Source organism: Chenopodium album, chromosome 1 (assembly GCF_948465745.1).
Source record: "Chenopodium album chromosome 1, dcCheAlbu1.1, whole genome shotgun sequence".
Taxonomy (NCBI): domain Eukaryota; kingdom Viridiplantae; phylum Streptophyta; class Magnoliopsida; order Caryophyllales; family Amaranthaceae; genus Chenopodium; species Chenopodium album.
This window is the reverse complement of record NC_137834.1, coordinates 12,552,555-12,603,114: the sequence shown is the minus strand read 5'-3', so window position 1 is coordinate 12,603,114 and position 50,560 is coordinate 12,552,555. Positions and strand designations below refer to the sequence as shown.

At 35.6% G+C, this 50,560-nt stretch overlaps 2 protein-coding genes and 1 non-coding gene across 3 annotated transcripts; 2 read left to right on the top strand and 1 right to left on the bottom strand.

The window, feature by feature from the left end:
• The first annotated feature begins 6,631 nt into the window (after positions 1 to 6,631).
• On the top strand, positions 6,632 to 25,741 carry LOC145642193 (phospholipid-transporting ATPase 3-like). Its single transcript, XM_081693295.1, has 27 exons — positions 6,632 to 7,163; positions 11,568 to 11,633; positions 11,741 to 11,802; positions 12,230 to 12,311; positions 12,502 to 12,612; positions 13,922 to 13,999; positions 14,185 to 14,281; positions 14,910 to 15,016; positions 15,164 to 15,229; positions 15,431 to 15,552; positions 15,704 to 15,803; positions 15,997 to 16,074; positions 16,158 to 16,274; positions 16,398 to 16,547; positions 16,688 to 16,792; positions 20,400 to 20,542; positions 21,055 to 21,156; positions 21,245 to 21,308; positions 21,392 to 21,604; positions 22,381 to 22,546; positions 22,637 to 22,716; positions 22,917 to 23,156; positions 23,350 to 23,571; positions 23,656 to 23,823; positions 23,909 to 24,271; positions 24,941 to 25,047; positions 25,166 to 25,741. Exons 1-27 carry the CDS (start codon positions 6,984 to 6,986, stop codon positions 25,470 to 25,472), a joined length of 3,696 nt encoding a protein of 1,231 aa, XP_081549421.1. The 5' UTR covers positions 6,632 to 6,983; the 3' UTR covers positions 25,473 to 25,741.
• A 5,338-nt stretch (positions 25,742 to 31,079) lies between these two features.
• LOC145565518 (small nucleolar RNA R71) lies at positions 31,080 to 31,186 on the bottom strand. Its single transcript, XR_014095046.1, has one exon. It is a non-coding gene; the product is annotated as a small nucleolar RNA R71 (small nucleolar RNA).
• A 10,143-nt stretch (positions 31,187 to 41,329) lies between these two features.
• On the top strand, positions 41,330 to 42,319 carry LOC145563949 (enoyl-CoA delta isomerase 2, peroxisomal-like). Its single transcript, XM_081624357.1, has one exon. The coding sequence runs from the start codon at positions 41,420 to 41,422 to the stop codon at positions 42,155 to 42,157; it is 738 nt and encodes a 245-aa protein (XP_081480483.1). The 5' UTR covers positions 41,330 to 41,419; the 3' UTR covers positions 42,158 to 42,319.
• The last annotated feature ends 8,241 nt before the right edge of the window (positions 42,320 to 50,560 follow it).

The window sequence follows — 50,560 nt, the reverse complement described above, 5'->3', positions numbered from 1 at the left end:
TTATGGATTGGAAATGTTCCAAAGTTATCTTTTCTAAACAGGATTGAGGGAGTATGAAATCTATGTAAAATGTTTACAAAGATGACATAATAAACCCTAAATCAAAGGTGTTATTCCTACAATCGCGTAGAAACAAAATGTTTGTTGCTCGCGATAGTGTCTTTATAGAAAGAAATGTCTTCCTACAAAGCCAAGTGGGAGTAAAGTTAGATCTCGATGAGATTCGAGACGAGCAACAAAAGGATGTGGATAACACTACATCAGAGACGAAGGCGCATGAAATTAGCTAATTTGATAAAACATGTGTCGAAGCAAGCTAATTCAAGTAGCGAGACTTCTATCGTCCTACTAGAATGAAAGGCTTCAAAGAGTTGAAGAGAATAATTCTATTGTCGCTCATACCTATCGTAGGTTACTTAGGATCGAAACAAACAGTTTGTTGGAATTCTATTAAAAGGTGGATTCTAAAATTTTCCTATTGTAATGGTTGGAATCCATACCTACAAGCAAGCTTTGGACAAGTGCCAACTCAGGAAGTGGCTTAAAGCCAAGAAATCCAGAATGGACTCCATGTCTGTAAAGATGTGCTAGTCCATGATAGTCTTACAAATAGGGTCAAACCTATTAGTCATGTAAGCCTATTCGGATTATTTCTAGTTATGGAAATCAAAATCACCTTCATGAAATGTTCTTGATGGATGGCAATGTATATGATACAACCTTAGAGTTTTGAAATCCAGAAATTCTAGAGAGTTTTGCAAACTTCAGAAATTCGTTTATGGGTTGAAGTAAGCATCAGGGAGTTGGAACATTCATTAGGAAATCAAACAGTTTGATTACCTTGGAAGAATGAAAAGGAATCTTGTAGAAACAAGAAGTTTAGTGGGAGCAATTGGTCTTCTTAGTCTAGTGTGTAGTTGACATACAGTTCATATGAAATGATATATCAATGCTTGAATGAGTCAAGCAATGGTTAGAAAGATTGTTTCTATATGGGAGACTTAGGAGATGTTGAGTACATATTGGGAATCAAAATCCATAAAGTGAATCTTGAAGGATGACTGGACCTAATCAAGAGACTTATGTTGATAAGGTTCTTGACAAATTCAAGATGCAAGACTCTAAGAGAGAATCTCTTCCCATGCCTCATGGTTTTACACTCAGTAAAACTCATTGCCTTAAAAGCTAATAGAGTTGAGTTGAAAAGGTAGTGTACCTTATGCTTCTACAAAAGGGTCCATTACATGTGCCATGAAATGTACAAAGTAAGTTGTTACATATGACTTGTGCATGTGTAGCAAGTTTCAAGCAAATACAGAATAAGCATACGAAAAGTTACCAAGAACAAATCCTTGAGTACTTGAGAAGCACTAAAGGAATTTTTCTAGTTTATGGTGTTAGAGGTAAACAAGTTGTCAAAAGGTTTTATGGATGCAAGTTTTTCCAAACATGCAAGATGATTCTAGAGGTTGATCTAGATGCATATTTTGTCAGTATGGAGAAGTACAGTGAGCTTGAAGAGTTCAAAGCAGAGCACTATTGCATGCTCAATGTCAGAATATGTGTATTAAGCTATAGTCGGATAGTTTTAGAGGAAGTTCGGATTAAAATGTCATATGACTAAAGAGTCACCTTTGCCCAAGAACAAAGGAGCCAGGGTCACATCACAAATCCAAACAAATGGATATGAGATATCGCCTCAGTTATGAGATCATTGACCAGCGGGAGGTCACGTTTTGCAAAGTTTTATTATGAGTGAGAAATCACTAAACCCCTTCCATAGACTAAGGTATGAAAGTCATATTAAAGTCTTGGATTGAAGCAAATTATGTAATTTAAGTTGTGTATGTTTGAGAAAACATATTACATAAGAAATACATCAATTTGCAGAATTATGTTTAAAACAGAAATTATTATTTCTCTTATTTAATTATGGTTTTGGAAATTAAATAAAATGTCCAAAATAATTATGAATTGATGGGCTCACTAGGTTGATGACCTTTTGAATGAAACCCCACAGGGAAACAAAATTCATATATTATTTAAGTTCCTAGTTCGAAATCATTAAAGTGGGCATAAATGGTTTCAATAAATGGACTAGCATGTAAGATTGATTGGATAGCGCAGTTTCATGGGCTATAGGGGCATGGTGATGCTCGGTCAATCACTTGGATATGCATGAATGATGCATGATCAAACTATTGACCTACTTTGAAGTTCAAGTATAGAGCTTCCGTATATATTAGTGGATTCCTTTGACATGAGTGGAACATGATTTCATTCAATGGATGTTATGGCTGTGGTACACTCAAACGTTTGCCCGTAACTAGAGATTATAAAGGGTGTTTCCCGGTCATTTCAGAAGTTGAGTGGGAGGATTGTTACCACAAGATTGGATAGAGTCTACCTATTAAATTAGGAAATGTGTCATGGCCGCTTGAAGAGGGAGAATTCAGAAAATACGTGGCCGCGTTCAAATGCATTACTCAGTAATCATTTGGTTTTGTAATTCTAACTCAGATTTCAAGAAACGATTTGTAGATTAATATGATCTCGACATATTAATCAACATATTATCAAATCGACATATACATTGACTTAAGGAATTTGAATATTGCACCCTTGTCTCAAACAAGTGGGAGATTGAAGGAGTTATGTCTTCGTCGTGTGCAATTACTAGATATATAATTGGATCAAATTATGGAGATAATTAAGTCCGGACATTTGGGTCGTCGTTTTGCCATAGCTAGAGGTACTTACGATCTTTGGACTAGTAAAATAGGCCAAAGCCCAATTGGACGGATCTTATAAGGTCACACAAAGGGGCTAGATCGAGCATTAGAGGACGAGGCCCATCTTGGGTCTCATCACTCTAGGTGGCCGGCCATGTAGGGGAATTAAGAGGCTTTTGGGCTTCGTGAACTAGTCTAATTATAATGAGATTATAAATAGACTAGGTGCCTAGGTTTGCAAGTAAGTAGTTGACTGATCTTTTGATCAAACCCGAATTAGCAAACACGAAACCCAACCCCTCTCATATTCCTCTCTCTCACGGCTCTCTCCTCCTCCCCGACGCACGGTGGTGTCTCGTGGTGGTGGTGGTTCGTGCGGTGGTCGGTTGTCCGAAAAGGTGGTGATCGCGGTTTTCCTCAATTACTCGACCAATCTAGTATTGGTGGACGACTCGTTCGAATCTCGTGGACTAAGTAGAGGAGCAACACTTGGGGCTCTATTCTCTCCCTGATTTGCCTATCGAATAGTTTCGTGGAATTCACGCTTCAAAGGCATGATTATGTGTCTTGTGTGTTATGCATGTGATTCTTGGGATTAGGTACCTTTTTGAATATGATTCATGTTATTTCCGCTGCGTAGTACCTATAAACTCTTACAAGCGGCCCATCACGCCTCGAATATTTTCCTAGGGAGTATTTTTGTGTATCTCTACCTTAAAAAAAGTACAAGATTACTCTTATGAATAGTTGTATGCCAATTATATCCTTTAAAATGTGTATTAACATATATATCCTCACTAATATGTACAATTTTTTTAATAAATAGTGTTTGGACAATTATACCATCTAAAATGTTTATTTACTTATTTGCCTATATTATTGATAATTACCTTTTTTTTTAATTAACTCTTAATAATTGTAGGGAATAGATTTCAAGCGTTAATCCCCTTGCTTGAACCCCACTGTGATCATACACTAAAGTACGGTGGCGTCCAAAAGGGAAGAAGATAGAGCAAAAGAGTCGCCAACAAGTTTTAGGAACTTGTAAACCGTTCACAGGGTGAAGGTTACACTCCTTAACGATCCAAGAGATCGTCAACTCCATAAGGTCTTGAACCAAATAAGAGTTCGGGGATGAAGGTACAAATCCAACCTAAAAGAGATTGAACCTGCCCTAATAATAGGCCTCTACTTTATTCTGATCGTATTCATGTGCGCTTTCTGACTAACATGCAAGCAATAGGTTAAGCCCTAAACCTGTTTATCTATGTTGGTTGAATTTTAATGCACAAACAAACTATTATTGGTGATCACTTGAATTATAATCATAATTAACCCTAAACAAGATTATTAAATATCTTATTAAGCATGATTACATGTACAAATTCCCTTTAAACATGCATAAAAGGTGTGATCAAGCAATAACAATAAATAACAAGCAACATAATAATAATCATAATACCATGACAATAAAATTATAATCATCAAAATAATAATCATAATAATAATTGTCATATTAAAATAATAATCATCAAAATAATAATAATAATAATAATAATAATAATAATAATAATAATAATAATAATAATAATAATAATATTCATAATCATCATAAATTATAACAATTAATCATAATCATGTTCATGTTAATATTAAAGCATAATAAAAATAGCAAGATCCTAGGCATGATACTAACAAGATTAATAACAAATCCTAGCATGTCACTAAGCAATAAAAATCAAATCTTTAACCCTAACATGATACTAACAATCATAAATATTAGGAAGAACATAGGAAGCATCGCAGGAATCATATTTAATATTAAAATTACCCTAGACATGATACTAGGAATATCATAATAACAATCTAAACATGATTTCTACATCATAATATCAATTAAAACCATTAAAGTACTTACTTTGATGCTTCGTACCTCTTTCTAATTACAAAATACACGCGTTAGTAACTTCAAGGAAAATAATAATCAAACAATTAAACTAAATAATTGAAATAGAGATTTGGGACCAAACCCTCAGAAATTAAAACTTTCACGTCTAGGGCGAAGGCAACTTCGAATATTGTTAGGTGTTTCTAGATCTTGTGAATGCGGAATTTTGTATTTGAAAAGCAAGGTTTAGAAAAGAGAAAGAGAGAGAGAGATGAAATAATCAAGAAAACTTGATGAGAATTGGTGAATGATTAAGAGAGAATTAGAGAATTAATGATTGCGAATGAAAACTGATTGTAGGTGAATGAAAACGGAGTTTTTAATACGTTATTTATATATAAATCAGCCAAAAAGATAAAATTAACACAACAGAGTCTTGGCGCACGCGAAACAGAGTTGGCGCCAGCATCAGCTTATTGGCGCCAGGCGCCAATGGCTAGCACCAGGCGCCAGGCCTGATTCCAGGCGCCAATGCCTGGAGTCAGGCGCCAGGCCTGTTTTTGACGCATTTTCGAAAATCAGATAAGTTTGCCGTACTGGAGGATAAAATCGTATCTTTTCCTCGAAAATGCTATTTGATTTTAATTAAAACTCTGAAAAGTCAACAAAAGTCAATTTATCAATGCTAATTGAATTAGGAACGAAAAGAACCTTATAGAAGAATCTAGAAGACTAAAACCATTCCTAATTGTATTAGGAATGATAAATCTATATTAGGCCCTCCCCTAGATCATTGGGCCGCACATAAAGCTCAAATCGGGCCCAGTTTGGTAAATTGGTCATAACTTCCTCAATATTCATCGGAATTGGGCTTATAATATATCGTTGGAAAGCTCTTGTCAAGCCCTATCCAACTACACTATTATTGGACCCATATCATGGACCAACCAAACTGGATTTGCTGTTTTCTTAAAATAAGTTTTCAAAAACAGAGAGAAGAGAAAAGAAATTAAAACTATCCGCAACACTAGACTTTCCACACTTTCGCTTCATTCGATTATGATTCGACGTGAAAGGTACTCATCACTGGGTTTGGTTTTGGGGAGACACAAATGGGTGTCTACAATAATAATGTATGAACATTTGTACTCCCAAATATATTTGTTTATATATTTTCTCTTATTATGCTTTCAATAACTAAATCAATCAATCAATAATCATCATAACTATATACTAAAGACGAATTAAAAATGACACGTGGAAAAATCTGGTTAAATAATTTCCCCCCACTGTTTTTTTCCCTTTTTTTGTCAGATTTTATTAAGCAATCATCATAATCATAACTATATAGTAAAGGCGAATAAAAAATGACACGTGGCAAAATCTGGTTAAATAATTTCCCCCACTTTTTCCCCCCTTTTTTTGTCAGATTTTATTAGGCAATTTTAATACACTATAATATTTTCTTTCCTACTTAAACGCAATCTTTCCGTCTTAAATTCAATAAAACATGTTTGTAATAACTTATAGAAAATTTAAACAAAATAACATTATTTAAAAAGATATGCATAATTTTCAATATAATTAGCAGAATATCGAATTTTTTCATACTTGTTATAAAAAAAATCATAAAAAAGTTGTTGAAATAAAAATATTTATGAATTTTGGTAAATCCGTGTATTGCACGGGACCATAAGCTAGTTTGTGATATAAGACAAAGCCAAAAGAGATTATGGATATGACTAGCTATGGCGCGCGCATCGCTCGTGTTAGCTACCCATAAGAGAAAGGAGAGTAATACAAGTATTGTCTCCGTCTCTGAAAGGATGACCCTTATGACCTAAATCTAGTCCCAAAATGATCATTCTCGCGCGCGTTAGCTTTTTCACTTTTTTAATACCTGCAAATCAGCCCAAAAGAGTTGTTTTTTCAATAAGGGAGGGAATAATAGATATATTCTCACGCGTAGAGAGTCGCGTCGGCGGTGAGATTAAACGCAGAAGAGAGAATCCTCAACGCCGTTAAACAATTAGCGAAGACCGCAAATTCAAAGTACCTGAATCATAAAACAAAAAAAGAATAACAAAAAAGTCTGGGGAAGTTCTTCGAACTTGAAAACCAAAAACTTCAACCCGACCCATTCAACCCTGACGATCGAACTACCAACATACTCCCTAAATTAAATTAAAAATGGAGGGTGAATCTTTTGGTGTTCCCACTCATTTCTGAACAACATCCTTTCATCTTCCTCATTTTTAAAAAAATTTAAAAATTATTGAAAATTGAAAAATTCCCATAAAATTCCGCCATTGTTGAATTTGATTGGAAGCTGTTGAATTCGAAGAAGAAAGAGAGAGTGGGTGATGGCGGGATGGGATAGGATTGAATCGTCATCGAGATCGGGTTTCGGCAGGAATTCTTCTGGGTTGGATCGTTCTTCTTCCACTCGGACGGTTCGACTCGGTCGTGTTCAACCTCAGGCTCCTACTCATCGCACCATCTATTGCAATGACCGTGATACCAATTCCCTCGCCAAATTCAAGGTTTCATTTTGCTAGATTTTTTAAAATTTTATTTCATTTTTTGTGGTTTTAATTTGCAATTTTGCGATACATTTTATGATTTGCAATTGTGTTTTAAGTTCTTATTATGCTGGTTGAGATTGGATGATGAATTTAGGTTTGCATTTGTTTTAATTTGCGTTTATTAAAGTATTTTTTATATGGATGTCAAATTGGCAATGCACCCTTTATAAAGCCTCTGGAATTGCTGATTTGAAGTCTGTTGGACATGTTTTTAACATTATTGGAACAAAGAAATGGTGGTTGACCACTCGTGGCGAATTCGAGTGTGTTTTAGTTTTAGTTCGGCTCTCTTTTTTTGCTAAATGAGAAATGAGAGTGGATTGGAGGTTGAGTTTGGATTGTTATAAGACTATAATGTATGCACAGAAGTTTAAGAGAGTTCTATAAACTGATACTCACGTATTAAATGGGGAAAAACACGTTAGTTACATCCACCGAGCAGAAGAGAGGAGGTTTTATTAATCTTGAGGATTTAGATTGTAGAATGAGGCTACGTATAGAGTAAGGAGGTTTATGTATTACTTTTTGAAGCAGAAATTAATTAGGCACAAAAATTTGATGACTTAGCCCAACACAACAAGCTGAATTACAAGGCGTTGCCTGCAATACCTGAATTGATTATTGTGCTAGGTCATGCGGAGGTGAGTGCTAGATTCTATCCAAACTTCTCTGTTCTTTTACGCTTTGTTTGGATAGCAAAGAAGGAAGGAAAAGAAGGGGAGGGAAAATGGAGGAAGGGAAGGGAAAAGAAAGGGAGGGGAAGGTGAGCTTCATTTTCCCTCCAAATCTCTCCAATTTTGGAGAGATTATGGTTATTATAGAGAGAGGGAAAATGGATCCCTCTCTCTCCTTCCCCTTCCTTCCCCCAATCTTTTACCCAAACAAGAGATTTTGTCCCCCTCCATTTCTCTTCTCTTCTTTTCCTTTCATTTCTTCCTATCCAAACAAAGTGTTAAAGGTAATGATTCTATTGTAAGATTTGCTGTTGACTCACGGACTCTTTGTTCTTCCTTAGCAAATGTGTTTTAGAACTTGGCTTTGGTCTCAATCACTAGTTTGTGAATCTCTTAATGGAAGCAGTTGGAGTTCGAGAAGAAACTTTTAATCATTCTTTTTATGGATTGATGATGCTACTTTATAAACCCCATACATCTTAATACAGCTGTTTGTGGGTCATAAGGTTTGCTAAATAAAAATCCAAAAAAAAAAATAAAATAAAAAATAAAATAAAAACCTTGAAAGATGGAAATTGAATGGTGGTGAGTGTTAATTGTCTGTCACTTAGTACAAAGGAAAATGAATATGATTTAGTAACTCTTGTTGTGCTCTTTAAGAGATGCAAAGGAACGAGGATGAAGTTTTAGGTGTTAAAACTTTCAGGCTCTTGCTGACGAGAGTGCCTTTATATAATCTGTTAATCTTACACTTCGTTATTGTTATGATAAAGTGGCTGGTATCAATTAATTCTTAGAAGTTAGATTTATGGGTGTTGATTAATTCTTAGAAGTTAGATTTATGGGTGTTGAGTATAAGTTGATGACCTTGGGTGAGAAGTAATGTTCGCCCTAACATGTTAAGTGAGCAAACATGATGACTTTCAAGTTTTTTCAACTGATGTTACCTGCATTTTTTGTTGTCATGTGAAATGTGAAGTACTATGTCTAATATTTGGACATGAAGATATGTAATGAGACTTGGATGTACCAGTCAGCTATAAGAATTTACTGCATAAAAGTCTGTAAAGGTCACCTGCCCTACTTTTGGGATGTAGGGACTAGTGGTATACGTGAACCATACCTCTTAAATGGCTTGTGTCAGGCATGTTGAATATCTTCAAATTCAACTATCTGGACTTTTGTTAGTTGCTTCTGGAATTCTTTTTATCATATTTTTTATACAAGAAAAGAAAAAATAAATCAGTTGATGGAAAGAGTAGAAAACCAAAAGGGAAATTAGAACTCTTTAACCTAATATCTGGGAACTTCTCCAATCGAGTTACTCTCCTCAATTGCCTTAATGTTGACATGTAACCTATTTTCAATATTTAAATGATTTTTTGGACTTTTCATTATGTTTTATAGGCTTTGCAAATTGCCCTTCAATTGGGAAACTATGTAATTACGAAATATATCTCATTACGGAGTGATGATTAATGAATGAGAGTTATCTATTGTTATCTTGCTTTAATACTTGTGCTGTGTTTTAGGCTTTTATAGATTTTGTGGTGCCACTTGTTTTAAAGCACCTCAAATTCCGATAAACCCTCATAATAGATATATTCTCGTTGCTCATACAAGCACCCTGATTGACCTTCATCCCTTGCTCTTGTCGCCAATGGACAATTGTGTCCCTTCTAAATCAAACATTCAGCTGTGCTTCTACGAGCTCCAAGAGTTTTCTCATTATAAGGCTTGCGCCCTTTTCACCGGGCAGGCCAAAGCACGTTGCACGATTTAGTGACAAGACACGTAGACCGTGACTGTGGCGCTTAGCGATGAAGCTAAACAAGTGACTTCGTCCAAAACAGTTGAGAAGACAAAAAGACTTGTGAAAGGACCCTTGAGATCTGCTTTGCCATAGAGACCAAGCATGCTCTTTGAGAGTCCTGACAAAAACTTCTTCTTACCTTTACTAAACCCCTTAAAATCTGAATTGCAGCCATTTTACAATCTCTAAAGGAAACCAAGATTGTTTATGCAATAGTTTAGCGGTTTCTTGCAATGCAATGTATAAATACCACAAGACTGATAGCAGTTTGATGGTGTTTGTAAGAACTGGTACCAAGTGCTACAAAACGACATGAACTAGACACGAAAAATTGGGTTAGTGTTAAGGGTTTTCAACCCGTCTGGGTAAATGAGTCAAACCGACACAACATTGCTTAATGAAGTAGATCGGATTAATGTTCGAGATTCCTGACGCGAAACTAACTCTTTTTAGGGTGGTTAATGTCTTCGAAACTAACTCCTTGTAAAAAAAAATGTTTTCGAAAAATGGAAAAATTGTTACTCCCTCCTTTTTTTTTTTGTAATAGATCAACCTAAGAGGGGTAGTATAGGTATTCTACTATTATTAGCTCACTAGGTTAATAGTCCTTAGTATAAATAGAGAGGGAAAGGAAGGAAATAGGTAGGAAGAATTTTGGAATAGTTCATTAGGAGAGTTGTGACCTCAAGTTACTCATTAGAGAGTTGTGAGCTAAACTCAGTAAAGAGCTTGATAGGCTAAACCTATCGATTGTGTTAACCGTTATTTATGTTAATTAAAGCCGTTATTTATGTTAATCAAAGCCTCAATCTTTCTTCTATAGCTTTCTTCTCTGTTATTGGTTGGTTGTGTCTGGTGAGTCCATAGCACGAAACTTTTGACTTTTTACACTATTCATTTAATCCGCTTTGACTAATGCCAGTGATTTATAGATAAGAAAAAAATATTGCTTTGTGGGTACTTGTTGGTATTGTTTCAATAAATAGTTTATTAATATTTTATTGTTATAAATTTTACTTGTTGATAATTAAAGATGATATTGGTCAAAGTTTTGCATTAGCATGCCTGCCTACAAGAAACGTTTCACTTAAAAAAGCAGGGGAATACTTCGTTAGGGCTATATGTTCCGTGTATACACTGATTAACTTTAGTTATGGGGCTGTTTGGTTTGCTTATGAGGAAAGGAAACAAACCAACTAAGTTTATTCCTTTACTGGAATGATTTGGATCCACTCCATTGAGGTCATTGTAATTCAGAATTATTGTATGCATTTCCTATTTAAATGTAGATCTTTTTTAATTAAGAAAAAGGGAATATATGGTCGTTTGTGTCAACTTCACATAAACCAGTACTTCCTCATTCCCCTACTGTTTTCAACACAGTACGGATATCTTAAACTGCTTTTTAAATAGTTAAACCTACTTATACAAAAAAACAATAATGGGAACAAAACTCAATTTATGTTTTGTTTTATTTTTATTTTCATCCCTAAGATTGCCACGTGCCCCACTATCTAATTTTTAAACATTTCAACTATCACATGGTGTGGCCTTAAAATTTGTGCCCAATTCTACTGTGGAAAACAATAGAGAAGAAGGGAGTATATCTTCTATATTGGTATGTATGTATCACTCATATTTTTAGATAAATGAAATAGTTGTCCCAATGTCTTTTGGCAAAAGAGATAATTTATGAATTTGTGTAAAGGAGAACATCGGTGTACGATATGCAATTATGAATGTTAGTTTTTGCAACTTGGAAAGTAACTCTCTATTGTTATGAGTACCTTGACTTCTTAGTTTGTCTCAGGAGTATATTTTGTTTTCTGTGAGGAGAAGGATAATTTTTTGACACTATTGCCGTGATTTTTTCAGGGGAATTCCGTGTCAACTACAAAGTACAATGTTCTTACCTTTTTGCCTAAAGGGTTGTTTGAACAGGTATATTATTACATCCTTACATGGAAGATTACTAATTGTTACTCTTATATGTCTTGTACAATTCATTTTCTCTGACCTGATGAAGTGTTCTTTTATCACTATGACAGTTTAGACGGGTGGCCAATTTGTACTTCCTGACAATATCCATTTTATCTTGGACACCAATGAGGTACAGTCTTCATTGCAAACTGTGGAAACTCCCGCACATATGTACTATAAACCGTTGCAAGTGTCGTCATGAAATTGCCTGGCGATTACATTAGTTCTAATTGATGAGTATTGTTGATGTACTTTTTAACTATGTAATAATAATCAAAATATCTATGTGGAAAATAATATTAGACCTTCTATGATCAATTCAGCCTGCCTGAAGGATAAGAGACAGGCCTGACACATTTGCATTTTTATGACTGCCGTTTTCCTTCAAGTATTTCTCATTTGCCTTTTATGTCAACTGTTGTTTCCTTTATTTTCTTTGATTGATTTATTCTTTTATGCTTCTTTGTAATTTGCTTACCCAATTTTATATTTGGTACTTTCTAAATGACATTTATGAATTTCATATGGATGTGATGATTTCGTTTCTATTGTTGCAGTCCCGTGAGTCCAATTACAAATGTGGCCCCTTTAAGTATGGTGCTTTTCATTTCCCTTGTGAAAGAGGCATTTGAAGATTGGGTGAGTTTTCACTCAGTTTTTACTAAAACTACTTTGTCTTTCATAGTTCTGGGTTTCTGAAAAGATACCCATTAGATTAACCTGTGGTCAATCTTTTCTATTCCTGTTCTGTGTACTTGCATTTTACCTACTTGCTGTCACTGATTTTCATAATAAAATTTTCTTTGTTTTTTTGGATTATGTTTGACAGAAGCGATTTCAGAATGATTTGTCCGTAAACAATACCCTTGTAGATGTACTACAAGGACAGAGGTGGGAACGTATTCCTTGGAAAAGGTTGCAGGTTGGCGATATTGTCCGTGTAAGTGTTAATCGATTTTTTAAATTTTATAGGATTCAAATTTATGTGGTTGTCAATATATATATATATATATATATATATATATATATATATATATATATATATATATATATATATATAGGGGAGGGATCCGGTGAGAATAGGTTCATATGTGAGAATTCATACTTATATGAGAACTAATTTTAAATTTAGAACATGTGAGTAAAAGTTTAGAACATACGACGAGTAAAAATTTAGAACATGCGTCTGAAATTAAAATTTTAAACATCTGAGTAATAATTTAGAACATCTAAGTGAGTAACATGTTTAGAACATCTAAGTGAGTAATATGTTTAGAACATCTAAGTGAGTAATATGTTTAGAACATTTGATTTAAGAATTAGAACAAGTGATTAAAAATTTATAAAATCTGCTTTATGAAATTTTAAACATATGAGTAAAATTTAGAACATTTGATTTAAGATTATGAACATGTGAATAAAAATTTAGAACAAACAAATATAGAATATAGAAAGTGTGAGTAAAAAATTTAGAACATACGAGTAAAAATATAGAACATACGCTTTAAAATCTGGAACATATAATTAAAAATCTTAGAACACACATTTTAAAATTTAGAACATATAAGTTAAAATTTTGGAACAAGTTATTTAAAATTTATGATATTAAACTTAACTAATTTATGGTTTAGAACATGCGAATACTAAATTAGAACATTTGATTTAATTTAGAACACCTAAGGAAAAGTTTAGAACATCAAATTTAAAATTTAGAACATAAAGAGTGTTCTCACATAAGAAAAATTCTCACGAGAGCCTCCCACTATATATATATATATATATATATATATATATATATATATATATATATATATATAGTGTCAAAGACGACTGACCAATTAGAATGTGATAAGTACCCCCCCCCCCCCCCCTTGACGAAGCACTTGATGGGTTCCCTTGAGGTTGTAGCAAACTTCTGAGTTACAAGATTTAAATAGCCATGGAGTCTTGTAAATTTACACATATATCTGTAATATCCTTGTGTCTTTTTTTATTTTTATTTTAGAAACTATATAATTGTGTCAGCATATGATCAAAGTATTGTCTTTCTGTGTCACTCTTAGATCCATACCTGTGTTTTACATCTGCTTACAAGTCCACACATCATAGATTTGACAACCACAAGCTGTCATTATCTTTGTCAAACCATACACTTCAAAATTATAAAATCAAAATAGATCCTGATGTTTAAATTAAGTGAGTTACTAAGACTGTTATAGACTAAGTAGTTTTAAATTTGCTGTTTGCAGGTTAAGCAAGATGGGTATTTCCCGGCAGATATTCTTTTTCTTGCAAGCACAAATGCAGACGGCGTGTGTTATGTTGAGGTAAAATAATGTTCATGAATCTAATAGTCAAGCAGTTATGTTGTTCTATATGAAATATGTGGGACTATATATTTTGTATAAACTCATTAGTGGTCTGTCTTATCGCTTTCTTGGGTGTATATATTTTGTAAAGTACCATTTCTTTCTATTTCAGAACATTTAGATTAGTATTTTTTTTATTGCAGACGTCAAATTTGGATGGTGAAACAAATTTGAAGATTCGGAAAGCTTTGGAGAAGACATGGGATTTCTTGACGCCTGAGAAGGCCTCTGAATTTAAAGGTTCAAAATGACATTTTTTCTTTGAAAGTTGAAAGTGTTAATATTTCTTATGCATGTTTTCTTTCAAACACTGAAGTAATGGTTGTGTTACTGATGCATGACTAAAAAAAAAAATATGAATTGTGCTATTAGCATGTTGCATGTTATTGCTGCGGACAAATTGAATCATACCCCCTTTGCATTACGCTTTTTTTATACTGTAAGATTTAGAATCTGTCAACTTTGAGTTGCTTGATGTGTTTCTTTAGCTTGTGTTTCAGAGCTGTCCCTGTTGCATGTTTGAACACTTTTTTTTTTTTTTTTTTTTTTTTTTTCAGTACCATAGATTTAAGGTAGACGGTACACCTGATCATAGTTGGCCCAGCCTGAAAAATGTCGGGTTTGGGCATAATTATTGGGCCTGGCCTGGCTTGTTAGTGAATCATTTATTTACTTTAATAGAACCAAATGTCTGCTGCCTGGGATGTAGCTTTGCTGCCTTGGTGCATCCTTTTTGCATCTTATAATGTAGTGTGTTCGCTGCCTGGAAGGAATTAAACAGATCTAACAGGTTATGATTTGTCTAGTCTTGTGTGTGAGTACTTTGTCTTGGTTGTTCACTTGCTTATCAGGTCATTTTTTTTTCCAGGTGAAGTACAGTGTGAACAACCTAATAATTCCTTGTATACATTCACTGGCAACCTCATTATTGAAAAGCAGACTTTACCTCTGTCGCCGAACCAGCTTTTGCTCAGAGTATGACCTAATATATTGATCATATATGTTGTTGTAATGTATCTTTATGTTCAATGCCTTGATTTTTTTTACAAGAGGAGTGGATATGTTTGGCCCTTTCTTCCCTGACAGAGTGGGCATTGACTCTTTTATTTGATTATACAAAAGGGTTGCAGTTTGAGAAATACTGAATACATTGTTGGTGCTGTGATATACTCTGGGCATGAGACTAAGGTATGTGCTTGTGTCGCTTGTGTTTGAGATTCTTGGCAGATATGCTAATTCCTTTTCATATTATAAAGTTGGCTGTATTTCAAGAGAATTTTATTGGAATGTCACTATTTTCTTCACCTGCATGGTTTTCCATTTTCTCTTACAGATAGTGTATTGCTGTCTGTTGCGATCTATTAAGGGTAACCCTGGTTCAATTGACAGGTTATGATGAATACTATGAATGTTCCTTCGAAGAGAAGTACCTTGGAAAGGAAGCTTGACAAATTGATTCTTGCTCTTTTTGCTACATTATTTATGATGTGCCTCATTGGATCTATAGGCAGGTAGAGTATGCTGTGTATAAGGATTATTTTATTTTTATTTTTTTTTATATGAGTTAATGAACCTGTTTTCTCTTTGTCCTTAAACTTTTTAACTTGTAATTTTTCTGAAATCATTTTATGTTCATACCTTTAAACTTTTGTGGTGCCTCAGTGGTATTTTTATAAACCGCAAGTATTTTTACTTGGGACTTCTTCAAGGAACTCTGGATGGAGCCGATGAACGTCAATTTGATCCAAGCAACAGATTTTTGGTGTGTTTTCTGCTTTAAATTTCCATACATACACTTAAAAAAGAAGATTACTTTATGCTTTTGTGAGGGCACACTTGCATGTCATTTGTATCTATTAATCTGTTATTGTGATGTTCTTCTTTGCTTTCAATATTTCCTCTTTCCTGGCTTAATTTTTTAATTTTTTAATTTTTTATATGCATGGTTATTGCAGGTTATGATCTTGACAATGTTTACATTGATCACCCTGTTTTCAACTATCATCCCTATATCACTTTATGTTTCAATTGAGGTAACTCAGATGATCTGTGAAATTTCTCTCCAAGATCTTATTACTTGTAGATGACTAAGCAAATCTTTTTCTTGGCATTTCAGGGGATTAAGTTTATACAGTCCCTTCAGTTTATCAATAATGATTTGAATATGTATCATGCTGAAACAAACACCCCTGCATTGGCTAGGACATCGAATCTTAATGAAGAACTTGGACAGGTATATGATCTTTGGAACTAGAAATTTTCTAAGATTTTATAGGATTTAACTCTTTACTTCTGTTCTATGCCATTTTGTTATTAGATCTTCTGAGTGGGCTAACTCTTCATCACTGTTGTGTAGGTAGAATACATATTTACTGATAAAACTGGGACTCTTACACAAAACTTGATGGAATTCTTTAAATGTTCCATTGGTGGTCAAATCTATGGAACTGGTATAACTGAAATAGAAAAGGGTTTGGCTGAGCGCATTGGCACTAAACTTCCGGAGGTATGATTTGCATATTCAAACTTCAAATATATATATCGATCAATCAAAGCCTTAATCCCATAAGTGGGATCGGCTACATGATCTTTTTTTTTTTTTTTTTTTTTTCCTTCCTCTAATTCAACACAGGACTGTTATGATAGGTGCAAAAGTCAGCTAATGCAATTCAAGAAAAAGGGTTCAATTTTGACGATGTTAAGCTTATGCGTGGTGCATGGAGAAATGAGCCTAATCCTGATCTTTGCAAGGTAATATTGATTATATGAAAAAATATAAACATGAATTTGTTTAATTTGAGTTGCATATATTTTTATTTATTTATTTATTTTATTTATTTATTTATTTATTTTTTTTTATGGTGTCTAAATAGGCTATTTTGTTTTATGTGGATCAAGTTTTTAGCTTTGGGCACAAGACCTAGTTTGGCCATATTATATGTAGCTTGTCATCACCACTACAACTCCCATCTAGTGAATACATGGCCTTACTCTCATCAGTCCAAAGATTCTAAAAGAGTGTTTCCAATATAGCGGATATTTTTTATTGCTTAAGGAAACCATATGGAGCTATGGGACTTATGGCTCACTGTTTTTTAAGTTTTACACACCCCTTATGAAGCTCGCAATGGGAAGGAAAAGTAAATGATAAACACACTACTTGCATGTCTAACGTTAGGCGTTAGGAGATAGAATTTAACTGTTGGTGAACTGCCTGTATTTTTTAGCACGTGGCTGCTTCCCATCAAGAACCAAGTCCTCCCTTAGTTGTATATGAGCCAGATTCGGATTATGTTAACTCTTCGTTTTTCTTTGAGTATACCTAATCTTAAAAGTTTTATTAGAAAGATATGTAGTTTCATTTGGGTTGTCGACTGCCTCTTGAGTGAAATGAGTACCCACAACTTTGAAGATGAATAGGACAAAGCGATCAGCTGTGGGATACTAACTAATAATCCCGAACCTTTGAGGTCTCACTTTTCACATCTTTCCTTAAACGTACATATCTCTTCCTTGGGGTAATTGCTATCTTAACCACGGACTTAAAACAATCTAATACTAAGACTAAAAGGCTTAGGATAACTCTTTTGGCTTTGTAATTTGTATTGTAGTTTGTTCTTGTTGCTGCAAATGTATATCCAGTTCTTTGTGCAAATATGATAGGTTGTCGTACACCTATCAAAGATAAATTCCTAACAAAACCAACTAACAATGTAGTAGGGTAAGCAGAGTCGAATCCTATAGAGATGACTTTTAATCTAACCTCCCAAAGATTAGAGAAACTAAATTGTATCACGAAATTGGGATAGAAAGTTTGAGCTAATGAAAATAAGAATACAATCAAGAAAAAGGCCGAGGGTTATGGTTCATCATGTTTATAGGTCTAAATCTATCAAAATACCATTAACAATTCAATCAATCAAGTATGTAGAGCAATTACTAAGCCTCTGATAGGATCTTAGCACTCTTAATTCAACATATGTAGTTTGGTCGCTAACATAATCTAAATTGTTAATTGTAGGTTAGCCTCTAAAAGTATGATATTTTAATTTAAAGACTTAGTAACAATAATTAATCAGAAATTGATCAAGTTGCAAGATTAATAATAAAAACACTATCAATAAGAGAAATCAATGATCAAAATATTAATAATACCAATCAAGATTCATTGTATAAGCATAGATTCCCAAACCCTAGAAATAAACCACTCAGGTATGAAATAAATAATTAAAACTAAATCTATTAAAGAAAGCATAATTAAATGAAAGAAATAAAATACCTCGAAGAATTAACGTAACAAACTCAAGAGCAATCCATTGAATTGCCCAAGAGAAATTATGACTAGAGAGAAAAGAAAACAAACGTAGAAAAATAATAAAAAGCATAAGGAGAAAATAAATCACCTTGAATATTTATAATTCCCTAAATTCTAAAATAAAGATCAATAAATAAATGAAATAAGAAAAAATAAATTACACAAGTTGTCAAACGATTGTACAATAGAAGATGTCATGGCAAGACGCTTGAAGACGGCTAACCGACCCAAGAACCAAGCCTTAACGAGCATATGTAATCATTGATACTTGTGTAAGCTTGTGGGCTTGGGAAGCAGTGAGCTATCGCTCGCGGCTGCTGTTGCTTTCGGCATATGCGAGCTAGCTTGCGACCTGTCGCCCACTCGCACTGCAGGCGCAACGTCAACTTCACGGGCTTATAACTTCTGATTTATATGTTGTAATAGGCGTGTTGGAAAGCTCTTTAAGTCTAGTTTCCAACGCAACTTGAATCACTTCAATCCGCCTAGTAGAACTCAAGTTATGATCAAAAGAGTATCAAATGAGTGAACAAAGGTCAGTTTTGCCACTTTTTAAACCATCGTTTAACTTCATTTCTAATCCAAAATCATTCCCTAAAGTTGCATATTGGCCCTTGTGGATGCTATTTTCATTCCTCATGCATACAATTCTCAAAATCAACATCCACAAATATATAATCTTCGATCAACAAACTCAGTCAATCGACTTTCCATCTGAATATCACCTGAATCAACTCTAAACACTTCGAAAGCATTCAAGTGATTATAAAATCACCTAAACTAGGGGTTAGCATAATAGGACACCCTGTTAAATTTCATGGAACCAGAACCGAAACCTGTCGTTACTTAAAATGAATGGAACTTGCAGGTTGCGGTTCTAATTTAGGAATACCCTGTCTTTTAATACTTCCTCCGTTCTATTAATATTGCAACAATGGACTTTTTGCACTATTCATCACTCTTGTTTGACCATATAATATGAGTTATACGTTAAGCAAAATATAGTCAAGTAGGATCTTGTTGGATTCGTCTCATATAATACTTTCACAATATCAACTTTTTATAATTTTTACTCTTACATAATTGTAGATATTTAGCATATAAAATGTGTTTTGGGATGCGTAATTTCCTCCTTGTTGCAATATTAACAGAACAGAGGAAGTATATTTTGTACTGTTTTGCAAAAATATATTTTGAAAAAATCAGAGTCATAAATTTTTAACTCTTACAACTTGCAAATACAACATTTATTTTTATTTATTAAAAGTTGGGCCTAAATTGATACTGTATATGATTTGGGCTTAAGTAATACTTTTATTAGGTTCCAGGGTACCCTTAAGGTTCCGATTCCAAAAAATCGAGAACCTGAAGGCTGAACCGAAACGTGTTGCAACAGGTTCCCCATTTTACTACCTGGAACCGGAACCTCTAATACATATTCCGATTTCAGAACCTGCGGTTCCCAATAGTTTCCGGTTCTGATTTAGGGTACCTTGATGTACCCTGATTTTTTGCTCACACTTATCTAAAACATTTAGAAAACACAAACAAAGCGTATTGGAGGACGAAATGGACAATTTATGATAAATGACAATAAAAAGCGACTAAAAGACTTAAAACTCAACTATAAAGTACATAAACGCGCCTATAAACTCTATGAATATGATTCATCAAAATCAAGCATAGAAAAACCATCATACTTGAAGAGAGTTTGGATTGAGGGGAAGCTCCAGGATGGGAATTTCTTTGGGGGGGGGGGGGGGGGGGGAGGAATCTGAACTTATAATTTTTGTTAGTGTTGGGCTGTGATGGTGGGAATGTTTGTCAACGACTATTACTGGAGATAAAATCTTGGTCCATGTAGCCAACTCCATCATTCTGGGATTAAGGCACTGTTGGTTGTTGTATTGTGCGGGCATGGTGAAATTGTTTGGAAGTAGTTTATTGATTGACATCTACTTTATCCTTCTTTGCATATGACTATGCATATTTTATTTTTCGTTATTAATAATGTTTGTGCTTCTTTTCTCTTCTTTTGTTTAGGAGTTCTTCAGGTGCCTCGCGATTTGTCATACAGTGCTCCCTGAAGGCGATGAATCTCCTGAGAAAATTGTCTACCAAGCCGCTTCTCCTGATGAGGCAGCTTTAGTTGTTGCAGCTAAGAATTTTGGTTTCTTCTTCTACAGGTTTTCAGTCTGTAACTTTATTTTAAATTACTCAAAACACTTTCCTTTTTGAGAAGTTTGAAAGTACTTGCAATGCATTTTATTTGGCAAGTGGTTTCTCTTTATCAATTTCCTCATCTCATATGCATTCCTTCCATCTCTCTCCTCACGACATGGGCTCCTAAAAACTTGTCTCTCCCACCCTTTTCTTGGAAGTTTAAAAACTTGTCTCTCCACCCTTCCCTTGGAAAATTAAAACTTGTCTTTCCCACCCTTCCCTTGGAAGTTTATTTGAGTAGCAGAAGCATTAGAGGTTTGCATCTACAGTAGGCTTAAGTCAGTTATCTCTTTATTGTGATAGTAAAAATTCCTTGGGGATTTGATATGCTGTTTGCCTTGGTCCTGCCATACTACTTGAAATTCACTGCTCAGTAAAATGATTTCACTCATCTTGGGAATGCTTGTCTGTTGTGAAGAAGCATGAGAAACCTGTGTCTATAGCTCTTAACATTTTCTTCTTACATTACATTCAGGCGTACTCCAACAACCATATATGTGCGTGAGTCACATGTTGAAAGAATGGGTAAAATTGAGGATGTGCCTTATGAAATTTTGAACGTCCTTGAGTTTAATAGGTGATTTACTCTTTTACCTTTACTGTTTATATATATAATATTTTAAGAAGTTAATTTGCAATATCTAGCTTGTTTTGTTGCCCACCAGTACACGGAAACGCCAATCTGTTGTGTGCCGATATCCTGATGGGAGACTTATTTTGTACTGCAAGGTACTGCTTCATGGCTTCTATTGATCTAAATTTAAAAATTTGTTGGTACCATTTAACATTGCATTTAAACATTTGTCTCTCAGGGTGCTGATACTGTCATATACGAAAGATTAGGAGAAGGGAATGAGGATATAAAGAAATCTACCAGGGAGCATTTGGAACAGTTTGGATCATCTGGGTTACGAACACTGTGTCTGGCCTATAGAAATATAAGCTTAGATGTCTATGAGACCTGGAATGAAAAATTTATTCAGGCTAAATCTTCTTTGCGGGATCGGGAAAGAAAGCTGGATGAGGTATTTATCCAATCATAGATTCTTTATCGAGTAAATTAGTTATGTCAGTGGCTGGAATGAAATGTTTATTAAAATTTTATTTCAAATATTGACAAGAATTTTCGTCCAAGATACATCAAATTAGTTATTCTTGTTGAAGTTACTAATGTTGTTGTGTTGTTTATGTTTTTTCCAATTTAATACCATTTTTAGATGTTACTTGCTCTCATGCTAGACTAAATTACATGTGCTGGTCAACTGTTTTATATGACTAATTAAAACTTCAATGTAACCGTAAGAATTTATTTAGATGTTATCACTATGCATAATCAGTTGTTCGCTTATTGTCCTCTTGGTTGTTATGGTTTGGGACTTTGTGTTCATGACAGCATGTAATGTGCCACAATAAGGATGGTTATTAGGAGATTCTAGGAGATCTTTTATAAATGGTAGAAATGTTTGGGGAATAAATGTAATAAGGGCATTATTAAGAGTTGATAGTGATTTTTTAGCATTGGAGAGAATCTTCTCGAATGAGGGTGATTGTTTTGTTTAATTTCTCTGATTAAGCAATTCATCCCTATTTTAGTCTGCTTATTTACTGTGTCTTTGTTTTTTTTGTTTCTTTTTCTTTTCTGCTTGCTGCAATTTAATCATTCGCAATTTTTCCTATGTGCTTTGAAATTGGCTTTCTTTATGTGATTCTTATTTTGTGCTTGCCTTCATTGTTCTTTGTGTTTTGTAAAAACTCTTAGTGTACAAGTTTGGTTAATTTTTCTGTGTCTTGAGCTGTACAGGTGGCTGAACTTATAGAAAAAGATCTTATATTGATTGGTTGCACCGCTATTGAAGATAAGCTTCAAGAAGGGGTACCTGCTTGTATCGAGACTTTAGCAAGGGCTGGAATCAAATTATGGGTGCTCACTGGGGATAAAATGGAAACAGCTATAAATATTGCGTATGGTGAGTTTGATTTATTGGGCATAATTTTGTGCAATTTCTAAGGGTGTTATGCTTTTATATCTAAGGTCTTGCTTCCTGTATGCCTTGCAGCGTGCAGCTTGATAAACAATGACATGAAACAATTTATTATCAGTTCTGAAACAGATGAAATTAGAGAAGTTGAAGATAGAGTAAGTAGCATTTGTTGGGTCCATTTTGTGTTGGACCTATCTTTATTATTATTATTTTTTATCTGTTTATCTTCAGCTCTTTATGAATTTTTTATTTTATTTTATTTTATTTTTTATTTTATTATTATTATTCATGGGTGCTTTCCACCTGAAGAAGTTTATTCTTCACTTATATATTCTCATATGCTGCATGACGTTAGGGTGATCCTGTGGAAGCTGCTCGATTTATAAAAGATGCTGTCCAAACACAACTAAAGAATTGCATTGAGGAAGCCCAACAAACTCTTCGTACTGTCGTTGGACCAAAACTAGCACTTGTAATAGATGGGAAGTGCCTGATGTATGCACTAGATCCAAATTTGCGAGGAACACTTCTTAATTTGAGCTTAAATTGTGCTTCAGTGGTCTGTTGTCGAGTTTCTCCTCTTCAGAAAGCGCAGGTCAGTATCTAAGGAATTTGTTCTTTTAAATATTATAATTTGCAACCTCTTTAATTTTCCCTATGTTGTTGTAAGCATGTGTGTGTGAAAGAAGATTTGGCCTTTTGTTTTCTATGTTTTGGTTTCATTATACATGGTTGTAAAAATATATGCCCATTGTAAGTTGGCCTAAATAATTCTTGAATGTTTGCAGGTAACAAGCTTGGTGAAGAAAGGTGCCAAAAAGATTACATTGAGTATTGGTGATGGAGCCAATGATGTTAGCATGATTCAGGCAGCTCATGTTGGTGTTGGGATTAGTGGGCTGGAAGGCATGCAGGCTGTCATGGCTAGTGATTTCGCAATTGCACAGTTTTGCTTTCTCACAGACTTGTTGCTTGTGCATGGAAGGTGGTCGTATATAAGAATTAGCAAGGTTTGTGCCTGTTATGTCTCTTTACTATTTGTGCTTTGTCTAACCATTTTTGTTGGTTCTCACATTAAGGGCTCTTTCTTGCAGGTTGTAACATATTTCTTTTACAAAAATCTGACATTTACACTGACTCAATTTTGGTTCACCCTTCAAGCTGGGTTCTCTGGTCAAAGATATTATGATGATTGGTTTCAAGCATTTTACAATGTGTTTTTTACATCCCTGCCTGTTCTAATGCTTGGACTATTTGACAAGGTTGCGTTTCCTAACTATTATATTGAGTATGGAATTTCTTTTTAGAAATGACGTTATTGTTGCTAATTTTTTTGTTCAATACCAGGATGTTAGTGCATCTCTTTCAAAGAAATATCCTCAGCTATACATGGAAGGATTGAGAAATGCCTTTTTTGAATGGAGAATTGTTGCTATTTGGACCTTCTTCTCCCTGTACCAGTCAATTATTTTCTTTTATTTTGTCACCACATCTGGTTCAAAGCCTCAAACTTCAGCTGGCAAGATGTTTGGTTTGTGGGACATTAGCACAATGGCATTCACCTGTGTCGTCGTCACTGTCAATTTACGTCTTCTCTTGTGCTGCAATAGTATTACAAGGTGGCACCATATAAGTGTTTGGGGGAGCATTATAGCATGGTTCCTTTTCATCTTTGGTTACTCTGGTATCATGACTAACGGCGATCGGCAGGTGAGTCAATCTTTTTTTTTTTAATCCACACAAATGAGTCAATCTTAAAGGTTTATTGATTGATTTCTTCAAGATGCTCAGTTGTCAAAATTTACTCCAAATTCATAACTTGTTCATTGCAAAAATCTCTGTTGGGAAAAGAACATGAATGGATTTGAGTCAATCTTAAAAGGTTTATTGATTGATTTCTTGAAGATGCTCATTTGTCAAAATTTACTCCAAACTCATAACTTGCTCATTGCAAAAATCTCTGTCGGAAAAGAACATAAATGGTGTTCATTGTTGCAGTTGTTAGTGTAAGTATCTAATATGTACAAAAATACCGATGAATGGAGTGGTGGATGAAAATTCCACCACTGGACATGCAAAATTCAACTTTTTTTTCTTTTCTATCCTAGGCTGTTTTTCCACATTTAGGTAAAAGGTTGTGAGACAAATTGTTGAGTAGATGGAGAAGTGCAGTGTTCTTATTTTCTTAGGAATCCACACATTCTTGTATCTGATAGTGTCAAACCTTGATTAGTTGAACATACAAGTCTTTTTTTTTTTTTTTTTTTTTTTTTTTTTGGGGGGGGGGGGGGGGGGGGGTTATGTTAATTTGTGGCCTTCTCTTGTTCTTGTATTGATCCCATTTGCCTGTGTACTAATGCCTTACATATCATGTTTCAGGAAAATATCTTCTTCGTCATATTTGTTTTAATGAGCACTCCATATTTTTATCTTGCACTATTTCTGGTTCCTGTTGTCGCTCTTGTCGGGGACTTCCTATACCAAGGGTGAGACACTGAATTATTTTTCTTTGAAGCGTGATTCTTCTAGGTACAATGTATGGCTGGTGCAGATTTATTGATGATTAAGGTTGAATTTCTGAGTGTTTCAATTGTCTGATTTCAGTGTACAGAGATGGTTTTCTCCATATGATTATCAGATTATACAAGAGATTCATCGGCATGAACCTGATGATAATCACAGGGCACAGTTTTTAGAGATTCGGGATCATCTCACTGCGGAAGAGGCACGGAGCTATGCTCTGTCCCAACTCCCAGGGCAGAGATCAAAACATACAGGTTTTGCCTTTGATTCTCCTGGTTATGAGTCATTCTTCGCTGCTCAGGCTGGTGTGTTTGCTCCTCATAAGCCATGGGATGTAGCCCGGAGAGCAACCATGATGAAATCACGTGCAAAGCCACCAAAGAAATAGTTCATTTTCACTTTAGTCTTTTTGTACAAAGAATCCCTTCCCCTCCAGGCGTCATTAGGTGATTGTGTAGAATGTACTGCCCCTATCTTTTAGCCCTTCTTTCTTTCCTTATTCTCACTACGCCAAGGATCACATTTTTGATGTAGCCTACATGCAGACTTAGGTATAATAGTTGGTTATGAGAGTGTAAAATTGATGTAAAATTATATGGATGATTATAGTATACAGTCTTATCATTCTTTTGATTTTGTAATGATACACTTCAGGCCTTCTATGTGTACAATTTCTAATTTCTGATGCTGTAAGTACAAGTAGCATCAAATAACTTAAAATTTGGGGAACTCTGTTTGCCACATTCAGATATGCGAAGTATTAATTAAGTTTAATATCCCTTCCTCCCCAAAAAAAAAAAAAGGTTTGTACTAATGATTTTGCTATTAATGTCTGTTTCTTGCTTATTATTGCGTTTGTTCACCAATAGCTTTCATATTTATTGTGGATACTCCTATAGCTTTTTTCTCGTATTGTTTGTTACCATCACTTTACACAGTTGTAACATAAGCAATGATGGAAGTAATATGCTCAACGAGTGAACGAGGTTATAATATTTGCCTACTAGGAGAATTAAAAAAAAAAAAAAAAAAAATGCTGCCATACTGAAATTAAGTACTAACACATTTATTTAAAGTTTTTAAATATATACTCTGTCTTTTTTTTAGTTGCAACATTTCTCTTTTCATGCTTGTCAATGCATGTACTCAGACGTTAATATATTTATTATCAATATGTAAAAATTATAAACATTTGATATTAAAATCGTATAAATTGAGACGAATCTAACAAGATTTTACATGGCTATATTTTTACTTAAGTATAAACTGTCAAATCTAGTCAAAGTGAAGCATATAAATAGTGTAAAAGTCAAAATATTGCAACTATATACGAAGTATATAAATTAAAAAAAAGTATTTGTTAAATATATACTTCGTATCTAATAGCAATTAATGCACGCGATGCGTACATGATAATCTGCATTAAGAAATTCATATTTAATACTCCGTAAAAGGCGTAAATACGTTAGTTGGGTATGTACCTATGTGACTGGCCACATCATATGGCCACTTATTAAAAAACAAAGTAACCCCTGTAACATTGACCCGGTAACCTGATGTGTCTATTTTATATAGTATTTTACCCCCGTCCCTTGGTCATAATTAGTAGTGTTTTTGGCTCTTTAGAGCCACTTTTATTACTAATTGGTGTTTTCTAGTGTTTTCGTAGATTTGGTTGACTTTTGCAGGGATTTATACTTTTGGAGTATTTTCCCGAGATATTTAGGAGCAATCACGAACATTGGAGAAGCACGACCAGATTTTATAGCCCAGGGCCGGTTAGAGCCATCGAACCGGTGATTAAGGGCTCGGTATAGGTGATACCGGGGCATTTGGACCAAGTATTCAAGACCGGAAGAGGAAACCCAGATTGGCCCGAAGAATTGGAGCCCAATCGTAGTCCAAATAGTGGCCCAAGAGAGCCGCCCGGCCAAAGAGGCTGGCGCTCGGAGGCGCGCCCGACCGGGCGGGAGAAGCTAAGGCTGGCGCTCGGTGACGCGCCCGGCCGAGCACGAGATTAGTACTGACGAGTGAAAAGGCGCGCCCGATTGGGCGGTGCCTCGCCCGATCGGGCGCGTGTATTTATTAGGAGACGATTAGCGTCGTTTTAGTTTGTTTTAATTTAGGATTTGTACGGAGTATAAATACTCCTCAGTAATACGATTTTAGGGCTCTCTCTCTCTCTCTCTCTCTCTCTCTCTCTCTCTTTTCTTCTCTCCTTGTACTCTTTCTTTACTCTCTTAATTGTTTTCTTAAATTCTCTCCCTCTTAAACCTTTGTTCTTAATCCATTCTTAATTCCAGATTTGTTTGGTAACTATTTCTCTTCTCTGAATCTTAGTTGTTTATTTCTATTCCTTTAATTATGTCTTAATTTATTGCTTTTATTAGTTTAGTTTTTACCATGTGTGAGTAGTTTTATTTCTAGGGCTTATGGGGATCCTTAAATAATATGAAGGGGTAATTTATTGTTGTTAATTATCAATGCTAGATTAATTTCCTATTGATTGATTTAATGCTTTGTGACTAGATTAGGCCTGATCTTTTATGCATGAGTTTGACAATATTGATTCGAGATTCGACAGATGAGAATTGATGTTTAGGTCTAGTTTCAATAGGCAGATTAATTTATAAATGGTTAAGTCGAGATTCGAGAGATGAGATTTAATGCCGGTAGATTAATTATGTGATTGTAATACGTAGCGAAAACCCTTTACGATCTGGTTAATTGATGCATTGATGATTGACTATTATTGATTTTTGATATTGCATGATAATTTCTTATTGAATTGTTTTAACGCTTTACAATTATGGCTTGTAAAAGTATAGCAATATTGAATTGATGAATCGAGCAGATGTTAATTTGATATTAAAGGCTATTTTCAATAGGAACTTAGATCTAGTAAATTGCGAGAGCCTGTTAGATCTATGTTGATTAATAAATTGCGAGAGCCTGTTAATCATGTTATTTATGCAATGTCAATGATTGATTAATATGTTTTACCCTGGAGTATTATTTATTGGTGAACCTATGCCCTAGATCCTTTTATATATTGTTTTCTCCCTATTTTTAATCTTCGTAGTTTAGTTTATTATTCAAATATAAATATTGGTTACTTCATAATCTAGATTATATTAGTTAATTAGGAATAAAAAGACTTGTTTTCCTGTGGAGTTCGACCCTACTTCCCTATCTACTTTAGTTAGAGGACCTAGGTAATTACTTTTGATTAGGGGATACGAATTTACCCTGTCAAAATTTGGCGCCGTTGCCGGGGAGACGGTTTTATTTTTATTTCTGATTATTTTTGTAGTCTAGGTTATTTTCTTTTTGTCTCAGTGTAGACACCCATTTGTGTCTCCCCAAAAACCAAACCCAGTGATGAGTACCTTTCACGTCGAATCATAATCGAATGAAGCGAAAGTGTGGAAAGTTTAGTGTTGCGGATAGTTTTAATTTCTTTTCTCTTCTCTCTGTTTTTGAAAACTTATTTGAAGAAAACAGCCAACCCAGTTTGGTTGGTCCATGATATGGGTCCAATAATAGTGTAATTGGATGGGGCTTGCAAAGACCTTTCCAACGATATATTATAAGCCCAATTCCGATGAATATTGAGGAAGTTATGGCCAATTTACTAAACTGGGCCCGGTTTGAGCCTTATGTGCGCCCCAATGATCTAGAGGAGGGCCTAATATGATTTATCATTCCTGATGCAATTAGGAATGGTTTTAGTCCTCTAGATTCTTCTAGAAGGTTCTTTTCATTCCTAATTCAATTAGCATTGATAAATTGACTTTTCAGAGTTTTAATTAAAATCAAAGAACATTTTTTAGGAAAGATACGATTTTATCCTCCTGTACGGCAAAATTTATCTGATTTGAGAAAACGCGTCAAAAACAGGGTTAGCGCCAAACGCCAGGCATTGGCGCCTGACGCTAAGCCTGGCGCCTGGCTCCAGCTATTGGTGCCTGGCGCCAATCAGCTGGCGTTGGCGCCAGCTCTGTTTCACGTGCGCTAGGACTCTATTATGTTAATTTTATCTTTTTGGCTGATTTTCTCTATAAATAACGTATAAAAAACTCCGTTTTCATTCATCAACAATCAGTTTTAATTAATATTGACCTACAACCAGTTTTCATTCGCAATCATTAATTCTCTCATTCTCTTCTAATCATTCATCATCTCCATCTCTCTCTCTTTCTCTAAACTTGCTTTTACATACAAAATTCCGCATTCACAAGATCTAGAAACACCTAGCCATATTCGAAGTTGTCTTCGCCCTAGACGTGAAAGGTTTAATTTTTGAGGGTGTGGTCCCAAATCTCTATTTCAATTATTTAATTTAATTGTTTTGATTATTATTTTCCTTGAAGTTACTAACGTGTGTATTTTGTTATTAGAAAGAGGTACGAGGCATCAAAGTAAGTACTTTAATGGTTTTTATTGATGTTATGATGTAGAAATCATGTTTATATTGTTATTATGATATTCCTAGTATCATATCTAGGGTAATTTTAATATTAAATATGATTGTTACGATGCTTCCTATGTTCTTCCTAATATTCATGATTGCTAGTATCATGTTAGGGTTAAAGCTTTGGTTTTTATTGCTTAGTGACATGTTAGGATTTGTTATTAATCTTGTTAGTATCATGCCTAGGATCTTGCTATTATTATGCTTTAATATTAACATGAACACGATTATGATTATAATTGTTATAATTTATGAATATTATTATTATTATTATTATTATTATTATTATTATTATTATTATTATTATTATTATTATTATTATTATTATTATTATTATTATTATTATTATTTTGATGATTATTATTTTATTTATGACGATTATTATTATGATTATTATTTTTATGATTATTATTATCTTGATGATGATTATAGTTTTATTGTCATGATATTTATTATTATTATGTTGCTTGATGCTTATTTATTGTTATTGCTTGATCACACCTTTTATGCATGTTTAAAGGGAATTTGTATTTGTAATCACGCTTAATAAGATAATTAATAATCTTGTTTAGGGTTAATCCTATTAATTGCATGTTAGTCAAAAAGCGTACGTGAATACGATCTGAATAAAGTAAAGGCCTGTTATTAGGGCAGGTTCAATCTCTTTTAGGTTGGATTTATACCTTCATCCCCGAACCCTTATTTGGTTCAAGACCTTATGGAGTTGACGATCTCTTGGATCGTTAAGGGGTGTAACCTTCACCCTGTGAACGATTTACAAGTTCCTAAAACTTGTTGGCGACTCTTTTGCTCTATCTTCTTCCCTTTTGGACGCCACCGTACTTTAGTGTATGATCACAGTGGGGTTCAAGCAAGGGGTTAACGCTTGAATTTATTCCCTACACTTAGAAAACATTAGTTCTCTGAGACATATCTCATATTTGCTTCTAGTTTTTGTTTATGCCTAGGTGTTCCAGATCAGGGTACATCCCATTCGATCCTGAGATCGAACGTTCCTTCCACAGACAGAAAAATCTCTACAAGCAAATCCTGGCGGATTCTGGTGATAATAATAATAATCACCGAGACCCTCCAACTGGTTCTAGCGATTCAGAGGTATCATCAGATCCAGAATCAGAGATGACGGCTCCAAAGAAGCTTAGTGATTATTCACAACCAAAGCTTACAGATTTTCCACATCTCACCCCCACTCCGGCTCTTGATGGGGTTCAATTTGAAATTAAACCTCAATTTATAACGATGATAGAGAGGAAGCAATTTAGTGGAGCTAAGGGTGAAGACCCAAATCTTCACGTTGCCGACTATTGTCAATATTGTAATACCATCAGGCAAGCCGGGGTCACTCAAGACCAAATCAGGGAGATTCTCTTTCCTTTCTCTTTAACTGGAAAAGCTAAATTATGGTTTAATGGCTTAAATAGAACTGCACTTGGTATAACTGACTGGGAAACTCTTGTATTGAATTTTTATAACAAATATTATCCTGCAGAAAGAACAACCGTACTACGGAGTGCGATTCAGAACTTTGCCCAAGAAGCCGATGAATCTTTATATGAGGCTTGGGAGAGGTTCAAGGACGTACAAAGAGAATGCCCCCACCATAATTTAGCACAATGACAATTAATCCAAGCCTTTTATAACGGCATTGGAAATTCTTCTAGAATAATTTTAGATTCTGCAGCTAGTGGGAGATTTATGAATCTTAATGTTGATGATGCAGGTCGGGTTATTGAAGATATGGCGATACACAATTCCCAATATGGGAATCCTAGAGGATTTTCTAACAAGGGGAAACATAGTGTTGACTCTGTATCCTTTTTGCAAGCTCAACTGACCTCTATATGCCAAAAATTGGATAATCTTAGCACTGCCAATGTAGCTAATGTTTCTGCAATTAATAATAATTCAAATGAGGCTTTCTGTGAAAATTGTGGTATTTTAGGTCATTGGGAACAAGATTGCAGGAGTTCCGTGGAGCAAGTTAATGCCTTTCAAGCTTATAGGCAGAATAACCCATACTCCAACACCTACAATCCTGGGTATCGGAATCATCCGTACCTTTCCTACCGGAGTACTAATGTTCAAAATCCACCACCACAAGAACCACAGGCGCCACAGCCTGGCCAGAAGAACCAACCACAACAAACCTCCTCATTTTCCGACCCTTCTTTGGTGGAAATTAGAGCAATGTTGGTTAATATGCAAAAGCACATGGAGAGTAGAGATGCGACAATTGATCAAATTCTAGAACATAATAAAATTGTAGATAACCAAATTGCGCAAATTTCCGCTACTCTACAAGCTCGCCAACAGGGAGCCCTGCCGGCACAGCCGACCAGGCCTACGGATCAAGCCTATGCAATTACTCTAAGGAGTGGTTCAAACTATGAAGGGCCCCCTATGCCCAGAGTTGATGAACTTGTTTTATTAAATAATGCTAATCTTGATTCCGTTAAACCAAACAATGTAGTTAATAGCCCTGCAGGGATAAAGGATAATACTAACATATCTAATTCTACATTGCATGGTACGACTCCAGAGAAGGCGGCTACTCCAGACAAGAGCAATAATGCTCCAAAGCCAATTATCAAACTTCCATTCCCCAATCGCTACTTGAAGACAAATTTGGATAAGCAGTTTGGTAAGTTCCCGGAGATGGTAAAAGATTTGAAGGTAACAGTTCCCTTCACTGAATTAATCACACAAATTCCTTCGTATGCAAAATTTATGAAAGAAATACTGACAAGGAAAAGGTCTATTAGTGAGGTAGAGACAATAGCTTTCACTGCAGAGTGTAGTGCCGTACTTTAATATAAGTCTCCACCTAAATTAAAAGATCCGGGTAGTTTTTCTATCCCTTGTCATATAGGCAATCTAATGATTGATAATGCATTGTGTGATTTGGGTGCTAGCGTTAGCGTCATGCCATTATCTGTGTGTTCCAAGTTAAATATGGGTAAATTAAATATAACTCTACAAATGGCCGACCGTTCTTTCAAATACCCCTTAGGTGTTTTAGAGGATGTCCCCGTTAGAGTAGGTAAATTTTATATACCTGTTGATTTTGTTGTTCTTGATATGGCTGAGGATATGCAAACCTCAATTATTTTGGGTAGACCATTCCTTAACACTGCAGGAGCAATCATAGATGTGAGAAGTGGTAAGTTAACACTATCAGTAGGGGATTGTGGGGAATAATTTCAAGCTTTAATCCCACTAGCTTGAACCCCACTGTGATCATACACTAAAGTACGGTGGCGTCCAAAAGGGAAGAAGATAGAGCAAAAGAGTCGCCAACAAGTTTTAGGAACTTGTAAACCGTTCACGAGGTGAAGGTTACACCCCTTAACGATCCAAGAGATCGTCAACTCCATAAGCTCTAGAACCAAATAAGGGTTCGGGGATGAAGGTACAAATCCAACCTAAAAGAGATTGAACCTACCCTAATAATAGGCCTCTACTTTATTCTGATCGTATTCATGTGCGCTTTTTGATTAACATGCAATCAATAGGATTACCCTAAACTTGTTTAATCAATGTTGGTTGAATTTAATGCACAAATAAATCTATTATTGGAGATCACTTGAAATTATAATCAAATTAACCCTAACAAGATTATTAAATATCTTATTAAGCGTGATTACAAGTACCAAATTCCCTTTAAACATGCATAAAAGGCATGATCAAGCAATAACAATAAATATCAATTCAAGCAACATAATAAATAATCAATATCATGAATAATAATAACAATAATATCATCATAAATAAAATAATCATCATCAAAATAATAATAATAATCATAATAATATTCATAATCATCATAAATCACAACAATTATAATCATAATCATGTTCATGTTAATATTAAAGCATAATAATAGTAAGATCCTAGGCATGATACTAACAAGATTAATAACAAACCCTAGCATGTCACTAAGCAATAAAAATCAAATCTTTAACCCTAACATGATACTAACAATCATAAATATTAGGAAGAATATAGGAAGCATCGTAACAATCATATTTAATATATTTGATATTATAACTCTTTCCCTGAACATGATACTAGGAATATCATAATAGCAATATAAACATGATTTCTACATCATAATATCAATTAAAACCATTAAATTAAAGCACTTACTTTGATGCTTCGTACCTCTTTCTAATAACAAAATACACACGTTAGTAACTTCAAGGAAAATAAATAATCAAACAATTAAATTAAATAATTGAAAGAGAGATTTGGGACCAAACCCTCAGAAATTAAACCTTTCACGTCTAGGGCGAAGGAAACTTCGAATATGGCTAGGTGTTTCTAGATCTAATGAATGCGGAATTTTGTATTTGAAAACAAAGTTTAGAAAAAGAGAAAGAGAGAGAAATGAAATAATCAAGAAAACTTGATGAGAATTGGTGAATGATTAAGGGAGAATTAAAGAACTAATGATTGCGAATGAAAACTAATTGTAGGTGTCTATTCGTGAGAATTGGTGAATGAAAACGGAGTTTTTAATACGTTATTTATAGAGAAATCAGCCAAAAAGATTAAATATCAAAACAGAGCACTTGGCGCACGCAAAACGAGATTGGCGCACGCAAAACAGAGCTGGCGCCAGCACCAGCTTATTGGCGTCAGGCGCCAATGGCTAGCACCGGGCGCGAAATTAGTCGTATATGGACTAAATTGTCCGCCCGATTGGGCGACTCTCGCCCGACCGGGCGCGAGAAGAGGTGGAAATTCGAGCGATAGATTGCCCGATCGGGGGAAGGGCGCCCGACCGGGCGCGAGGGTTGGAGAAAATCGGACATTTAGATCGCCCGATCGGGCGAATGCCGCCCGACCGGGCGCGAGAGCACAACATAATTTACTCTTCAGATCGCCCGACCGGGCGAGCCCCGCCTGACCGAGCGCGACGCCCCGACTTCCCCTTCTTCTTCTTTCTTCATCCCTTTTTCTCATTTTTTCTTCTTTCTCCATTACTTTCTCTCTCTAAAACTCAAATTCTCTCTACCTTCTCTCTAAGATTTCTTCTTTATTCTAACCCAAATTCAAAACTTTTTGCATATTTGTAATCCCCTCTTCATCCTCTACATTTCCATATAAAAATTTTCAGATTTTATTCAAAAAAATTTCATACCCATTTTCTACCATGGCTTCAAAGAGGGTTAGGTCTATTTTCGGTAGGAGCTCCAGTTCGAGGGAGGATTACGACCCGAATTTGCAACTTCCGTATTGGCCGACGATCCGTATTGCTAGACGAGAGCAAAAGGAGCGGCTAGAACACTTAATCGGGCGTGAGGTAATTCCTTCTCGGTGGTTACACCGCCCTACTCTAGAATCATTTGGTTTGTATGATTTTGTAAAACGATTTTTAAATGACATTGGCATGAGAAAATTTGTTGATATGCACTATCCTACATTCCGAGAACTTACTTGTGAATTCTTGTCTTCTTTACAAGTTGTTAGTAGTAGAAATGGGCCGAATTTAATTTTTAGGTTGAACAATAGAAATATTAGTTTAACTTTTGTAGAATTTTGTAAATTATTTGAATTAAATTCTGAACTACCTCACCAATGGCATGCGGACTATAAAATGGGTGACATATATCATGCTTTGACTGGTTTGCCTACTCCCGACCCCCAACATGCTAGTACCAAACCTATTCACCACCCTGTCCCAAAAATCTAGCAAAGATTTGCGGGTTTGTGTTTTTTAGGTAGGAACGTGCCCCATAATGCCCAAACTAACGAACTAGCTGTCATAGGACACTATGTGTATGGGTTCGGGAAATTGAACATAGGTAGGTTTATTGTTCACCATTTGAGTAGGCATGCCACGGCCAGCAACACATCTCGCACCCCCATCCGTCTAAGAGGCCTTATCACTCGGATAGCAGTGAAAAAGGTCGGTTTTGTAGTGGATGGACCCCACCAACTGACCAACTGTGGACCAGATACCTATATGACTGCTAGGTATTTTGAGGAGTTGGGGTGGGTACGACCGGATAGCGAGCAGACACCTTTTTGGTGTATTAGGACTGGGAGCGAGCACCCTTTGCCCATCTTTCCTCTACCCAGTCCTGACTTGACCGCCTTTCCCCCAGGGCAACCATCTTACACATATGATACTTTAATTGCCAACGCTAGGGGGGAAGCACCACCACCACCAGTTCCACCACCCCAGCCTCAGCCCGAGGTGGCATTCTCTTCACCTCGCATGTCTCACTCCATCCCTCATGTTGACTCTGACCCAGTTTGGGACCTTCAGAGTATAGTTCATGCCTTAGGACGTATCGAGCATTCCCATACTGACCTTAGGAGGATGGTAGGCTCCATAGACCAGAGGTTAGGGTACCTAGAGAGGAACCAGGGTAGAGCCCTCTACCCTATGTACGATGATTATGCTCGTCGGGGCAACATTCCCGACGACGCTATTCACCCTGACTGGTTTCAGCCTCCACCCCAGGGATACGATAGGGATCCCACTGCCCATGGTATTTATACTGACTATTCTTCCTTCCATGGGTACGACCAGAACATTCCTTTCGGGGGACCGGCAGGGGGGAGTTTTTATGCTAATTATTTTGGTGGTAGCTCTTCTGGTGCAGGTGGTGCAGGTGGCAGTGGAGGTGCAGGTTTCAGTTCGATGGATGAGAATGATCAGGACTAGCTATGCTGGGCTAGTTCCCGAGCCAATGAGGACATTGTCTGATTCTAGCTTGGGGGAGATTTTGGATTTGGTATCTTTCTTCTTCTCTTTTCTTTTATTTTTGGTGTGTTTTCTTAGGTTATATTTGTTGCTTTCTAGGTTAGTTTTATTGCTTTCTTATACATGAAAAATACAAAAAAATTGAAAAATAAAAAAATCCAAAAATACGTTCTAATGAATTGTAAATCATGCTTCCCTGTGCCCCTTACTTGAGAAAATCGTTTTTATTCTTGGTATATGATGATAAGCATTGTGGATTAGTTTATCATGATTTGAAGTTTGATTGCCCTGAACCCTTAACATGCGTCAATTTTGTCCAACTACTTGTGAATATAGTGCTTGACTAGTTGATTCGGTTAGGAATGTGTGATAGTTCCATAGTTCCTGGTATGTCAATGAATTTGAGTATTGGTTTGCAACTATTAGTAATATTTATATGATTCATTATTATGCACATTGAGGAGGACGAAGGCATTTGTTCTTTTAGGTAGCCTCCAGATGATTGTAGATACATTTGTTCCCTTCTTGCTACCCATGTTGTTGCCTTGACTTTTTTGTTGTTTATTAGCCACATTACAAGCCTATTTTTCCCCATTGGTTACTAGTCCCAAGCTTGGCTTGGAGGAGCTATTAGTGAGTGAGGTGAGGGAGTTTGTAGTGTGCTTATTGTTTGCACAATTTGGGTGGGTTTTTGAGAAGTAGTTTTGTTTTTGATCATGTTTATTTTTTATGAGTTTGAGAATTATATTTTCTTGAAAAAAATAAAGCATGATGTTATAAAAAAAAAAAAGAGAAGTTCAAGAAAAAAAAAATGTGAAAAAATAAGTGAACTTCAAAAGAAAAGAAAAAAAATATTCAATGTTCAAATGTTCTAGTTGGAGGTTAAAAAAAAATTTGAGCTTCAATGGAAAATTCAAGTTTGGAAAATAAAGTTTGTTTATTCACTCTACTTCTTCATCATTATATCTTATGAGTGAAATTGTAAGTGTTGGGATTATTTATTATGATTGGAGTATATTGGGTTGATATTAGAGTTGGTTATGTAGGAGATGTTGATCATTATTTATTTTGATCATGGGCTTTATTAGTATTTGCTCCCTTAAGCATAGCTTTTCTCTCATTTGTTCCCAAATGATTCCTACCCTTTACCCTAGCCTTACATTACAAGCTTTAAAGACCTTCCGACTTTTGTGCATAGAATTGTATGAATGCGAAAGTGTTGTTTATCAATGCAAGTTATGATTTGACATATTTCGAGTCGACTAGTAGGTTGAGCGTTCATTGTTTTATACACACGAGAGTGTGAGTTGGGAGGGCATTGTTCACATAAAGGGTTTGGATGGAGAGCGATCGAGTACACCTTTTACTCGCCACAAAAATGAAAGTTGAGTGCGTGAGCACTAGTCTTGAATTCTATATGCTCTTGTGGTTTTCTCTGTTTGACAATTGTTAGGGAAGATTGGTAATTAGATGGATTTGATTGGTTGACTTTGAAGCATGTTTATTTGATTTACCCTGGATCGTTTGTGCTTGATCTTTACTTTTTAGGGTGAAGCATATTTATTGATTCATTGATGAGATCTTTGCTTAGGGACAAGCAAAGGTTTGGCTTGGGGGAGTTTGATGTGTCTATTTTATATAGTATTTTACCCCCGTCCCTTGGTCATAATTAGTAGTGTTTTTGGCTCTTTAGAGCCACTTTTATTACTAATTGGTGTTTTCTAGTGTTTTCGTAGATTTGGTTGACTTTTGCAGGGATTTATACTTTTGGAGTATTTTCCCGAGATATTTTGGAGCAATCACGAACATCAGAGAAGCACGACCAGATTTTATAGCCCAGGACTGGTTAGAGCCTTCGAACCGGTGATTAAGGGCTCGGTAAAGGTGATACCGGGGCATTTGGACCGAGTATTCAAGACCGGAAGAGGAAACCCAGATTGGCCCGAAGAATTGGAGCCCAATCGTAGTCCAAATAGTGGCCCAAGAGAGCCGCCCGGCCAAAGAGGCTGGTGCCCGGAGGCGCGCCCGGCCGGGCGGGAGAAGCTAAGGCTGGCGCCCGGTGACGCGCCCGGCCGGGCGCGAGATTAGTACTGACGAGCAAAAAGGCGCGCCCGATTGGGCGGTGCCTCGCCCGATCGGGCGCGTGTATTTATTAGGAGACGATTAGCGTCGTTTTAGTTTGTTTTAATTTAGGATTTGTACGGAGTATAAATACTCCTCCGTAATACGATTTTAGGGCTCTCTCTCTCTCTTCTTCTCTCCTTGTAATCTTTCTTTACTCTCTTAATTGTTTCCTTAGATTCTCTCCCTCTTAAACCTTTGTTCTTAATCCATTCTTAATTCCAGATTTGTTTGGTAACTATTTCTCTTCTCTGAATCTTAGTTGTTTATTTCTATTCCTTTAATTATGTCTTACTTTATTGCTTTTATTAGTTTAGTTTTTACCATGTGTGAGTAGTTTTATTTCTAGGGCTTATGCGGATCCTTAAATAATATGAAGGGGTAATTTATTGTTGTTAATTATCAATGCTAGATTAATTTCCTATTGATTGATTTAATGCTCTGTGACTAGATTATGCCTGATCTTTTATGCATGAGTTTGACAATATTGATTCGAGATTCGACATATGAGAATTGATGTTTAGGTCTAGTTTCAATAGGCAGATTAATTTATAAATGGTTAAGTCGAGATTCGAGAGATGAGATTTAATACCGGTAGATTAATTCTGTGATTGTAATACGTAGCGAAAGCCCTTTACGATCTGGTTAATTGATGCATTGATGATTGACTATTATTGATTTTTGATATAATTTCTTATTGAATTGTTTTAACGCTTTACGATTATGGCTTGTAAAAGTATAGCAATATTGAATTGATGAATCGAGCAGATGTTAATTTGATATTAAAGGCTATTTTCAATAGGAACTTAGATCTAGTAAATTGCGAGAGCCTGTTAGATCTATGTTGATTAATAAATTGCGAGAGCCTGTTAATCATGTTATTTATGCAATGTCAATGATTGATTATTATGTTTTACCCTGGAGTATTATTTATTGGTGAACCTATGCCCTAGATCCTTTTATATATTGTTTTCTCCCTATTCTTAATCTTCGTAGTTTAGTTTATTATTCAAATATAAATATTGGTTACTTCATAATCTAGATTATATTAGTTAATTAGGAATAAAAAGACTTGTTTCCCTGTGGAGTTCGACCCTACTTCCCTATCTACTTTAGTTAGAGGACCTAGGTAATTACTTTTGATTAGGGGATACGACTTTACCCTGTCATAACCCCTTGTAATACTGACCAAGTAACCCCTTCTATACTGACGAAGTAACCCAGGTAAAACTGAACGAGTAACCCCTATAACACTAACAAATTAACCCTCATAATGGATGGCCACACCGTGTGGCCAGCCACATATAAGACTTTGTGCTAATCTTATAGGCTTCTATCATAAATAATTAGTTGAAGTTTTTTTTTAAATGTTAAAAATATCGGAATTTTTACCATATAGCACCGAGTTTTAACTTAATTTACCATATACTACCAAAAACTTTCTAATTTACCATGTACCACTAAATTCTTGTGCAATACCACAAAATACATTTTTTTATAACTCCCATTAGTCTGTCGTTTAGCTTACTTTATTAATTCACCATATACCCATGTTTATAAAGTTATTTCACCATATACCATTAAATTAAAAGATATTTCACCATATACTAAGAATTTACAATGGCTATTTTAATTATTGCATCTACTATTTTTTGCTGCTTTACTACTCTTTTCTTGAGCTCTTTCAACATACTCTCATCTCCATGACATTGTGTGTCTATGCTTCCTCTGCTTTGAAATTCATAACCCGGGAGGACATTTTGCTCGGTATTACCCTTACACTATCGAAATTTATCTCATATATCACACTTATAGTACAACTTTTATGGATATTTTGCCAAATCACAACTCCTTATTGCAAATTTCTTCTCACATGTACAAGTTTTGTTTGGCATATGCATATTCGTAAGATGACGATGATGATTTCGAGTGTGTTGACATCTTTACAAATGCTTCTAGAAGGGTGAAGTGTTGCTTCAATCCCTCAAGTATTATGTTTATATACATAAACTATCCATTATAACAGTCAATGACTATTTTTTTTTTTTTTTTAATAACCGTTGTAATTTCTGGGTATATAGTAAAATATCTTTTAATTTAATGGTATATGGTGAAATAACTTTATAAACATGGGTATATGGTGAATTAGTATAATACCCCAAACGACAAGCTAGTAGGCTGACAGCTTTGTGGTATTGCACAGGAACTCAATGGTATATGGTGAATTAGAAAGTTTTTGGTGGTATATGGTGAATTAAGTTAAAACTCAATGATATATGGTGAAAAAACCATAAAAAGATTGGTATATTAATTCAATAGTATGAAAATTGTTAGTCACATAGAAGTTAACAAATACTCCCATTGCTTTTAAATACTTGCTTTATTTTATTAATTTTTTTACACTATTTATTTATCCTACTTTGACTAATGTTTGTAATCCAAAAAAAATATATATATAGTCTTGTGAGTATTTGTTAAATTTTGTCTCAATGAATAGATTATTAATTTTCAATTGTTATAATTTTTACTTATTAATAACTAAACCCCATTTAGGCCATGCTCTTTAGAGCTACTCTGCTTTTCTTAAATTGTTTTTATTTATTTATATTTTTTTCTCCTATTAACAATACTTTATAAATTTATTTTTTTTTTGCATCCCACCCTATAAAAATCCTTAAATTTTAGAGTTACTATCAATACAAAAGGAAGGGTGTATGTCATAACTGACGTCCATAACCCAAGATTTATTATCTTTTCCTAATTAATTTATATCAACATGAATAATCCGTACATGAGATGAGAGTGACCTTATGTATTGACTCTAATTTATAATCCGTATCAATATTATTTAAAATATGCAACGGCGCAATTAATAGTCCAAAATTTTCTGAAAATTACTCCTAAACCGTAACACCAACTAATAAAACCAAAACGTCATAAGTATTCATTGTTTCATTAAAATAAAAATCCTCAATATCTTAGATTTCATCCTCAAAACGCGAAAATGTGCAGCGTCGAAAAACGAGGCAACATCTTCATCCTGACACTTAAAAGCGACGATAACAACGACGAACACCGCCTTAATCCGACCCTAATCGCCACCATCCGCTCCGCCATCGCCGACATCAAATCCCAATCAATTTCCGAACCTCAAACCCCTTTTGCCTTGATCACAACCGCAACCGGAAAATTCTTCTCAAATGGGTTCGACTTAAAATGGGCGCAATCGCAACCCGGAAAGTTCGTGAACCACTTACACCAGATGGTGGAATCTTTCAAACCTTTGGTGGCTGATTTGGTGTCTCTTCCGATGCCGACGATCGCGGCGATTAATGGGCATGCCGCGGCAGGTGGGTTCGCGCTTGCGCTAGCGCACGATTATGTGGTGATGAGGAAGGATAGAGGGGTGTTGTATATGAGTGAGGTTGATATTGGGATGACTTTTCCTGAGTATTTTAATGTGTTGTTTAGGGAGAAAGTTGGGTGGAAATGGAGGAGAGAGATTATGATGAGAGGGATGAAATTGAAGGGGGAAGATGGTGTGAAAATGGGGGTTGTTGATCAAGTTGTGGTTGGGATTAATGGGGATGAAGTTCTGGAAAAAGGGTTGAAATTAGGGGAAGATTTGTTGAAGAAGAAGTGGAATGGTGAGGTTTATTGTGAAATTAGGAAAGGGTTGTATCCTGATTTGTGTAATGAGTTGGGGTTGATTAGGAAGAATGTCATCGTTCCGAGGCTTTGAATCGATTTTCTGTTGTGTTCGTGTTTGGTTTCGTGTATGTTTTTGTGTTCGATTTGTTGTTGTGATCGATTTTATGTTGTTTTTGCGTTCAATTTGTTGTTGTTTAATTTGTAGTTTTTTGTTATGTTTTTATGAATTTTAGAACGTTTAATCTATTTAATATATCATTGTTTCAGTTTTTACTATTATTTGTAATGATTAGACTCTTTTTCTCTCTATTTTTTTATGTCAAATCATTGTAAATAATATGTAATGTAGGTAGTTTTTTTTTTTTTTTTTTTAATGGAATCATTGTTTTTCAGTTTAGCGAAAATCTATCTTTAGTTCTTTACACTATTTGTCGTCAACGCTAGCTAATTAATTTGCTTAATAGTCATTACTCATTAGTCAATACCTCTTATATTAAAAAAAGTTTTTTAAAGAAAAAAAAAAATTCTCCACTTTCTATCATTTTATATACTGTAGGCTGTCGATCAACTAGACCACTACAGAGTTTTTTAAAAAAATTACAACAAATACTCATGAAGTCATTATCCTGAAGACCTATTCATCAAGCGACAGAGCTTGGTAATTAACGCGTATCCAAGTTGAGAGTTGGCGAAGGCCCAATATTCATGGGCCCTAAAGTTAAACCGGAGGGGCTCGCAATAGTTTTTTTATTTTTTATTTATTTATTTTTTAAAATTTTTTAACGCAATAAGAAGAAAAAATATACATCCTCCGTTTTTTTTTTTATTATTGCATTATAAGAGTTGGGTATAAATATTTTGATAGTGGAAAAAAGTGTTGGTAAAATACCTGTCGATTCCAATAACAAAAAATAGAGAAGATGAAAGGGAAAATACTTGATTGAAGATCTCAAACTCACAGTCGCGCCGTGGAACAATAATCCACTGCCTTAGAAGCGAAATACGCCACCACCGGTACAGGTTTCCTGATGATGCACGCCCCCCAAGTTTAACGCAACTCTCCCCGTAATTCGTGCACCCGAATCCGAAGAGTGGAATTGCTCAAGAACTGTTCAGATCTCAAAGGGTAGGTTTTTGTTTATGTGTTTAGGGTTCAATAATTTTTAATTATAAATACAGGAAAGGCAATGCTCGTATTTATATGTATCTCGAAATTAGGAAACAAATAGACAAACCGACCTAAGGAAAAAGGCGGGCCCGATCGGGCAACCAACCGCCCGATCGGGCGTGAGATGAAGTTTTCCAGACCTGGTGTCGCGCGATCTAGAAAACCCACCTCGGGCGAGCAATTGGGCGAGAGCCACCCAATCGGGCTCGTCAAAACTCGACTCCGTCGCCCGGTCGGGCGAGAGCCACCCGATCGGGCGCGAGAGCCCTCCTATTTTCCTTAGCCAACTCTGCCCGTTCGGGCGAACCACCGCCCGATCGGGCGCGAGAATCCGTTTGCATTACCATTTCCAACAATCCCCCACTAATGCGAGCGGATCATCGACATGAAATCTGAACAGTAAATGAAAGTCTTAGTACTTAAATGCTAGTATCCAAAGGTTTGAACTAACACATTAGTGCACAAGGTTTTCAACACTTCCCTAGTGAGTATCCTAAGATTTGAACTCCTAGGAGCGAGGAAGGGACCTTGAATACACATACCTTGACTTTAGAGCTTAAGCAACTCCGCCAATCTTGGCCAACACCTTGGGCTCTCATGAGTACTTCAGGAAAACTACACCACAATTTTCCCTTGAAGGAGGCCACCCCTCGTACTCACGTAGGTGTTCCGTCTGTGTATAAAATACACATTCCCAGCACATCTAGGGTCTTTCCTTGCAGGCTTAAAATACATTCAAGCACCTTGCAAACCCAAGATTTTCTATGCAATGGAATAAGAACATTAAGAACGAAAAGTTCAACCCTATCAACTCGATGGTGCATCTATCAATCCACTGCTCAATGAGCTCTTAGGCTAGATGTATTAAGGGATACTCCCAACCTCAGTCATTCGGTACCACTATCGTTCCCTACTTGAGTAGTAACTGGGCTAGTGATTCTAATTCATTTAAGGATCACTATCGTTCCCTACTCTCAAGCAACTGGGCTAGTAGTATTAAGAGCAAGCAATGCTCAACCTTCCACCTTCGGTGTCATTTTCAATCCTACTCTAAGAGCCACTAGGATAACGGTCTTAAATCCACTTAAGAACCATTACAATCCCTGCTCAAAGAATAACTGGACAAATGACATTAAGAGCCACGCTCAACCTTACTGAATCTATCTACCTGGTCAACAGACCATAAAAAGAGTTATAGATTCAATAAACATATATGGTGTAAATCCAACAATGAGTCAACCAAAACAAGGCTCCAGACCCATTCAGAACAAAAGTTCAATAAATTAAAACACTTCGGTGTGTCCATGTAAGCTGTCTCAATTGACCACCCAATCTGGGTTATGGACATATTAAGAGCACTTTAAGCTCAACCTGCAAACATCAAGCAACAAGTCTACCAAAGCATCTCATAACCATATAAATTAGAGGGTTATCAAGCTAGATCACTTCAAGACGTAGACTCAATTTTTAAACTTGTCACTAGAATAATTTAAAATACCCCACAAGATCTTAAATATATTCTCTTAGACAATCAAGCACTTACCTGTGCTTCATCCTAGTATAAGGACCTGCTTGATTCTTCTTTGCTTTCACGTACTCTAACATGAGTATCATCTCCACAAGATCTGTCTAACTTTGTCACTACATCTGTAGTTCCTGACAACATACATAGACACATGTGAAAAATAATGTAGAGAACATGAGGATCAACTTACCCCCACAATGGACAAACTTCCAGAGATTAATTTTTGCAACAATCATCTTCTTGACACACGTCATCCAATTTAATGAACCTTTTCTTCATAATGGATAGTGTACAACAATTGTTTTTGCAGCACACTCGAAACAGAGTATCACCCTTCATCATGTAAAAACCATACACTGAAGAGGTTCAACTAATCATCGTTGTTCATTCAATCATTGTCTCTTAGAATTTACTGGATAGGTACTTGAGAAACTTTCTCACTTTAACCTTCATCCCTGTACTATCTGAAACTCAAACAATAATTGAGGAATTCTCTCTTGACAAACAAAATGATCAATATAGTTCACAACAAAACCACTACACGTCAAGAATAGTTTGTTCATCATTTAGATTGCAAAATATTAGCACATTTGAATCAAACATCAAGGCCAATACATAAAAATAACTCTGGCTTAGACATGATAAATATAATTTACCAAACCACTTTCTCTACATCACAATAATGAGATTGATGCGTACCTTTATTAGTTCATTGGCATACTGCCTAGAACCATTCTGCTTATCACATTATCTTGTACTTGTTTCTTGGCTTAGAGACACATATACATCTTTATCTCAATTAACAACATGCATGTGAAGTTAACAACTTATGATCATTCTAGCAAATGAACTCTATCAATGCGAACCATAGTAACATCACACATGCATCAAGAAGTTCAACTCATATGCCAAGAAAAACTTAACATAACAAGTTAGAGTACTCAAATCTAACCCCCACTCACCATACATATCACAAAGGATGTAACATCATGAGCAAAAATACCTCATCTTCTAAGTTGTCACCTATGCATGCGTTTTAAATACACACCCTTGATTTACAATAAATCATGCTAGGAAGCTTAAGCAACCTTACTGCAAACCAGACAAGCTTAGAACAAACCAGGTGAGTCATAAGAGTTGGTCAGCACCAAACTTACAGAATAAATCCTAACAACATAGTATCTTACCTTTAGCCCATTTCCAATCAACCACCTTTCAACTCACCTTGAAAGATACTTACAACAGATGGATTTCTAATAGCAAGACAAGATATACTCTTCTCAAACATATCAGACTCAAAGAGAGTGCACAACTCGCGTTAACATGCTTCTTTCCACAACTAGTCAATCAGGTTTATCCATATGGTTCAGGATTTTTCCATTCACCACTACATGAATATATAAACCACACAACAAACATCTACATACAACTTTCGATCAAGAAAGTAAAACCAAGATGATATAAAATTAGTTTAAGCTTTAATCTAATACACCAACTTTACTGGCAGAATAAATCTTAGGAAGCAAGAACAAATCCTATGAACGAGCAAAACTAACATGTCATGTCATAGGAAAACATATACTAGAGACATTTCAAGGATTTAACATATCAAGCTCGTACATGATAAACGTAGCAGATATTCAGCATACATATCACCCACAGTCCCACAAGCCTTCATGCTTTACGTGAAACATATCTAGTAGTGTTTGGTAAAATACCTGTCGATTATTGATAAAATACCTGTCGATTCCAATAACAAAAAATAGAGAAGATGAAAGGGAAAATACTTGATTGAAGATCTCAAACTCACAGTCGCGCCGTGGAATAATAATCCACTGCCTTAGAAGCGAAATACGCCACCAGCGGTACAGGTTTCCTGATGACGCATGCCCCCCAAGTTAAACGCAACTCTCCTCGTAATTCGTGCACCCGAATCCGAAGAGTGGAATTGCTCAAGAACTGTTCAGATCTCAAAGGGTAGGTTTTTGTTTATGTGTTTAGGGTTCAATAATTTTTAATTATAAATACAGGAAAGGCAATGCTCGTATTTATATGTATCTCGAAATTAGGAAACAAATAGACAAACCGACCTAAGGAAAAAGGCGGTCCCGATCGGGCAACCAACCACCCGATCGGGCGCGAGATGAAGTTTTCCAGACCTGGTGTCGCGCCCGGTTGGGCGAACCACCGCCCGATCGGGCGAACCACCGCCCGATCGGGCGAACCACCGCCTGATCGGGCGATCTAGAAAACCCACCTCGGGCGAGCAATCGGGCGAGAGCCGCCCGATCGGGCTCGTCAAAACTCGACTCCGTCGCCCGGTCGGGCGAGAGCCGCTCGATCGGGCGCGAGAGCCCTCCTATTTTCCTTAGCCAACTCCGCCCGGTCGGGCGAATCACCGCCCGATCGGGCGCGATAATCCGTTTGCATTACCATTTCCAACAAAAAGTAAGAAAGAGAAAGGTAAAAATACAAAATTGCCCATGTGACACATTGATAAACTAAAAAGTAAGTGTGAAAAAGTAAGGGTATGTTGGGTATTTGTAGTGTGAACGCAAATAATTTTTTTCCTAAGAAGAAAATGGTGCAATATTTGTGAAACTACCTAAAAAGGCAAGTGGTGCAATAATAAAAGAACGGAGGAAGTATATGTATATAGGGATAAACTAGGCCCTAACCATTACAACCTAAGGTTCAATATTTCAAGGTTTGACAAAATAGAAATATGAACCAAAACCGCCAAACTACCATAGAGTTTTCATTTTTTCAAGCAAAAGATAGAAATAGATACAACCCAACGTCTGAGAAAGCGAAAGTAGAAAGCTAAGAAGCAGAGGTGCTTCCAATTCTAGAGATATCAGCTTCAAAAGCAGCCACATCACTTGTTGGAATGACATAGTGAGGCTTATGACCAACAGACATATCCATTGCATATTGGCCCAAATAATGAACTAGCTGGTTGCGCTCCCTAGGAATATGGGTGAAAATGACTACCAAATCCTTGTTCAACAGCAACCTTCCTATGTCAATGATTACATCAGCTAGTTCATGATAAGTATTGTCAGCCTCCTTATCCATCAGAGAAGTTAAAGCCTTGGTATCAGTTTCCACCTCTAGATACTTGACTGGGAAAGCTCTTGCATAATTCAGCCCCCTCACGTAAAGCATATAACTTTGAAGTTAGGGCACAAGGGGCATTATATTTGCTTGAGTACCCAAAATACCAAGCACCCTTTTCATTTCTAAAGACACCACCACCTCCACCTTCTGAAGAACTCTTCCATGCATTATCAGTGTTAAGCTTCAAAAAGCCCGACCTAGGTGGTTTCCATCCTGAAGAAATAGAGGATACTGAAGTTCCTGTTTCCCTAAATTTCTCCTTACCCTTTGAATTACCCTGTAAAACAAAAGAGTTGATTTGGTAATCCAAAATAAACCTGTTGAACAAAGAGTTGCAATTATAGACTTCATTCTTGAAAATGATCCCATTTCTAAGCTTTCAAATTTGCCACATTCCCAAAAGAAAGATGCTCTTCCATTTTTGAGTCTCCGAAAAATTGAAAACCAATCAATCCTCCCAATTGGAGTTCATAAACACTGAGTAATCAAAAGAAGCAGGATGTTTGAGTTTGACAAGAATCATCTTCCAGAGAATAATAGAGGAAAGGAAATCTCTAAACAGATGAATGGAAGTTTTTGGTTGTGAGCTACATCTTGAGCAAATAGGGTCAAAATTTGGGTACTTAGAAGCAAGAAGGGAAGCTGTGGGAATAATAAAAAGGACACAATTCCACATAAAGACTTTATATTTAAAAGGAACCTTAAGCTTCCAGGAAATATTCCAATGAAAATCAAAATTCAAGGCTATAAAAGAAGGTTTGGTAGAAGGAAAATAAGCAGATTTGATGGTGAAGGAACCTGATTTATGAGGATGCCATCTAATCTGATCAGGAGACAAATGAGAATCAATAATAGATAGAGGGGTACAGATGGTCAAATTATAAATATAACCAGGAAGAAGATACTTGACATCATTAAGATACCAAGTTCCATTCCTAATAATATTTAAAACTCTCCAATGACATTTGGATTGAGGAATGTCCCTATCAAGAATGTTTTATAAAGGGGCTATACCAATCCAATGATGATACCATAAAGAAGTGTCCTGTAACACCCTAGAAATTCCTTTCTTTAAAAATACCTGTTTACCCTGTTTAAAACTTTAAATAGGAATATTTAAGACATTACCGCCACCATGAAAACGGCTAAGGCAACTATCAAAGACAAACAACGGAAGACTAATTTCAAAACCATTCAAAACAAGTTAACTTAAAAAGTCAACCAACGAAAGCAAAGTCAAACCAAAGTCAAACGAAGTAAAATAAAATCAACCTACAACTTGGAACCATTATAGGCCCTTATTAAACTAAACCAACTTCAAAACTTTTGCGTTAGACATGCATAATAATAATATCATAAATAATTAAAGCATTAAACACATCATATACTTATAGAAACTAGCATGATTTGCTCTTCACTCATGCCCATCCATGAATATGCTTCATCACCTGAAAAACTTCTCTCTACCTGTTTCCACTACTCTCCATTAAAAATTGGTCATCATAGGGCCAAGGTAAAAACACGACCAATAAACATACAAAACACACAAACAGGAAAGCTGAGTACTTAAGCGTAATTAACACACTAACATGGAATTACCTATCAACACACGACTTACCTTGTTGCACCTGTTTTTCAAGAATACAACATTCAACAAAACTTTTCACTAGACAACTACATAATTTATTTAGCATTCATTACACATCGAACGGGTTTCCCCACTAACCTCCCCCAATAAATTGAGGTTACTGACACGGGAGCTAACCGTGCTAGCATCAATAACCACTCGTAAGTGGCGGAATTCCTGAGCATAATAATAATAAAAGGAATGTACAACGTCATGTACTCCAGTAGAAGTTATGATCAAATATAAAGTCACATAACTCCCCCCATATGTTCATACTCAAGGTATATACGTTCCAAGAGTTTTGGTGCGTAATCTCTTTCACTTTACGTTATAAAAAGATTATTAGACTTGGTGATGACTCTCAAACCATAATTATTCAATCAACAATAATTATTCAAACAATCAAACATACCAATTTAATTCTTAAATAATTAGTGACCACATAAGATTTAATGTTGAACCCTTTTTAATTCTACCTCGGTGCCAATGACACCATAAACGCATAAAGTGCCACAAATCCTATCCCTCTGTGTTAAAAACACCTTAAGTGCACTAAGGCACACACCAACATATAATTTATTCCTTGTGTACTGAGACACTTACATAGCTCATTTCCCATGCTTAAAATATCAATAAAAATTATATGAACCATAATAAAATTCTCTTTTAATATTCCAAACCAAATTAAACATGCTCTCTAACATGCCATAAATAAAAGTGTGGTTCATAAATAATATTCCAAACTATAATTTTTCATCCATTAGTCCATCACAAATAAATCATGCTTCATAATTCAATCACCAATAACATCCAAATCATAATTTCCATTCCAAATCTAGCATGATACTACTTGTAATCAATTAAACACACTTAGCATGCTACTACATCAATAAAATTATGCTAAGCACGCGAACGTACCTTGTATACGATCTTAAAATCGCCATGACTAATAGAAATCACTCATTTAGAAGTCTCCTAGCTTAGAATTTAAAATCATAGAAGAGTATTAAAATCCTCTCTACATAAATTTCCAGCAATATATACTAGTATAAAA

Bases quoted from the DNA above. Each gene is read 5' to 3' on its own strand.
- LOC145563949 (XM_081624357.1), top strand. From the start codon at position 41,420: ATGTGCAGCGTCGAAAAACGAGGCAACATCTTCATCCTGACACTTAAA.
- LOC145642193 (XM_081693295.1), top strand. From the start codon at position 6,984: ATGGCGGGATGGGATAGGATTGAATCGTCATCGAGATCGGGTTTCGGC. The intron at 15,804-15,996 runs GTGTGTTTTCTG...TGGTTATTGCAG, and splicing joins ATCCAAGCAACAGATTTTTG to GTTATGATCTTGACAATGTT. The intron at 16,275-16,397 runs GTATATGATCTT...ACTGTTGTGTAG, and splicing joins TTAATGAAGAACTTGGACAG to GTAGAATACATATTTACTGA.